General features: G+C 44.8%; 4 protein-coding genes across 9 annotated transcripts; 2 read left to right on the top strand and 2 right to left on the bottom strand.

Moving 5' to 3' along the window:
* Positions 1 to 16286: 16286 nt before the first annotated feature.
* On the top strand, positions 16287 to 67489 carry LOC127908591 (mucin-16-like). Its single transcript, XM_052467145.1, has 4 exons — positions 16287 to 16448; positions 16544 to 16602; positions 16688 to 18419; positions 65945 to 67489. The coding sequence occupies exons 1-3, from the start codon at positions 16426 to 16428 to the stop codon at positions 18253 to 18255; spliced, it is 1650 nt and encodes a 549-aa protein (XP_052323105.1). The 5' UTR covers positions 16287 to 16425; the 3' UTR covers positions 18256 to 18419; positions 65945 to 67489.
* Positions 26917 to 51094, bottom strand: LOC127908589 (mucin-16-like). Of its 6 annotated transcripts, none has more exons than XM_052467129.1 (4): positions 40721 to 40872; positions 40567 to 40625; positions 38702 to 40481; positions 26917 to 27106 (listed from the first exon to the last, which is right to left on the bottom strand). In XM_052467129.1, exons 1-3 carry the CDS (start codon positions 40741 to 40743, stop codon positions 38914 to 38916), a joined length of 1650 nt encoding a protein of 549 aa, XP_052323089.1. In that variant the 5' UTR covers positions 40744 to 40872; the 3' UTR covers positions 26917 to 27106; positions 38702 to 38913. The 6 variants fall into 6 exon arrangements, with proteins under 6 accessions (XP_052323089.1, XP_052323078.1, XP_052323071.1 ...); XM_052467118.1 differs by having other exon boundaries at positions 26917 to 27153; positions 38749 to 40481; XM_052467111.1 differs by having other exon boundaries at positions 26917 to 26985; positions 38749 to 40481.
* Positions 27389 to 29286, bottom strand: LOC127908592 (uncharacterized). The gene is made up of 3 exons (XM_052467171.1): positions 29124 to 29286; positions 28970 to 29028; positions 27389 to 28884 (listed from the first exon to the last, which is right to left on the bottom strand). The coding sequence occupies exons 1-3, from the start codon at positions 29144 to 29146 to the stop codon at positions 27506 to 27508; spliced, it is 1461 nt and encodes a 486-aa protein (XP_052323131.1). The 5' UTR covers positions 29147 to 29286; the 3' UTR covers positions 27389 to 27505.
* LOC118390841 (uncharacterized) lies at positions 62916 to 65247 on the top strand. The gene is made up of 4 exons (XM_052467161.1): positions 62916 to 63053; positions 63149 to 63207; positions 63293 to 64995; positions 65179 to 65247. Exons 1-3 carry the CDS (start codon positions 63031 to 63033, stop codon positions 64813 to 64815), a joined length of 1605 nt encoding a protein of 534 aa, XP_052323121.1. The 5' UTR covers positions 62916 to 63030; the 3' UTR covers positions 64816 to 64995; positions 65179 to 65247.
* Positions 67490 to 70789: the final 3300 nt, after the last annotated feature.

The raw sequence follows: 70789 nt of genomic DNA, 5'->3' as shown, positions 1-70789 counted from the left end.
TGGAATAGAAGTGTGTATTTATGTTAGATTTTGGCACTTGTCACACTTGCAAATGAAACGTGGAAAAAGATTTCTCCCGTAGCTTGTTCCAGAGCTGTTGGTGATGTACAATACTGCACACATACACGTATCACTAGCACACCCACACACTCGCATAAACCCACACACACACATCTCTCCCCCTCCCTCCCCCCACACACACACACACACACACACACACACACACACACACACACACACACACACACACACACACACACACACACACACACACACACACACTCACGAGCCACCCCCTACACGCATGCACCCCGTCCCCCAAAACACACACAGCCACTTCTCTACGCCTGAGAAACAGAGACTGCGTGTTGGCTGTGCTCCAACATAAACACAGAGGGGTCAGAGTTCAAATAGACTCGTTCTCTGGCCTCCTGAGACGCTCCAGCCCCTAACTGTGTGTGTGTGTGGGGGGCTGGGAAGAAGGAAGAAGGCCCAGGGGGGAGGCTTTTGGTTCTGAGACAGCCTGGGTAGAAGGAAAAAGGAGGGAGGGTTGGAGAGAGGATTTGAGGCAGGGAGGAATGGAGGGAGGAGAAGGGGCGTGAGGGATGGAGGGAGGAGAGGAGGCAGGGAGGGATGGAGGGAGGAGAGGAGGCAGGGAGGGATGGAGGGAGGAGAGGAGGCAGGGAGGGATGGAGGGAGGAGAGGAGGCAGGGAGGAATGGAGGGAGGGTTGGAGGGAGGAGAGGAGGCAGGGAGTGATGGAGGGAGGAGAGGAGGCAGGGAGGGATGGAGGGAGGAGAGGAGGCAGGGAGGAATGGAGGGAGGAGAGGAGGCAGGGAGGAATGGAGGAGGAGGAGGAATGTGGGATGGAGGGAGGAGAGGAGGCAGGGAGGGATGGAGGGAGGAGGAGGGAGGGAGGAATGGAGGGAGGGTTGGAGGGAGGAGAGGAGGCAGGGAGTGATGGAGGGAGGAGAGGAGGCAGGGAGGGATGGAGGGAGGAGAGGAGGCAGGGAGGAATGGAGGGAGGGTTGGAGGGAGGAGAGGAGGCAGGGAGGGATGGAGGGAGGAGAGGAGGCAGGGAGGGATGGAGGGAGGGAGGAGAGGAGGCAGGGAGGGATCGAGGGAGGAGAGGAGGCAGGGAGGGATGGAGGGAGGAGAGGAGGCAGGGAGGAGGGATGGAGGGAGGGTTGGAGGGAGGAGAGGAGGCAGGGAGGGATGGAGGGAGGAGAGGAGGCAGGGAGGAATGGAGGGAGGGATGGAGGGAGGAGAGGAGGCAGGGAGGAATGGAGGGAGGGTTGGAGGGAGGAGAGGAGGCAGGGAGGGATGGAGGGAGGAGAGGAGGCAGGGAGGAATGGAGGGAGGGTTGAGGGAGAGAGGAGGCAGGGAGGGATGGAGGAGGAGAGGAGGCAGGGAGGAATGGAGGGAGGTTGGAGGGAGGAGAGGAGGCAGGGAGGGATGGAGGGAGGAGAGGAGGCAGGGAGGGATGGAGGGAGGGAGGAGAGGAGGCAGGGAGGGATGGAGGGAGGAGAGGAGGCAGGGAGGAATGGAGGGAGGAGAGGAGGCAGGGAGGAATGGAGGGAGGAGAAGAGGCGTAAAGGATGGAGGGAGGAGAGGAGGGGGGATGGAGGGAGGAGAGGAGGGGGAGGGATGGAGGGAGGAGAGGAGGCAGGGAGGGATGGAGGGAGGAGAGGAGGCAGGGAGGAATGGAGGGAGGGTTGGAGGGAGGAGAGGAGGCAGGGGAGTGATGGAGGGAGGAGGGAGGCAGGGAGGGATGGAGGGAGGAGGGGAGGCAGGAGGAATGGAGGGAGGGTTGGAGGGAGGAGAGGAGGCAGGGAGGGATGGAGGGGAGGAGGAGGCAGGGGAGGGATGGAGGGAGGGAGGAGAGGAGGCAGGGAGGGATGGAGGGAGGAGAGGAGGCAGGGAGGGATGGAGGGAGGAGAGGAGGCAGGGAGGAATGGAGGGAGGGTTGGAGGGAGGAGAGGAGGCAGGGGAGGGATGGGCATGGAGAGGAGGCAGGGAGGAATGGAGGGAGAGATGGAGGGAGGAGAGGAGGCAGGGAGGAATGGAGGGAGGGTTGGAGGGAGGAGAGGAGGCAGGGAGGGATGGAGGGAGGAGAGGAGGCAGGGAGGAATGGAGGAGGGTTGGAGGGAGGAGAGGAGGCAGGGGAGGGATGGAGGGAGGAGAGGAGGCAGGGAGGAATGGAGGGAGGGTTGGAGGGAGGAGAGGAGGCAGGGGAGGGATGGAGGGAGGAGAGGAGGCAGGGAGGGATGGAGGGAGGAGGAGAGGGAGGCAGGGGGGATCGAGGGAGGAGAGGAGGCAGGGAGGGATGGAGGGAGGAGGGAGGCAGGGAGGAATGGAGGGAGGGTTGGAGGGAGGAGAGGAGGCAGGGAGGGATGGAGGGAGGAGAGGAGGCAGGGAGGAATGGAGGGAGGGATGGAGGGAGGAGAGGAGGCAGGGAGGAATGGAGGGAGGGATGGAGGGAGGAGCGGAGGCAGGGAGGGATGGAGGGAGGAGAGGAGGCAGGGAGGGATGGAGGGAGGAGAGGAGGCAGGGGGGGAGGGAGGGAGGGAGGGAGGAGAGGAGGCAGGGAGGAATCGAGGGAGAGAGGAGGCAGGGAGGGATGGAGGGAGGAGAGGAGGCAGGGAGGGTTGGAGGGAGGAGAAGAGGCGTGAGGAATGGAGGGAGGAGAGGAGGCAGGGAGGGATGGAGGGAGGAGAGGAGGGGGGATCGAGGGGAGGAGGAGGCAGGGAGGGATGGAGGGAGGAGAGGAGGCAGGGAGGAATGGAGGGAGGAGAAGAGGCGTGAGGGATGGAGGGAGAGAGAGGGAGGCAGGGAGGGATGGAGGAAGGAGAGGAGGCAGGGAGGATGGAGGGAGGAGAAGAGGCAGGGAGGGATGGAGGGAGGAGGAGGGAGGGATGGAGGGAGGAGAGGGAGGCAGGGAGGAATGGAGGGAGGGTTGGAGGGAGGAGAGGGAGGCAGGGAGTGATGGAGGGAGGAGAGGAGGCAGGGAGGGATGGAGGGAGGAGAGAGGAGGCAGGGAGGAATGGAGGGAGGGTTGGAGGGAGGAGAGGAGGCAGGGAGGGATGGAGGGGGAGGGAGGAGGCAGGAGGGATGGAGGGAGGGAGGAGAGGAGGCAGGAGAGGGATCGAGGGAGGAGAGGAGGCAGGGAGAGATGGAGGGAGGAGAGGAGGCAGGGAGGAATGGAGGGAGGGTTGGAGGAGGAGGAGAGGCAGGGAGGGATGGAGGGGGAGAGGAGGCAGGGGAGGAATGGAGGGAGAGATGGAGGGAGGAGAGGAGGCAGGGAGGAATGGAGGGAGGGTTGGAGGGAGGAGAGGAGGCAGGGAGGGATGGAGGGAGGAGAGGAGGCAGGGAGGAATGGAGGGAGGGTTGGAGGGAGGAGGGGAGGCAGGGAGGGATGGAGGGAGGAGAGGAGGCAGGGAGGAATGGAGGGAGGGTTGGAGGGAGGAGAGGAGGCAGGGAGGGATGGAGGGAGGAGAGGAGGCAGGGAGGGATGGAGGGAGGGAGGAGAGGAGGCAGGGAGGGATGGAGGGAGGAGAGGAGGCAGGGAGGAATGGAGGGAGGAGAGGAGGCAGGGAGGAATGGAGGGAGGAGAAGAGGCGTGAGGGATGGAGGGAGGAGAGGAGGCAGGGAGGGATGGAGGGAGGAGAGGAGGCAGGGAGGGATGGAGGGAGGAGAGGAGGAGGCAGGGAGGGATGGAGGGAGGAGAGGAGGCAGGGAGGAATGGAGGGAGGGTTGGAGGGAGGAGAGGAGGCAGGGAGTGATGGAGGGAGGAGAGGAGGCAGGGAGGGATGGAGGGAGGAGAGGAGGCAGGGAGGAATGGAGGGAGGGTTGGAGGGAGGAGAGGAGGCAGGGAGGGATGGAGGGAGGAGAGGAGGCAGGGAGGGATGGAGGGAGGAGAGAGGCAGGCAAATTAAGGATGGAGGGAGGAGAGGAGGCAGGGGAGGGATGGAGGGAGGAGAGGAGGCAGGGAGGAATGGAGGGAGGGTTGGAGGGAGGAGAGGAGGCAGGGAGGGATGGAGGGAGGAGAGGAGGCAGGGAGGAATGGAGGGAGAGATGGAGGGAGGAGAGGAGGCAGGAGGAATGGAGGGAGGGTTGGAGGGAGGAGGGAGGCAGGGAGGGATGGAGGGAGGAGAGGAGGCAGGGAGGAATGGAGGGAGGGTTGGAGGGAGGAGAGGAGAGGGAGGGATGGAGGGAGAGAGGAGGCAGGGGAATGGAGGGAGGGGTTGGAGGGAGGAGAGGAGGCAGGGAGGGATGGAGGGAGGAGAGGAGGCAGGGAGGGATGGAGGGAGGGAGGAGGGAGGCAGGGAGGGATCGAGGGAGGAGGGAGGCAGGGAGGGATGGAGGGAGGAGAGGAGGCAGGGAGGAATGGAGGGAGGGTTGGAGGGAGAGGAGGCAGGGAGGGATGGAGGGAGGAGAGGAGGCAGGGAGGAATGGAGGGGAGGGATGGAGGGAGGAGAGGAGGCAGGGAGGAATGGAGGGAGGGTTGGAGGGAGGAGAGGAGGCAGGGAGGGATGGAGGGAGGAGAGGAGGCAGGGAGGGATGGAGGGAGGAGAGGAGGCAGGGAGGGAGGGAGGGAGGGAGGAGAGGAGGCAGGGAGGAATCGAGGAGGAGGAGAGGAGGCAGGGAGGGATGGAGGGAGGAGAGGAGGCAGGGAGGGTTGGAGGGAGGAGAAGAGGCGTGAGGAATGGAGGGAGGAGAGGAGGCAGGGAGGGATGGAGGGAGGAGAGGAGGCAGGGAGGGATGGAGGGAGGAGAGGAGGCAGGGAGGGATCGAGGGAGGAGAGGAGGCAGGGAGGGATGGAGGGAGGAGAGGAGGCAGGGAGGAATGGAGGGAGGAGAAAAGGCGTGAGGGATGGAGGGAGGAGAGGAGGCAGGGAGGGATGGAGGGAGGAGAGGAGGCAGGGAGGGATGGAGGGAGGAGGAGGAAGGAGGGATGGAGGGAGGAGAGGAGGCAGGGAGGGATGGAGGGAGGAGAGGAGGCAGGGAGGAATGGAGGGAGGGTTGGAGGAGGGAGGAGGCAGGGGAGTGATGGAGGGAGGAGAGGAGGCAGGGAGGGGGAGGAGAGGAGGCAGGGAGGAATGGAGGGAGGGTTGGAGGGGAGAGGAGGCAGGAGGGATGGAGGAGGAGAGGGAGGCAGGGAGGGATGGAGGGAGGGAGGAGAGGAGGCAGGGGGAGGGATCGGGGAGGAGAGGAGGCAGGGAGGGATGGAGGGAGGAGAGGAGGCAGGGAGGAATGGAGGGAGGGATGGAGGGAGGAGAGGAGGCAGGGAGGGATGGAGGGAGGAGAGGAGGCAGGGGAGGAATGGAGGGAGAGATGGAGGGAGGAGAGGAGGCAGGGAGGAATGGAGGGAGGGTTGGAGGGAGGAGAGGAGGCAGGGAGGGATGGAGGGAGGAGAGGAGGGAGGAATGGAGGGAGGGGAGGGAGGAGAGGAGGCAGGGAGGGATGGAGGGAGGAGGAGGCAGGGAGGAATGGAGGGAGGGTTGGAGGGAGGAGAGGAGGCAGGGAGGGATGGAGGGAGGAGAGGAGGCAGGGAGGGATGGAGGGAGGGAGGAGGGAGGCAGGGAGGGATGGAGGAGGAGAGGAGGCAGGGGAGGGAGGGATGGAGGGAGGAGAAGAGGCGTGAGGATGGAGGGAGGAGAGGAGGCAGGAGGGATGGAGATGGGTTGGAGGAGGAGAGGAGGCAGGGAGGGATGGAGGGAGGAGAGGAGGCAGGGGAGGGATGGAGGGAGGAGAGGAGGCAGGGAGGAATGGAGGGAGGGTTGGAGGGAGGAGAGGAGGCAGGGAGTGATGGAGGGGAGAGGAGGCAGGGAGGGATGGAGGGAGGAGAGGAGGCAGGAGGAATGGAGGGAGGGTTGGAGGGAGGAGAGGAGGCAGGGAGGGATGGAGGGAGGAGGGAGGCAGGGAGGGATGGAGGGAGGGGAGGAGAGGAGGCAGGGAGGGATGGAGGGAGGAGAGGAGGCAGGGAGGGATGGAGGGAGGAGAGGAGGCAGGGAGGAATGGAGGGAGGGTTGGAGGGAGGAGAGGAGGCAGGGAGGGATGGAGGGAGGAGAGGAGGCAGGGAGGAATGGAGGGAGAGATGGAGGGAGGAGAGGAGGCAGGGAGGAATGGAGGGAGGGTTGGAGGGAGGAGAGGAGGCAGGGAGGGATGGAGGGAGGAGAGGAGGCAGGGAGGAATGGAGGGAGGGTTGGAGGGAGGAGAGGAGGCAGGGAGGGATGGAGGGAGGAGAGGAGGCAGGGAGGAATGGAGGGAGGGTTGGAGAGAGGAGGAGGCAGGGAGGGATGGAGGGAGGAGAGGAGGCAGGGAGGGATGGAGGAGGGAGGAGAGAGGAGGCAGGAGGGATCGAGGAGGAGAGGAGGCAGGGAGGGATGGAGGGGAGGGAGAGGAGGCAGGGAGGAATGGAGGGAGGGTTGGAGGGAGGAGAGGGAGGCAGGGAGGGATGGAGGGAGGAGAGGAGGCAGGGAGGAATGGAGGAGGGATGGAGGGAGGAGAGGAGGCAGGGAGGAATGGAGGGAGGGTTGGAGGGAGGAGAGGAGGCAGGGAGGGATGGAGGGAGGAGAGGAAGCAGGGAGGGATGGAGGGAGGAGAGGAGGCAGGGAGGGAGGGAGGGAGGGAGGAGGGGAGGCAGGGAGGGATGGAGGGAGGAGAGGAGGCAGGGAGGGATGGAGGGAGGAGAGGAGGCAGGGAGGGTTGGAGGGAGGAGAGAGGCGTGAGGAATGGAGGGAGGAGAGGAGGCAGGGAGGGATGGAGGAGGAGGGAGGCAGGGAGGGATGGAGGGAGGAGAGGAGGCAGGGAGGGATCGAGGGAGGAGAGGAGGCAGGGAGGGATGGAGGGAGGAGAGGAGGCAGGGAGGAATGGAGGGAGGGTTGGAGGGAGGAGAGGAGGCAGGGAGGGATGGAGGGAGGGTTGGAGGGAGAAGAGGAGGCAGGGAGGGATGGAGGGAGGAGAGGAGGCAGGGAGGGATGGAGGGAGGAGAGGAGGCAGGGAGGAATGGAGGGAGGGTTGGAGGGAGGAGAGGAGGCAGGGAGGGATGGAGGGAGGAGAGGAGGCAGGGAGGGAGGAGGGAGGCAGGGAGGGATGGAGGGAGACCAGCTCAAAAATCTTCTACACTCTGAGAAAACATCAGAGGAGGACAGGTTCATACCCTACATTATTCATCTCATATGTATATGTATATACTGTACTCTATATCATCTACTGCATCTTTATGTAATACATGTATCACTAGCCACTTTAACTATGCCACTTTGTTTACATACTCATCTCATATGTTTAATATACTGCACTCAATACCATCTACTGTATCTTGCCTATGCCGCTCTGTACCATCACTCACTCATATATCTTCACGTACATATTCTTTATCCCCTTACACTTGTGTCTATAAGGTAGTAGTTTTGGAATTGTTAGCTAGATTACTTGTTGGTTATTACTGCATTGTCGGAACTAGAAGCACAAGCATTTCGCTACACTCGCATTAACATCTGCTAACCCTGTGTATGAGGACCATTAACATCTGCTAACCCTGTGTATGAGGACCATTAACATCTGCTAACCCTGTGTATGTGACAAATAACATTTGATTTGATTGATTTGATTTGATTTATTGGTTCTACATTCTGAGAAAACAGAGGAGGAGGACAGGTTCTACACTCTTTGAAAACAGAGGAGGACAGGTTCTACACTCTTTGAAAACAGAGGAGGAGGACAGGTTCTACACTCTTTGAAAACAGAGGAGGAGGACAGGTTCTACACTCTTTGAAAACAGAGGAGGAGGACAGGTTCTACACTCTTGGAAAACAGAGGAGGAGGACAGGTTCTACACTCTTTGAAAACAGAGGAGGAGGACAGGTTCTACACTCTTTGAAAACAGAGGAGGAGGACAGGTTCTACACTGAGAAAACATCAGAAGAAGACAGGTTCTACACTCTGAGATACAAAAAGGTGTTATCTTGAACTTAAAAGGGTTCTTCGGCTGTCTCCTCAGGAGAACCCTTTGAAGAACTCTATTCTGGTTCCAGGTACATTTTTGGGTCCTCCTTTCAACATGGAATCCCAAAGGGTTCTACTTAGAACCAAAATCAATCAATCAAATGTATTTATAAAGGCCTTTTTACATCAGCCGATGTCACAAAGTGCTATTCAGAAACCCAGCCTAAAACCCCTAAACAATGCAGATGTAGAAGCACATTGGCTAGGAAAAACTCCCTAGAAAGGCAGGAACCTAGGAAGAAACCTAGAGAGGAACCAGTCTCTGAGGGGTGGCCAGTCCTCTTCTGGCTGTGCTGGTGGAGATTATAACAGTACATGGCAAAGATGGTTTCAGAAAGGGTTCTCCTATGTGGACAGCCGAAGAACCCTTTTGGCATGTTAGACTCCCTCTAACAGAGGAGGAGGTCAAAGGGGAACGAACACGTTACCTCAAACTACAAAGACTGCTTCACTTAACCTCAAAATGCTACTATTTCCCAAAATCTCAGGTTTCCCAGAAACCCAGGTTGGAGGAGTTTGGGAATCAGGTGGGAATAAGCAGGAAATGCGGAATCCTCCAACAAGGATTTATGGGAAACCTAGGGAATTTGGCAAAGTTTAGCTGGATTTTGCAACCCTAGAACTACAAAGACTGCTTCATGTTACCTCAAACCACAAGACTGCTTCTAAAGCCTACCTTATCCTCAGCCAGAGACAGTCATCCTAGATGATAAAGCAGGGTCCTTGAGAAAAGCAACATGACTTCAGCACAGTCCAAAAGTCATTTGACATTGTCTTGTACAGTCTTTATCTCTGGTTAATGTCGCAGAGCTATGGGCCATTGGAGGTAGAGAGCTGTGTGAAGCGTTAGCTAGCTATTGGCTCGTCCATATTTTGACAATCACACCCAGTATGATTATTGAGAGGAAGAAATGCTTTCTCTCTGCTATATAATCAATAAGCTGATCAAACAGCATGCTCATTTCACAGGTGCACCTTGTGCTGGGGACATTCTAAAATGTAGTTGTCACACAACACAATGCCACAGATCAAATCAAAATCAAATCAAATTTATTTATATAGCCCTTCGTACATCAGCTGTTATCTCAAAGTGCTGTACAGAAACCCAGCCTAAAACCCCAAACAGCAAGCAATGCAGGTGTAGAAGCACGGTGGCTAGGAAAAACTCCATAGAAAGGCCAAAACCTATGAAGAAACCAAGAGAGGAACCAGGCTATGTGGGGTGGCCAGTCCTCTTCTGGCTGTGCCGAGTGGAGATTATAACAGAACATGGCCAACATGTTCAAATGTTCATAAATGACCAGCATGGTCCAATAATAATAAGGCAGAACAGTTGAAACTGGAGCAGGAGCACGGCCAGGTGGACTGGGGACAGCAAGGAGTCATCATGTCAGGTAGTCCTGAGGCATGGTCCTAGGGCTCAGGTCCTCCGAGAGAGGGAAAAAAAGAGAGAATTAGAGAGAGCACACTTAGATTCACACAGGGCACCGAATAGGACGGGAGAAGTACTCCAGATATAACAAACTGACCCTAGCCCCCCGACACATAAACTACTGCAGCATAAATACTGGAGGCTGAGACAGGAGGGGTGTCTCTTTTGAGGAAGCGTGTAATTGGCAGGCAGACTGAGTGCAGGAATATCCACCAGCTCCAACGTCATTTTTGAGAATTTGGCAGAACGTCCAATCAGCCTCACAACCGCAGACCATGTGTAGCCATGCCAGCACAGGGAGACAGTGTGTTTCAGTTCACACCAAAATCTAGCAACTTTGCACAGCCATTGAAGAGGACAACATTCCACATGCCACAATCAACGGCCTGATCAACTATATCGAAGGAGATGTGTCAATGAATTGAATGAGTGTGTGTTTTTTCAGAAAATCACAGAAATCTCGCATAGCTCGGAAACACGATTCAAAAAGATTCGTCTGAACAAGTTGCAACAGGATCTGTAACTTAAAAAAAAAAAATTCTGTCTGGATAAATGGCTGGTTCTTTTTTTATTAACATCGTAGGTTCATTTACTTTGATGTGAAGCGGATAGATTATTGCTCTATTTTCATTTTTGACCTTCAATCACATTGAGGCCTGGACGCCATCTTGTTCGGGGCCAACTGCCCATTATGCCAAACCTATGCTCACCAAGTTTCGTCTTCGAAGTATTTTCCGTTTAGGAGATAAGGCCACGTCGTGATTGGTGATGTTTTGTACATTTGTAATATGATTCCACTCGCCCTCTTGTGGGATTTAACGGGACAGCGAAAAAATGACCAAAATTTGGGTGGAGAAAAAATGTTCATTTACTTTTTTGGAGAGGTTTCCATAGGAAGCTGAAAGTAAACACATATTAAAGACACTCAGAGCCTGCAATGGCATTACCATAATCTCTAGGCTGTGCCGAGTTCAACGAGAAGCCCCGCTAGACCGTAGCTTGCTCGGTCTGAGCTCATAATGAAGCCTGGCCCTAAATTGCAGGGGCTTTTGGGTGACAGCGGGAGAACATTTAGGGTTAGAAGCACAATTCTACCTCGGGAACATTCCTGAGGTCCCCCGATCGGTGCAAGCCTAAACTTGACCATGTGGCATTAACCCTTAAAAGTTAAAAGAAGGTGTTTACATCAAACAGTTTTCAATGACTTCTCTCCCCATAGTAATACACTGCCTGCACCACTAAATTCAACCTGAAGCCCATGTGGGTTATGAATGCCTTATGAACCTGTCTTCCATGACAATCCATCAGGCCACTATGAGGTCTACCTGTGTTGATTCTAAGCTTCCTGGAGCAACCGGAAGTGGTTAAAATCACCCCAAAATTGTCTTGCCATACCCAACCTGCAGTTTGTGAGAAATAGTGCATTCAACCCTGTGTAAATCAGTCAGTTCTTAATGTATAGACTACTCAAATGAGGATATGTTTTAGCTTCCTGTGTCAACCAGAAGTGCCTTTAATTGGGGTCACAGTCTCTGTTTCGAAGGATTAAAAAAGTCCTACCTTTCCAAAACTTCATTTGTGTGACTAGGTAACCCTCATGAACTGTAAATCAGTCATTCCTCCCAAATGCTGTCAATGAAAAGCTCTCACACACACACACACACACACACACACACACACACACACACACACACACACACACACACACACACACACACACACACACACACACACACACACACACACACACACACACACACACACACACACACAAAGAAAAAACTCTGACGTTTCCAAAACTGCAAAGATATTAGCTGTGAGTGCCCCAGAACTAATGCTACAGGCGAAACCATGATGAAATTTCATACAGGAAATGGTCCAGAATTTGAATGCCCTGTGTTCCAATGTCTCCTTATATGGCTGTGAATGCGCCATGAATGAGCCTGCACTTTCTGTCGTTTCACAAAGGTGTCTGCAGCATTGTGACGTATTTGTAGGCATATCATTGGAAGATTGACCATAAGAGACTACATTTACCAGGTGTCCGCCCGGTGTCCTCCGTCGAAATTATTGCGTAATCTCCAGCTCCAGATTTTATTTGAATGCTTTTCTTGTTTTTGTGAAAATGTTGCATGCTGAATGCTTGGCTTAATGCTATGCTAGCTATCAATACTCTTACACAAATGCTTGTTAAGCTATGGTTCAAAAGCATATTTTGAAAATCTGAGATGACAGTGTTGTTAACAAAAGGCTAAGCTTGAGAGCAAATATATTTATTTCATTTGCGATTTTCATGAATAGTTAACGTTGCGTTATGGTAATGAGCTTGAGGCTATAACTAGGATCCCGGATACGGAATTGCTCGTCGCAACAGGCTAAAGACACACAGAGCCATGGCATTTCCATATTCTCAAGGCCGTGCAGAGTTCAAAGAGATGCCCCGCTTGACCGTAGGCCCACAATTAAGCCTGGCCCTAAATTTCATTTGCTTTTGGGTGACAGTGAGAGAACCGTTAGGGTGAGAAGCACAATTCGACCTCAGGTATGTTCCTGAGGTCCTCCCGATCTGTGCAAGCCTGACCTTAACCATGTAGCATTAACCTTTAACAGTTAATCAGGGTTTCTTGATCTCACAGATTACAATGACATCTCTCCTTATAGGAAGGAATACATTGCCTGCTCCCCTAAATTCGACCTAGAGCCTATGTGGGTTAATATGGCCTTATGAACCTGTCTTCGATGTCAATCTATCAGGCCACTATGAGGTCTATCTGTGTCGATTCTAAGCTTCCTCGAGAAACAGGAAGTGGTTAAAATCACCCTAAAATGTTTTTGATAGAAATTGTGCATTCGACCCTGTGTAAATCAGTCAGTTCTTAATGTAAAGACTTAAAAGTCAGGATTCTGTAACAATATACCCCAATGAGGATATGGGTTTACTTTTAGCTTCCTGTGCCAACCGGAAGTGCCATAATTGGTGGCATAGGGGCTGTTTCAAAGTGTTAAAAAAGTCAGATCTTTTCAAAACTTCATATGTGTGATTAGGCAACCCTCATGAACTGTAAATCAGTCATGTCTCCCATAAAATGTCCAAGAACCCCCCACGTTCAGCTGAAACGGTGGCGCAGGGAATGCAAAAATACTTAGAAATATTTAACCTCCACACATTAACAAGTCCAATACCTCAAATGAAAGATAAACAAATTGTTCATCTACCCAGCGTGTCAGATTTTTTAAATGTTTTACGGCGAACACACAGAACATATTTATGTTAGAGCACCACCAAAACAAAGACAAAAGGCAGCCATTTTGTACCACAAAAGATAAAATGACAAAAAGCAGGATAAAAAAAAAATCATTCACTAACCTCTTGAAAATCTTCATCAGATGATAGTCATATGACATGTTACACAGTACATTTATGTTTTGTTCGATAATATGCATTTTATATCCATAAATCTCGGTTTACATTGACGCCATGTTCAGAAAATTCTCAAAAATGTCCGGAGGAATTATAGAAACCTACGCCAGATAACAGAAATACTCATCATAAACTTTGACTAAAGATACATGTTCTACATATAATTAAAAAGATACACTGGTTCTTAATTCAACCGCTGTGTCACATTTTTTTTAACGTTACGGAAAAAGCCTACCATGCAATAATCTGAGACGGCGCTCAGACGTAACAATATTTCTCCGCTATGTTGGAGTCAACAGAAATACAAAATTACAACATAAATATTCCCTTACCTTTGATGGTCTTCGATCAGAATGTAGTGCAAGGAGCCCTACTTCAACAATAAATCGTTTTGTTTCATAATGTTCAATTCTAGTGTCCATGTATCAGCATCTGCTACCACTTTCAGCTCAGATGCCCAAAAAATGACTTCTGGTCCAGGATAATTTTGCATCAAAACTTCCAAATTACATATTACAGGTCGACGAAACTGGTCAAACTAAGTGCAGAATCAATCTTCAGGATGTTATAAACGTACAAAACTAATGGCATTCCAACCGGGCAATCCTAGTTCATCTCGGGCTGATTGGAACAGACGAAGCACTCCAAACGCATATGCGCTTTCAAGCACATGAATCTTTTGCGACACTGTAGTAATTTCCTTCCCATTAGGTCAAAGTTCACAGCAAATGCTCCATTGTACTTTCTACTGAATGAGGACATCTAGTGGAAGACATAGGAAGTGTTTCCAGATCCATAACTTGTTGGGTAGGGAGGGGGCGATGAAGTCAAAGTTGCCCCAACTTTCAGGATTCCAAAACTAGTTTGGAAGATCGCCTGCCCTGTGAGTTCTGTTATACTCACATACATAATTCAAACGGTTTTAGAAGCTTCAGAGTGTTATCTATCCAATAATAATGATAATAATATGCATATATTGGCAATTTAGGACAGATTTTGATGCAGTTCTGTAACGACGTTCGTCAGTTGAAGGAGAGTCGGACCGAAATGCAGCTTGGTGGTTACTCATGTTCTTTAATGAAGAATATAGCGATACATGGAATAACTAAATAAAATACAAAACAACAAACGGAACGTGAAAAACCTATCTGGTGAACACTACACAGAGACAGGAACAATCACCCACGAAATACACAGTGAAACCCCGGCTACCTAAATATGGTTCCCAATCAGAGACAACGAGAATCACCTGACTCTGATTGAGAACCGCCTCAGGCAGCCAAACCTATGCTACACCCCTACTCAGCCGCAATCCCAATGCCTACAAAACCCCAATACGTCAACACAATAAACCCATGTCACACCCTGGCCTGAACAAATAATTAAAGAAAACACAAAATACTAAGACCAAGGCGTGACAAGTTCACTATGGGCACGCAATTCATCCAAAGTGGAAATACTGCCCCCTATCCATAACAAGTTAGAACCGTCAGACCTAGAGTTCTGAAACTTTAAAAACCTGTTCTACAGCTCAGGTCGATAGTGCGTGGTGAGTTATGTGGCTCTAGAAGTTTCCTTGACCGAGAAACAGCCTCGTACATTTGCAATGACTTCAATTCATTTTGACCATTACGGAAATGACGACATTTAGAAAAGTCCCAGAGTTGCAAGACTGGGTCCATTGAAACCGGCTCGGCCCATAGAGACAGACCCCAACGTTTCTGTCCGATAGCTCATTCAAGGACCCCGTAGCAAGGCATGGAAAAAAAGTGGATTTTCAGCACCAATTAAGGTCTTGCCGAATGACCTATCGAGCCGAAACTTGGGATTCGGGGATGCCTCAACTAGGCCTATACACAATGTCAGAACTGAACCTGCAGCTAGAACATAACTATGTGTTTTACGTTTTTATTATGGTTTGAACAGAAGGCGCTGTGAATTTTGGGCCTGCTCTGAAATATGTGATAGTTGGCTTCTAATCGAGTTGGAAAAAGTGGGTGTGGTGTCAGTTTGTATCAGTTGGGTGTCAGAATGACATCTAATTGACTGATGGAAGGTGACTTGCTGACTGACTTTTGTCCATTTGCAATATGTTTAAACAGTGAGGTACCATCACCAAAATGACGTTCTGAAATCAACACCAACGAGCGATGGAGAGGAACCAGAATCACTGCCCGGCCATCCCGAGTTCATCGGGCCAGTCAATTTTGCATTTCTGCAGTATTTTTAAGCATGACAAATTTGTGATGGTAAATGCACATTGAAACATACTGCAAATGCACAGCCGTGCACCTGGTGATTGGAACGGGTTACCAGGAGCACATTCTTTAAATGGTTTTAAATGCCATTACGGGGTAGCAAGGGGTCCACGGTTGGGTAGGGAGCACCACCCACCCGTGCCTCTGGCCACTTAAATAAACTGACTTAATAAAGGTATCACTAGTCACTTTTAATAACGCCACTTTAATCATGTTTACATATCCTACATTACTCATCTCATATGTATATACTCTATTCTACACCATCTACTGCATCTTGCCTATGACGCACGCCATCGCTCATCCATATTTTTATATGTACATATTCTTATTCATCCCTTTATATTTGTGTGTATTTGTGTGTATAAGGTAGTTGTTCTTGTATAAGGTAGTTGAAATTGTTGGATTACTTACTTAGTTCGATTTTACTGCATAGTCAGAACTAGAAGCACAAGCATTTCTCTACACTCGCATTAACATCTGCTAACAATGTGTATGTGACCAATAACATTTGATTTAAATTTTTGCAAACAATGAACAAAACAAACAAATTCTGTCAAGATAATAAATTGTACCTGTTAAATCACGTAAAAGCCAAGAGAGAAATTACACAACATATTTCACAAGCAGCAACTTTTCAGTAGATATGAAACACTTTTTCCCCAAACATTGTAACCAAAATGTATTCCAAAAGCTATATTTAAATGAAGTACTACAGAACCCACAGAGGAGACAACGCCATAGCTGCCAGCTCGCTAACTTAGGCTGCTTTTACACAGGCAGACAAATTCAGATCCTTTTTTACTCATTTGTCTTTTGACCAATCACATCAGATTTTTCAAATCAGCTCTTTTTCAGAGCAGATCTGATTTGTCAAAAGATTAATTAGTGAAAAACAAGATCAGAATTGTGCTGCCTGTGTAAACACTGCCTTGAGTTGTTGATATATCAGCTGAGTGTATATTTATAGCCTGAACAGCCAGTTGTCATCACTGTTTGATTGATTGATCATGTTCATCTGCATGTCATTGTGGTGTCATAATGTTAGCCCTCTTTGTGTGAATTTCAAAAGTCTTTCCTTAACTCTTCGCGTCCTCTGTCCTCACCTTGGTTGTTTTAAAATCTGTCCGCTCCACAAAGACATACAGCTGAGAATGATCAATCAATAAGCCAGTGATTGGATGGCAACTGCAGGTTCAGGCAATAAATGCACACCACGCTGGTATGTCAACTAAGCATGGCAGTAAGGCACTGAGAGTATTGGAGTATTGCTTTGTCTGGGCTGTTGGTGGTTTAAGGCTTTGATATGGCTTTTGGAATTAGTTTGGGGTAAGATTCTTTGACCAATGTGTTTCAGGTCAACTGCAAGGTTGCTGCTTGTATTTGGAATGCTGATGTGTAATGGCAACTTCTTTTCTTGACAGGATTGTGTTCCTTTGCTCATTGTTTGCAGAACACTCAAGTTTTACATGGGCTCCACGTGGTAAGGCATGAACACAAAATGTTGTCACTTTTGTGAGACCAACCTTCAAGTTTGGCACTGAATCTATAACTTCCCTTCTGTTTAGATGCCCAGAGATTAAGAGGCTATGGGTTTTCTGGCTCTTCCAGAATGGAAGTTGAGCAGAGGCAAACAGGTGGCAGCTATCCCCAGGATCAATTCAGACCAGCCTCTCACACTTCTGGTTCGGTCCAGAGTGAAGCTACTTACCGCGGGACTGGATACAACACACTCGGAGGCTTTGCTCCAAGCTCCCTCCAGCCAGCCCCAAGGGGCTCTGGATCTATCCCCAGCAGCTTTACCTCCGCCCAGACAAAGGGTAAGAGGACCCGTGCCAAGAATACTGACATTAGACTCTCTGGTTCTATAGCCAGTGGATCCTCTGTCACCCACAACAAGCATCAAACCAAGGCCAGTAGAACCTATGGTCAAAGTGTCACTGACCCCAGTGCATTAAGGCCAGTTTCAAGTTGGGAGGTAAAGAGAATCCAGGCCAACACTCTTCGTACTGTACAGCCTCACTCCGGCAGCTCTGGACTAGTCCAGAATCCTGATGTTGTGTTTAATGTCCAGAGTAGAACTGCCTCTAACCTGAAACCATCTACTCCTAACTATGGCTCTACCCAGAGTGAATTCAAGTTCTCCACCTCCAGACAACCCAACCAAGGCCTTGTCCAGACTCTGAGTAGAGGAGCCCCCAGCCTCTATGGTCAAACTGCCACCCACACCACCTCCCTCACCCACTATGTCCAGGACCTGAAGCAAGGGAGCAGCTTCCCTTCCCTGGCTTTCAAGGGACCAATGGAGATCTCTGCCCGGTCAATTTCCACTCCTGACCGTGAAGTTCCCTCAAGTGGTTCTTCACAAACTTCATTTAGACCAGGTCCTCTGAGTTTTGGTTCTACTGAAGGTGGTAGTGCAACAAAAAGCTACAAACCTAGCTTCTCCCAAGATGTCATGCAATACCAGAGCAACTCTGCCAGTAGAAGTGTTTCAACTTCCAATCAATATGCCCAAACCTCTGGCCAGAGAATAGATGGAGCCTCTACCTCAAGTCGCGGCATGCCTACTTCTAGCCTGGCCTCTCGCTCCAGTCTTTTTCACCCCAGCTCTACAGCTCGTGGAAACTCCTATGGCGCCTACAAGCCTGGCTCTGACCTTGGTGCAACACCAAGCCAAAGCCTGTTTACCTCTAACCAAGGTGGAAGGGGTTCAACATACAGCCAGAATCTCCTTGCAAAACCTGCCCAAGGGAAGTACGGACAAATGTCTGCTCAGTGGGGGAGCTACAGGCCCAGCTATGCTGCCAGTAGTGGGCCAGTCTCCAGCCTCTTCAGTTCTACCCAGGCTGCCAGTTCAACATTCATCCAGAATGCTCCTGCCACAGCCCAGAAGCCAAGTGGCTCTAAACCTGTCCCCAGTCAACGCTATTTGTTCAATGCAGTGAAGTCCAACACTAGCTCTGCCAGACGTCCCACCCAGAGCCTCTTGTCTAGCAGCTATGGCCCTACCCAGAGCAGGACCAGCAGTGCCAGCTCGATCAACCCTCGCCACTTTGCCCTGACCATCATGCACAGCATCCCAGAATTGTACGGCGGATCTACAATCCACCGGCTCAAAGACCTTACTCGGTAGGAGTAGTGCCTCCCCTATCCACTCAACCCAGCTCTTCAAGTGTCAGCAAGCCACAGCCAAACCACTATCTGCCAAGCAGAAAGGCCCTAGCACAACCTAAATTGAGTCCAGAGCTTTAGGGAGTCCAGAACATGACGAAGTGGGATCTGTAGCCACCAGTTGAGGTGAGATTTCAGTTTCTCTGTATTTTTATGCCATTTGGGCTGTGTAGGTTTACATAGGCAGTTCATTGATCTTTTTGCGATTGGCTTAGTCAAAAGATCGGAATTTGGCTGCCTTGGCACCTGTCTTTGCTTTCATGTATGCTTGTTACTAATCTTTTTGTCTTCTAGGTTCTGTGACCTGGAAGTGTTGTCAGGACTTCTCTACTTCAATTGTTTTAAATAAAATGTATTAATACATATTGGTCTTTATCTAAGTGTTTTCAGACAAATGTTTTGAATGCCGCCAAAAGGGATGTCAGTGTTGTGGTAACTAGGTTGCTTGTTCCAGTAGAAGAAATGTTGGCTCTCTGGCATTTGACAGGATCTTTTGCATCACTGGACCTCTGCAATCAATGAGCCTGAATCAGAGTTTTGGGCCTGATGCCCTTAATATTAATGGTGACTCTAATGCACTTGCTTTCTATCTCACTAAACCCTCTGAAAGTTCTCTGAAGTATTTAATTAACAGTTAAAACAAGGTGTTTACATCAAACTGACTTCTCTCACCATAGGAATACATTGCATGCACCCCTAAATTCAACCTGTGGGTTATGAATGCCGTATGAACCTGTCTTCGATGACAATCCATCAGGCCACAATGACGTCTACCTGTGATTCTAAGCTTTCTGAATTAACCTCAGACTCTAGGGGCAGTATTTCATTTTTTGGATAAAAAGACGTGCCCGTTTTAAGCGCAGTATTTTGTCACAAAGATGCTCGACTATGCATGGAATTGATAGCTTTGGAAAGAAAACACACTGACGTTTCCAGAACTGCAAAGATTTTCACTGAGTGCCCTAGAACAAAAGCTTCGGGCAAAACCAAGATGTTTCTGCAACCAGGAAATGAACAGGATTTCTGAGGCTACGTTTTGCATTATCTCCTTATATGGCTGTGAATGCGACAGGAATGAGCCTATCGTTTCCCCAAGGGGTCTGGAGCATTGTGACGTATTTGCAGGCATATCATTGGAAGATTGACCATAAGAGACTACATTAAAGAACATATCCGATGTAAACAAATTGAGTGGTCATGTGATGAACTAGAATGTATCGGCCTGAACGTTACACTGTCTCCCCAAATGTCTTTTACCCTCATTGGAATGTATAGGCCACCTTCCACCAAAAGTGTGTTTTTTGATCAGTTTAATACCATGCTTAGGGAATGTGATTTTGGGAAAGAGGTCATCTTATGAAGACAAGTGTTGTAGGAAAACCCTCAAACGGATCACTAATACCTTTGACCTTACACAGCTAGTTAAAGGGCCAACCAGGGTGACTTGTTGCTCTAAAACACAGATTGATTTGGTGTTCAGTAATAAACCAGAGAGAGTGACTAAATCATTCAATATGGTTACTGGGCTGTCTGATCATAATCTGACACTTATAGCCAGAAAGCTGTCTAAGAGCAGGTTTAACCTCTCTACTGTTAGAAAGCCGGATCAACTCGGAATACCTAAGAGTGAATTAAACTATTTTGAAAAAGCAATTAAGGGAATAAACTGGAATGATCTCTTGTCCTATACAGACGTGGAAGCTGATAGTCAGGTTTTTCTATCCACAATCCAGACTACAATAAATGGCTTCCTAAAGAAAATCAAATCCAAACCTGGCCAAAAGAGCACTCTTCCTTGGCTAAATGGAGAAATCTGGAAATTGATGAAAGAACGAGATTATGCTCTAAAAACAAAAATCTAAATTAGAGCATGACAGACGTAGGTTTACCATGCTGAGAAATAAGGTGATAAAAGAAATCAGACAGGCCAAGGCAAACTTTTTTATTAACATAATTGGTGAAGCAAAGGGAAATTCTAAATTGATATGGGAGAATCTAAAAAAGTTAACATGGAAAGACCATAGTAACACTGCAAAAAGACTAGAAATCATGGTGAATAACAATCTAACACAGGGTGCAGTTGAAATAGCAACAGCCTTCAATTCCTACTTTATTGACTCTGTCAGGTTACTGACACAGAACCCCTCCACTGATTTCTTGGGCTCAGTGCTAGTGAATGACACTCAACCTGTCTTCATCATAAGGGAGGTTTCTGAGTCAAAGGTGAACAAGGTGATTAGCTCACTAAAGAACTCTAAAGCCAAAGATGTGTTTGGGATGGACTCTACCTTTCTTAAAAACTACAAAGAGTCACTCATTGGCCCCATTACTAAGGTCACCAACACATCTATTGGTCTCGGTGTGTTTCAAGGGTATGGAAGTCGGCCATAATAACGGCCATCTTTAAATCAGGCGACCCTGCTGACGTGAGTAACTACAGGCCCATTAGTATACTACCTGTGGTGTCAAAGGTTGTTGAAAAGTGTGTAGCAGAACAACTGATTAACCACCTCAACAACAGCCCCTTCACATTACACTCCATGCAGTTTGGCTTCAGAGCGAAACACTCCACATAAACGGCCAACTGCTTTCTTCTGGAAAATGTGAAGTCCAAGATGGACAAAGGGGTGCTGTTGGGGCTGTGTTTCTGGACCTAAGGAAGGCTTTTGATACTGTTAACCATGAGATTCTCATCACAAAATTGTCCAAGTTCAACTTTTCCCCTGATGCCTTGAGATGGATGAAATCATACCTTGAAGGCAGAACTCAGTGTGTCAGAGTGAGCAATGAGCTGTCGCCCACTCGTAGCTATGATGTGTGCGTGCCCCAAGGGTCAATACTGGGGCCCCTCCTGTTCAGCCTGTACATTAATGATCTGCCTTCTGTATGTACTGGGTCTGAAGTTCAAATGTATGCAGATGATACAGTGATATATGTGCATGCAAAGAGCAAACAACAAGCTGCACAAGAACTCACTACTGTAATGGTCCAGGTTACAAAGTGGCTCTGTGACTCGTGTTTGCATCTCAATGTGAAAAAAACTGTTTGCATGTTCTTCACAAAGAGGGCAACAGATGCTACTGAGCCAGATGTCTATGTGTCAGGGGAGAAGCTCCAGGTGGTATCCGATTTTAAGTACCTTGGCATCATACTTGATTCCAACCTCTCTTTTAAAAAGCATGTGAAAAAGGTAATTCAAATAACTAAATTCAATCTAGCTAATTTCCGATTTATACGAAATTGTTTGACTACAGAGGTAGCAAAACTGTACTTCAAATCTATGATACTCCCCCACTTAACATACTGCTTGACTAGTTGGGCCCAAGCTTGCTGTACAACATTAAAACCTATTCAGTCTGTCTACAAACAGGCTCTCAAAGTGCTTGATAGGAAGCCCAATAGCCATCATCATTGTCACATCCTTAGAAAACATGAGCTCTTGAGTTGGGAAAATCTTGTGCAATACACCGACGCATGTCTTGTATTCAAGATCCTTAATGGCCTGGCTCCCCCTCCACTCAATATTTTTGTTAAACAGAAAACCCAGACATATGGCAGCAGATCCACAAGGTCTGCCATGAGAGGTGACTGTATAGTTCCCCTAAGGAAAAGCACCTTTAGTAAATCTGCATTCTCTGTGAGAGCTTCCCATGTCTGGAATACACTGCCATCAGACACACATAACTGCACCACATATCACACTTTCACAAAATGCTTGAAGACATGGCTAAAGGTCAATCAGATTTGTGAACATGGTCCCTAGCTGTGCGTTGCCGCTTTCCATGTTGTCTGTTGCTTGTGAGGTATGGAAACACTTTGTTGCTTTTATGAATTTTGTCTTGCTGCTTTTTGTTCTATGTTGCTCTGTCTGTATGCTATGTCTTGCTTGTCCTATGTTGCTATGTTGCTATGTCTATGGTGCTATTGTCTATATTGTAATTGTTTTTAATAACCTGCCCAGGGACTGCGGTTGAAAATTAGCCGGCTGGCTAAAACCGGCACTTTTACTGAAACGTTGATTAATGTGCACTGTCCCTGTAAAAATAAAATAAACTAAACTAAATTTGCCAAGTGTCCGCACGGTGTCCTGCGTGGAAATTGGTGCGCAAAACTCAGCTGCTGGTATTTTTCCATGGGATTCTGAGAAAAACCATGCTTCCACGAATGGCATATCAATGAAGAGATATTTGACAAAACACCTTGAGGATTGATTCAAACAACGTTTGCCATGTTTCGGTCGATATTATGGAGTTAATTCGGAAAAAAGTTGAAGTGACTGAATTTTCAGTTCGTTTCGGTAGCCAAATGTGTAGTAACAAAACGGAGCGGTCCTACACAAAGAATCTGTCAGGAAAAACTGGACATCTGCTATGTAACTGAGAGTCTCCTCATTGAAACATCTGAAGTTCTTCAAAGGTAAATTATTTTATTTGATTCCTTTGCTGGTTTTTGTGAATATGTTGCGTGCTAAATGCTACGCTAAATGCTAAGCTAGCCATCAACACACTTACACAAATGATTGATTTTCTATGGTTCAAAAGCATATTTTGAAAATCTGAGATGACAGTGTTGTTAAGAAAAGGCTAAGCTTGAGAGCAGGCTTATTTCATTTCATTTGCGATTTTTAGAAATCGTTAACGTTGCGTTATGGTAATGAGCTTGAGGCTGTAGTCACGATACCGGATCCGGGATGGCTCGGCGCAAGAGGTTAACCGTAAGTGATTAAATTCACCCTAAAAGTGTTTTGACATACATAACCTGCAATTATCAAAATCACTGCATTCAACCCTGTGTCGATCAGTCAATTCTAAACATAAAGACTTAAAAGGATTCTGTAAGAGCCTACCACAATGAGGATATGTGTTCATGTTCAGCTTCCTGTGCCAACCGGAAGTGCCTTAAAATGGTGTCATAGGTCCTGTTTTTTTTAATGGTTAAAAAGGTCAGATCTTTGAAAACTTCATTTGTGGGATTTAGCATCGCTCATGAACTGTAAATCAGTCATTTTCCCCAACAGATGTCAAAGAAAAGCTCTCTCACACGCACAAACAGAACACACACACACACACAGCAAGGATGGAGTGACAAAGTGCGGTGCTTAAAGACACACAGAGCCTGCAATGGCATTACCGTAATCTCTCGGCTGTGCCGAGTTCAACGAGAAGCCCCGCTAGACTGTAGGCCCAAAATTAAGCCAGGCCCTAAATTTAATTTGCTTTTGCGTGACAGTGAGAGAACCGTTAGGGTGAGAAGCACAATTCGACCTCAGGTACGTTCCTGAGGTCCTCCCGATCTGTGCAAGCCTGACCTTAACCATGTAGCATTAACCTTTAACAGTTAATCAGGGTTTCTTGATCTCACAGATTACAATGACATCTCTCCTTATAGGAATACATTGCCTGCTCCCCTAAATTCGACCTAGAGCCTATGTGGGTTAATATGGCCTTATGAACCTGTCTTCGATGTCAATCTATCAGGCCACTATGAGGTCTATCTGTGTCGATTCTAAGCTTCCTCGAGAAACAGGAAGTGGTTAAAATCACCCTAAAAGTGTTTTTCCATACCTAACCTGATGTTTGAGAGGAATTGTGCATTCAACCCTGTGTAAATCAGTCAGTTCTTAACCTGTTAAGCCCACCCGACACGCAGGCGTCTCATCTAGCCATCTGGAAATGCGCTATGCTAATAGCACTTGTTAAAACTCAAACGTTCATTAAAACACACATGCAGGGTACACTCGTTGTGAATCCAGCCAACAAGTCAGATTTTTAAAATGCTTTTTGGCGAAAGCATGAGAAGCTATTATCTGATAGCATGCAACACCCCGAAATACCTGAAGGGGACGTAAACAAAATAATTAGCATAGCCGGCGCTACACAAAACGCAGAAATAAAATATAAAACATTCATTACCTTTGACGATCTTCTTTGTTGGCACTCCTAGATGTCTCGTAAACATCACTATTGGGTCTTTTTTTCGATTAAATCGGTCCATATATAGCCTAGATATCGATCTATGTAGACTGTGATAAACTTAAAAAAATAGCGTCTTATAACGTAACGTCATTTTTTTTTATTAAAAAAGTTGATGATAAACTTTCAACAAAACACTTCGAAATACTTTTGTAATGCAACTTTAGGTATTAGTAAACGTTAATAAGCGATCAAATTGATCACGAGGCGAAGTATATTCTTCAGCTGTCCGTCTGGAAACAATGTCCGGGTAAATCTCAACCAAAATATCCGGTCGGAGACCGGAAGAAATGCGCTGCCTTGCGTCTGTTTGACCAAGAAACAAATAGTAGGCAAATGACAAGACTCTAGACAACGTGTGGAAGCTTTAGGTATTGCAACCTCAGCCCCATTAAATGTGGTTCACCTTTATCAATTGGTTCAAGTCGCGCATGGATATATTTTTCCATTTTCAGTGATCAGATTTTCCTGCACTTTTTGATGAAACGCACATTCTGTTATAGTCACAGCCGTGATTTAACCAGTTTTATAAACGTCTGAGTGTTTTCTATCCACACATACTAATCATATGCATATACTATATTCCTGGCATGAGCAGCAGGGCGCTGAAATGTTGCGCGATTTTTAACAGAATGTTCGAAAAAGTAGGGGGTAGGAGTAACAGGTTTATCCTTTTATGGCTGCTGTCCCTGTACAGGGATCAACATCAGGGGACATTTCAGAGTGACAACTAATAGTACTCGATAAAACTCAAACTTTCATTAAAACACACATGCAGGGTACTCAATTAAAGCTACACTCGTTGTGAATCTAGCCAACATGTCAGATTTTTAAAATGCTTTTCGGCGTAAGCATGAGAAGCTATTATCTGATAGCATGCAACCCCCCAAAATACCCGAAGGGGCGTAAACAAAAGAAGTAGCGTAGCCAGCGCTACACAAAACGCAGAAATAAAATATAAAACATTCAGTACCTTTGACGAGCTTCTTTGTTGGCACTCCTATATGTCCCATAAACATCACAATTGGGTATTTTTTTTCGATTAAATCCGTCCATGTATACCCAAAATGTCCATTTATGAAGCCCGTCTGATCCAGGAAAAAACAGCTTTCCAAAACGCAATGTCATTTTGTAAAATAAAAAACGTTGCCTATAAACTGTGACAAAACACTTCAAACTACTTTTGTAATCCAACTTTAGGTATTAGTAAACGTTAATAATCGATCAAATTGATCACGGGGCGATCTGTATTCAATAGCAGCAAGTCTTAATCTTGGTCGATATTCTCTCTCTTCCTCCGGTGTACCCGATGACAGGAAGTGCCTACTCATTTCACCAAGGATTAACTTCAACCCAATTGCCAAGACTGGCGACATCGTGTGGAAGCTGTAGGCATTGTAAACTGGGCGGGATCTATTTTCCCTTGCCATAGACAATACAGGGTACTGGCGGAGGGATATTTTTTAAACAATTTTTTAACAGTTATCCTTGGGGTTTTGCCTGCTACACATGTTCCGTTATAGTCACAGACATGATTTAACCAGTTTTAGAAACTTGTGTTTTCTATCCACACATACTAATCATCCATATACTGTATTCCTGGCATGAGTAGCAGGACGTTGAAATTTTGCGCGATTTTTAACAAAAAGCTGAAAAAAATCACATGCTCTTTAATGTGTTAACTTTCAGCTTCCTATGGAAACCTCTCCAAAAAAGTAAATGAACATTTTTTCTCCACCCAAATTTGTCATTTTTTCACTGTCCCGGTAAATCCCACAAGAGGGCGAGTGGAATCATATTGCAAATGTACAAAACATCACCAATCACGACGTGGCCTTAACTCCTAAACGGAAAAGACTAAGACGAAACTTGGTGAGCATAGGTTTGGCATAATGGGCAGTTGGCCCCGAACAAGATGGCATCCAGGCCTCAATGGGATTAAAGGTCAAAGTAAATGAACCTACGATGTTAATAAAAAGAACCAGCCAGAATTATTTTATTTTTAATTAAGTTAGATCCAGTTGCAGCTTGTTCAGACGAATCTTTTTGAATCGTGTTTCCGAGCTATAAGAGATTTGTGATTACTCATTCAACCCTCTGTAAATAAGTCAGTTCTTAACATAAAGAATTAAAACTCAATATTCTATAAGTGCCTACCCCAAGGAGGATATGTGTTTACTTTCAGCTTCCTGTGTAAACCGGAAGTGCCTTAAAAGTGTCATAGGTGCTGTTTAAGGGGTTGAAAAGGTCTGATCTTTTCAAAACTTCGTATTGGTTATTAGGCAACCCTCATGAACTGTAAATCAGTCATTTCTCCCAACAGATGTCAAATAAAAGCTCTGTCACATACACGCAGCAAGGATGGAGTGACAAAGTGCGGTGCTTAATTAAATACTTCAGAGAACTTTCAGAGGGTTTAGTGAGATAGAAAGCAAGTGCATTAGAGTCACCATTAATATTAAGGGCATCAGGCCCAAAACTCTGATTCAGGCTCATTGATTGCAGAGGTCCAGTGATGCAAAAGATCCTGTCAAATGCCAGAGAGCCAACATTTCTTCTACTGGAACAAGCAACCTAGTTACCACAACACTGACATCCCTTTTGGCGGCATTCAAAACATTTGTCTGAAAACACTTAGATAAAGACCAATATGTATTAATACATTTTATTTAAAACAATTGAAGTAGAGAAGTCCTGACAACACTTCCAGGTCACAGAACCTAGAAGACAAAAAGATTAGTAACAAGCATACATGAAAGCAAAGACAGGTGCCAAGGCAGCCAAATTCCGATCTTTTGACTAAGCCAATCGCAAAAAGATCAATGAACTGCCTATGTAAACCTACACAGCCCAAATGGCATAAAAATACAGAGAAACTGAAATCTCACCTCAACTGGTGGCTACAGATCCCACTTCGTCATGTTCTGGACTCCCTAAAGCTCTGGACTCAATTTAGGTTGTGCTAGGGCCTTTCTGCTTGGCAGATAGTGGTTTGGCTGTGGCTTGCTGACACTTGAAGAGCTGGGTTGAGTGGATAGGGGAGGCACTACTCCTACCGAGTAAGGTCTTTGAGCCGGTGGATTGTAGATCCGCCGTACAATTCTGGGATGCTGTGCATGATGGTCAGGGCAAAGTGGCGAGGGTTGATCGAGCTGGCACTGCTGGTCCTGCTCTGGGTAGGGCCATAGCTGCTAGACAAGAGGCTCTGGGTGGGACGTCTGGCAGAGCTAGTGTTGGACTTCACTGCATTGAACAAATAGCGTTGACTGGGGACAGGTTTAGAGCCACTTGGCTTCTGGGCTGTGGCAGGAGCATTCTGGATGAATGTTGAACTGGCAGCCTGGGTAGAACTGAAGAGGCTGGAGACTGGCCCACTACTGGCAGCATAGCTGGGCCTGTAGCTCCCCCACTGAGCAGACATTTGTCCGTACTTCCCTTGGGCAGGTTTTGCAAGGAGATTCTGGCTGTATGTTGAACCCCTTCCACCTTGGTTAGAGGTAAACAGGCTTTGGCTTGGTGTTGCACCAAGGTCAGAGCCAGGCTTGTAGGCGCCATAGGAGTTTCCACGAGCTGTAGAGCTGGGGTGAAAAGACTGGAGCGAGAGGCCAGGCTAGAAGTAGGCATGCCGCGACTTGAGGTAGAGGCTCCATCTATTCTCTGGCCAGAGGTTTGGGCATATTGATTGGAAGTTGAAACACTTCTACTGGCAGAGTTGCTCTGGTATTGCATGACATCTTGGGAGAAGCTAGGTTTGTAGCTTTTTGTTGCACTACCACCTTCAGTAGAACCAAAACTCAGAGGACCTGGTCTAAATGAAGTTTGTGAAGAACCACTTGAGGGAACTTCACGGTCAGGAGTGGAAATTGACCGGGCAGAGATCTCCATTGGTCCCTTGAAAGCCAGGGAAGGGAAGCTGCTCCCTTGCTTCAGGTCCTGGACATAGTGGGTGAGGGAGGTGGTGTGGGTGGCAGTTTGACCATAGAGGCTGGGGGCTCCTCTACTCAGAGTCTGGACAAGGCCTTGGTTGGGTTGTCTGGAGGTGGAGAACTTGAATTCACTCTGGGTAGAGCCATAGTTAGGAGTAGATGGTTTCAGGTTAGAGGCAGTTCTACTCTGGACATTAAACACAACATCAGGATTCTGGACTAGTCCAGAGCTGCCGGAGTGAGGCTGTACAGTACGAAGAGTGTTGGCCTGGATTCTCTTTACCTCCCAACTTGAAACTGGCCTTAATGCACTGGGGTCAGTGACACTTTGACCATAGGTTCTACTGGCCTTGGTTTGATGCTTGTTGTGGGTGACAGAGGATCCACTGGCTATAGAACCAGAGAGTCTAATGTCAGTATTCTTGGCACGGGTCCTCTTACCCTTTGTCTGGGCGGAGGTAAAGCTGCTGGGGATAGATCCAGAGCCCCTTGGGGCTGGCTGGAGGGAGCTTGGAGCAAAGCCTCCGAGTGTGTTGTATCCAGTCCCGCGGTAAGTAGCTTCACTCTGGACCGAACCAGAAGTGTGAGAGGCTGGTCTGAATTGATCCTGGGGATAGCTGCCACCTGTTTGCCTCTGCTCAACTTCCATTCTGGAAGAGCCAGAAAACCCATAGCCTCTTAATCTCTGGGCATCTAAACAGAAGGGAAGTTATAGATTCAGTGCCAAACTTGAAGGTTGGTCTCACAAAAGTGACAACATTTTGTGTTCATGCCTTACCACGTGGAGCCCATGTAAAACTTGAGTGTTCTGCAAACAATGAGCAAAGGAACACAATCCTGTCAAGAAAAGAAGTTGCCATTACACATCAGCATTCCAAATACAAGCAGCAACCTTGCAGTTGACCTGAAACACATTGGTCAAAGAATCTTACCCCAAACTAATTCCAAAAGCCATATCAAAGCCTTAAACCACCAACAGCCCAGACAAAGCAATACTCCAATACTCTCAGTGCCTTACTGCCATGCTTAGTTGACATACCAGCGTGGTGTGCATTTATTGCCTGAACCTGCAGTTGCCATCCAATCACTGGCTTATTGATTGATCATTCTCAGCTGTATGTCTTTGTGGAGCGGACAGATTTTAAAACAACCAAGGTGAGGACAGAGGACGCGAAGAGTTAAGGAAAGACTTTTGAAATTCACACAAAGAGGGCTAACATTATGACACCACAATGACATGCAGATGAACATTATCAATCAATCAAACAGTGATGACAACTGGCTGTTCAGGCTATAAATATACACTCAGCTGATATATCAACAACTCAAGGCAGTGTTTACACAGGCAGCACAATTCTGATCTTGTTTTTCACTAATTAATCTTTTGACAAATCAGATCTGCTCTGAAAAAGAGCTGATTTGAAAAAATCTGATGTGATTGGTCAAAAGACAAATGAGTAAAAAAAGGATCTGAATTTGTCTGCCTGTGTAAAAGCAGCCTAAGTTAGCGAGCTGGCAGCTATGGCGTTGTCTCCTCTGTGGGTTCTGTAGTACTTCATTTAAATATAGCTTTTGGAATACATTTTGGTTACAATGTTTGGGGAAAAAGTGTTTCATATCTACTGAAAAGTTGCTGCTTGTGAAATATGTTGTGTAATTTCTCTCTTGGCTTTTACGTGATTTAACTTGTACAATTTATTCTCTTGACAGAATTTGTTTGCTTTGTTCATTGTTTGCAAAAATTAAAATCAAATGTTATTGGTCACATACACATTGTTAGCAGATGTTAATGCGAGTGTAGCGAAATGCTTGTGCTTCTAGTTCCGACTATGCAGTAAAATCGAACTAAGTAAGTAATCTAACAATTTCAACTACCTTATACAAAAACAACTACCTTATACACACAAATACACACAAATGTAAAGGGATGAATAAGAATATGTACATATACAAATATGGATGAGCGATGGCGTGTGTCATAGGCAAGATGCAGTAGATGGTGTAGAATAGAGTATATACATATGAGATGAGTAATGTAGGATATGTAAACATGATTAAAGTGGCGTTATTAAAAGTCACTAGTGATACCTTTATTAAGTCAGTTTATTTAAGTGGCCAGAGGCACGGGTGGGTGGTGCTCCCTACCCAACCGTGGACCCCTTGCTACCCCGTAATGGCATTTAAAACCATTTAAAGAATGTGCTCCTGGTAACCCGTTCCAATCACCAGGTGCACGGCTGTGCATTTGCAGTATGTTTCAATGTGCATTTACCATCACAAATTTGTCATGCTTAAAAATACTGCAGAAATGCAAAATTGACTGGCCCGATGAACTCGGGATGGCCGGGCAGTGATTCTGGTTCCTCTCCATCGCTCGTTGGTGTTGATTTCAGAACGTCATTTTGGTGATGGTACCTCACTGTTTAAACATATTGCAAATGGACAAAAGTCAGTCAGCAAGTCACCTTCCATCAGTCAATTAGATGTCATTCTGACACCCAACTGATACAAACTGACACCAAACCACATTTAGAAGCCAACTATCACATATTTCAGAGCAGGCCCAAAATTCACAGCGCCTTCTGTTCAAACCATAATAAAAACGTAAAACACATAGTTATGTTCTAGCTGCAGGTTCAGTTCTGACATTGTGTATAGGCCTAGTTGAGGCATCCCCGAATCCCAAGTTTCGTCTCGATAGGTCATTCGGTGCCCGAGCAAGACCTTAATTGGTGCTGAAAATCCACTTTTTCCATGCCTTGCTACGGGTCCTTGAATGAGCTATCGGACAGAAACGTTGGGGTCTGTCTCTATGGGCCGAGCCGGTTTCAATGGACCCAGTCTTGCAACTCTGGGACTTTTCTAAATGTCGTCATTTCCGTAATGGTCAAAATGAATTGAAGTCATTGCAAATGTACAAGGCTGTTTCTCGGTCAAGGAAACTTCTAGAGCCACATAACTCACCACGCACTATCACCTGAGCTGGAGAACAGGTTTTTAAAGTTTCAGAACTCTAGGTCTGACGGTTCTAACTTGTTATGGATAGGGGCAGTATTTCCACTTTGGATGAATTGCGTGCCCATAGTGAACTTGTCACGCCTTGGTCTTAGTATTTTGTGTTTTCTTTAATTATTTGTTCAGGCCAGGGTGTGACATGGGTTTATTGTGTTGATGTATTGGGGTTTTGTAGGCATTGGGATTGCGGCTGATTGGGTGTAGCATAGGTTTGGCTGCCTGAGGCGGTTCTCAATCAGAGTCAGGTGATTCTCGTTGTCTCTGATTGGGAACCATATTTAGGTAGCCAGGGTTTCACTGTGTATTTCGTGGGTGATTGTTCCTGTCTCTGTGTAGTGTTCACCAGATAGGTTTGTCACGTTCCGTTTGTTGTTTTGTATTTTATTTAGTTATTCCATGTATCGCTATATTCTTCATTAAAGAACATGAGTAACCACCAAGCTGCATTTCGGTCTGACTCTCCTTCAACTGACGAACGTCGTTACAGAACTGCATCAAAATCTGTCCTAAATTGCCAATATATGCATATTATTATCATTATTATTGGATAGATAACACTCTGAAGCTTCTAAAACCGTTTGAATTATGTATGTGAGTATAACAGAACTCACAGGGCAGGCGATCTTCCAAACTAGTTTTGGAATCCTGAAAGTTGGGGCAACTTTGACTTCATTGCCCCCTCCCTTCCCAACAAGATATGGATCTGGAAACACTTCCTATGTCTTCCACTAGATGTCCTCATTTAGTAGAAAGTTCAATGGAGCATTTGCTGTGAACTTTGATCTAATGGAAAGGAAATTACTACAGTGTCGCAAAAGATTCATGTGCTTGAAAGCGCATATGCGTTTGGAGTGCTTCGTCTGTTCCAATCAGCCCGAGATGAACTAGGATTGCCCGGTTGGAATGCCATTAGTTTTGTACGTTTATAACATCCTGAAGATTGATTCTGCACTTAGTTTGACCCGTTTCGTCGACCTGTAATATGTAATTTGGAAGTTTTGATGCAAAATTATCCTGGACCAGAAGTCATTTTTGGGCATCTGAGCTGAAAGTGGTAGCAGATGCTGATACATGGACACTAGAATTGAACATTATGAAACAAAACGATTTATTGTTGAAGTAGGGCTCCTTGCACTACATTCTGATCGAAGACCATCAAAGGTAAGGGAATATTTATGTTGGAATTTTGTATTTCTGTTGACTCCAACATAGCGGAGAAATATTGTTACGTCTGAGCGCCGTCTCAGATTATTGCATGGTAGGCTTTTTCCGTAACGTTAAAAAAATGTGACACAGCGGTTGAATTAAGAACCAGTGTATCTTTTTAATTATATGTAGAACATGTATCTTTAGTCAAAGTTTATGATGAGTATTTCTGTTATCTGGCGTAGGTTTCTATAATTCCTCCGGACATTTTTGAGAATTTTCTGAACATGGCGTCAATGTAAACCGAGATTTATGGATATAAAATGCATATTATCAAACAAAACATACATGTACTGTGTAACATGTCATATGACTATCATCTGATGAAGATTTTCAAGAGGTTAGTGAATTATTTTTTTTTTATCCTGCTTTTTGTCATTTTATCTTTTGTGGTACAAAATGGCTGCCTTTTGTCTTTGTTTTGGTGGTGCTCTAACATAAATATGTTCTGTGTGTTCGCCGTAAAACATTTAAAAATCTGACACTCTGGGTAGATGAACAAGGTGTTTATCTTTCATTTGAGGTATTGGACTTGTTAATGTGTGGAGGTTAAATATTTCTAAGTATTTTTGCATTCCCTGCGCCACCGTTTCAGCTGAACGTGGGGGGTGGGGTGAGTTTTATTGGACATTTTATGGGAGACATGACTGATTTACAGTTCATGAGGGTTGCCTAATCACACATATGAAGTTTTGGAAAGATCTGACTTTTTTAACCCTTTGAAACAGCCCATATGACACAAATTATGGCACTTCCGGTTGGCACAGGAAGCTGAACGTAAACACATATCCTCATTGGGTTATGTTGTTACAGAATCCTGAGTTTTAAGTCTTTACGTTAAGAACTGACTGATTTACACAGGGTTGAATGCACAATTTCTATCAAACATCAGGTTAGGTATGGAAAAACGCTTTTTTTAACCACTTCCTTTTTCTCGAGGAAGCTTAGAATCGACACAGGTTGACCTCATAGTGGCCTGATAGATTGACATCGAAGACAGGTTCATAAGGCCATATTAACCCACATAGGCTCTAGGTCGAATTTAGGGGAGCAGGCAATGTAGTCCTATAAGGAGAGATGTCATTGTAATCTGTGAGATCAAGAAACCCTGATTAACTGTTAAAGGTTAATGCTACACGGTTGAGGTCAGGCTTGCACAGATCGGGAGGACCTCAGGAACGTACCTGAGGTCGAATTGTGCTTCTCACCCTAACGGTTCTCTCACTGTCACGCAAAAGCAAATTAAATGTAGGGCCTGGCTTAATTTTGGGCCTACAGTCTAGCGGGGCTTCTCGTTGAACTCAGCACAGCCGAGAGATTACGGTAATGCCATTGCAGGCTCTGTGTGTCTTTAAGCACCGCACTTTGTCACTCCATCCTTGCTGTGTGTGTGTGTGTGTGTTCTGTTTGTGCGTGTGAGAGAGCTTTTCTTTGTTGGGGGAAATGACTGATTTACAGTTAGTTCATGAGCGATGCTAAATCCCACAAATGAAGTTTTCAAAGATCTGACATGTTTAACCATTCAAAACAGGACCTATGACACCATCTTAAGGCACTTCCGGTTGGCACAGGAAGCTGAACATGAACACATATCCTCATTGGGGTAGGCTCTTACAGAATCCTTTTAAGTCTTTATGTTTAGAATTGACTGATCGACACAGGGTTGAATGCAGTGATTTTGATAATTGCAGGTTATGTATGTCAAAACACTTTTAGGGTGAATTTAATCACTTACGGTTAACCTCTTGCGCCGAGCCATCCCGGATCCGGTATCGTGACTACAGCCTCAAGCTCATTACCATAACGCAACGTTAACGATTTCTAAAAATCGCAAATGAAATGAAATAAGCCTGCTCTCAAGCTTAGCCTTTTCTTAACACTGTCATCTCAGATTTTCAAAATATGCTTTTGAACCATAGAAAATCAATCATTTGTGTAAGTGTGTTGATGGCTAGCTTAGCATTTAGCGTAGCATTTAGCACGCAACATATTCACAAAAACCAGCAAAGGAATCAAATAAAATAATTTACCTTTGAAGAACTTCAGATGTTTCAATGAGGAGACTCTCAGTTACATAGCAGATGTCCAGTTTTTCCTGACAGATTCTTTGTGTAGGACAAATCGCTCCGTTTTGTTAATACACATTTGGCTACCGAACCGAACTGAAAATTCAGTCACTTCAACTTTTTTCCGAATTAACTCCATAATATCGACTGAAACATGGCAAACGTTGTTTGAATCAATCCTCAAGGTGTTTTGTCAAATATCTCTTCATTGATATGCCGTTCGTGGAAGCATGGTTTTTCTCAGAATCCCATGGAAAAATACCAGCAGCTGAGTTTTGCGCACCAATTTCCACGCAGGACACTGTGCGGACACTTGGCAAATTTAGTTTAGTTTATTTTATTTTTACAGGGACAGTGCACATTAATCAACGTTTCAGTAAAAGTGCCGGTTTTAGCCAGCCGGCTAATTTTCAACCGCAGTCCCTGGGCAGGTTATTAAAAACAATTACAATATAGACAATAGCACCATAGACATAGCAACATAGCAACATAGGACAAGCAAGACATAGCATACAGACAGAGCAACATAGAACAAAAAGCAGCAAGACAAAATTCATAAAAGCAACAGTGTTTCCATACCTCACAAGCAACAGACAACATGGAAAGCGGCAACGCACAGCTAGGGACCATGTTCACAAATCTGATTGACCTTTAGCCATGTCTTCAAGCATTTTGTGAAAGTGTGATATGTGGTGCAGTTATGTGTGTCTGATGGCAGTGTATTCCAGACATGGGAAGCTCTCACAGAGAATGCAGATTTACTAAAGGTGCTTTTCCTTAGGGGAACTATACAGTCACCTCTCATGGCAGACCTTGTGGATCTGCTGCCATATGTCTGGGTTTTCTGTTTAACAAAATATTGAGTGGAGGGGGAGCCAGGCCATTAAGGATCTTGAATACAAGACATGCGTCGGTGTATTGCACAAGATTTTCCCAACTCAAGAGCTCATGTTTTCTAAGGATGTGACAATGATGATGGCTATTGGGCTTCCTATCAAGCACTTTGAGAGCCTGTTTGTAGACAGACTGAATAGGTTTTAATGTTGTACAGCAAGCTTGGGCCCAACTAGTCAAGCAGTATGTTAAGTGGGGAGTATCATAGATTTGAAGTACAGTTTTGCTACCTCTGTAGTCAAACAATTTTGTATAAATCGGAAATTAGCTAGATTGAATTTAGTTATTTGAATTACCTTTTTCACATGCTTTTAAAAGAGAGGTTGGAATCAAGTATGATGCCAAGGTATTAAAATCGGATACCACCTGGAGCTTCTCCCCTGACACATAGACATCTGGCTCAGTAGCATCTGTTGCCCTCTTTGTGAAGAACATGCAAACAGTTTTTTCACATTGAGATGCAAACACGAGTCACAGAGCCACTTTGTAACCTGGACCATTACAGTAGTGAGTTCTTGTGCAGCTTGTTGTTTGCTCTTTGCATGCACATATATCACTGTATCATCTGCATACATTTGAACTTCAGACCCAGTACATACAGAAGGCAGATCATTAATGTACAGGCTGAACAGGAGGGGCCCCAGTATTGACCCTTGGGGCACGCCCACATCATAGCTACGAGTGGGCGACAGCTCATTGCTCACTCTGACACACTGAGTTCTGCCTTCAAGGTATGATTTCATCCATCTCAAGGCATCAGGGGAAAAGTTGAACTTGGACAATTTTGTGATGAGAATCTCATGGTTAACAGTATCAAAAGCCTTCCTTAGGTCCAGAAACACAGCCCCAACAGCACCCCCTTTGTCCATCTTGGACTTCACATTTTCCAGAAGAAAGCAGTTGGCCGTTTATGTGGAGTGTTTCGCTCTGAAGCCAAACTGCATGGAGTGTAATGTGAAGGGGCTGTTGTTGAGGTGGTTAATCAGTTGTTCTGCTACACACTTTTCAACAACCTTTGACACCACAGGTAGTATACTAATGGGCCTGTAGTTACTCACGCCAGCAGGGTGCCTGATTTAAAGATGGCTGTTATTATGGCCGACTTCCATACCCTTGGAAACACACCGAGACCAATAGATGTGTTGGTGACCTTAGTAATGGGGCCAATGAGTGACTCTTTGTAGTTTTTAAGAAAGGTAGAGTCCATCCCAAACACATCTTTGGCTTTAGAGTTCTTTAGTGAGCTAATCACCTTGTTCACCTTTGACTCAGAAACCTCCCTTATGATGAAGACAGGTTGAGTGTCATTCACTAGCACTGAGCCCAAGAAATCAGTGGAGGGGTTCTGTGTCAGTAACCTGACAGAGTCAATAAAGTAGGAATTGAAGGCTGTTGCTATTTCAACTGCACCCTGTGTTAGATTGTTATTCACCATGATTTCTAGTCTTTTTGCAGTGTTACTATGGTCTTTCCATGTTAACTTTTTTAGATTCTCCCATATCAATTTAGAATTTCCCTTTGCTTCACCAATTATGTTAATAAAAAGTTTGCCTTGGCCTGTCTGATTTCTTTTATCACCTTATTTCTCAGCATGGTAAACCTACGTCTGTCATGCTCTAATTTAGATTTTTGTTTTTAGAGCATAATCTCGTTCTTTCATCAATTTCCAGATTTCTCCATTTAGCCAAGGAAGAGTGCTCTTTTGGCCAGGTTTGGATTTGATTTTCTTTAGGAAGCCATTTATTGTAGTCTGGATTGTGGATAGAAAAACCTGACTATCAGCTTCCACGTCTGTATAGGACAAGAGATCATTCCAGTTTATTCCCTTAATTGCTTTTTCAAAATAGTTTAATTCACTCTTAGGTATTCCGAGTTGATCCGGCTTTCTAACAGTAGAGAGGTTAAACCTGCTCTTAGACAGCTTTCTGGCTATAAGTGTCAGATTATGATCAGACAGCCCAGTAACCATATTGAATGATTTAGTCACTCTCTCTGGTTTATTACTGAACACCAAATCAATCTGTGTTTTAGAGCAACAAGTCACCCTGGTTGGCCCTTTAACTAGCTGTGTAAGGTCAAAGGTATTAGTGATCCGTTTGAGGGTTTTCCTACAACACTTGTCTTCATAAGATGACCTCTTTCCCAAAATCACATTCCCTAAGCATGGTATTAAACTGATCAAAAAACACTTTTGGTGGAAGGTGGCCTATACATTCCAATGAGGGTAAAAGACATTTGGGGAGACAGTGTAACGTTCAGGCCGATACATTCTAGTTCATTATCACATGACCACTCAATTTGTTTACATCGGATATGTTCTTTAATGTAGTCTCTTATGGTCAATCTTCCAAAGATATGCCTGCAAATACATCACAATGCTCCAGACCCCTTGGGGAAACGATAGGCTCATTCCTGTCGCATTCACAGCCATATAAGGAGATAATGCAAAACGTAGCCTCAGAAATCCTGTTCATTTCCTGGTTGCAGAAACATCTTGGTTTTGCCCGAAGCTTTTGTTCTAGGGCACTTAGTGAAAAGCTTTGCAGTTCTGGAAACGTCAGTGTGTTTTCTTTCCAAAGCTATCAATTCCATGCATAGTCAAGCATCTTTTCGTGACAAAATATTGCGCTTAAAACGGGCACGTCTTTTTATCCAAAAATGAAATACTGCCCCTAGAGTCTGAGGTTAATTCAGAAAGCTTAGAATCACAGGTAGACGTCATTGTGGCCTGATGGATTGTCATCGAAGACAGGTTCATACGGCATTCATAACCCACATAGGCTGCAGGTTGAATTTAGGGGTGCATGCAATGTATTCCTATGGTGAGAGAAGTCAGTGAAAACTGTTTGATGTAAACACCTTGTTTTAACTGTTAATTAAATACTTCAGAGAACTTTCAGAGGGCTTAGTGAGAAAGAAAGCAAGTGCATTAGAGTCACCATTAATATTAAGGGCATCAGGCCCAAAACTCTGATTCAGGCTCATTGATTGCAGAGGTCCAGTGATGCAAAAGATCCTGTCAAATGCCAGAGAGCCAACATTTCTTCTACTGGAACAAGCAACCTAGTTACCACAACACTGACATCCCTTTTGGCGGCATTCAAAACATTTGTCTGAAAACACTTAGATAAAGACCAATATGTATTAATACATTTTATTTAAAACAATTGAAGTAGAGAAGTCCTGACAACACTTCCAGGTCACAGCACCTAGAAGACAAAAGATTAGTAACAAGCATACATGAAAGCAAAGACAGGTGCCAAGGCAGCCAAATTCTGATCTTTTGACTAATCCAATCGCAAAAAGATCAATGAACTGACTATGTAAACCTACACAGCCCAAATGGCATAAAAATACAGAGAAACTGAAATCGCACCTCAACTGGTGGCTACAGATCCCACTTCGTCATGTTCTGGACTCCCCTAAAGCTCTGGACTCAATTTAGGTTGTGCTAGGGCCTTTCTGCTTGGCAGATAGTGGTTTGGCTGTGGCTTGCTGACACTTGAAGAGCTGGGTTGAGTGGCTAGGGGAGGCACTACTCCTACCGAGTAAAGTCTTTGAGCCGGTGGATTGTAGATCCGCCGTACAATTCTGGGATGCTGTGCATGATGGTCAGGGCAAAGTGGCGAGGGTTGATCGAGCTGGCACTGCTGGTCCTGCTCTGGGTAGGGCCATAGCTGCTAGACAAGAGGCTCTGGGTGGGACGTCTGGCAGAGCTAGTGTTGGACTTCACTGCATTGAACAAATAGCGTTGACTGGGGACAGCTTTAGAGCCACTTGGCTTCTGGGCTGTGGCAGGAGCATTCTGGATGAATGTTGAACTGGCAGCCTGGGTAGAACTGAAGAGGCTGGAGACTGGCCCACTACTGGCAGCATAGCTGGGCCTGTAGCTCCCCCACTGAGCAGACATTTGTCCGTACTTCCCTTGGGCAGGTTTTGCAAGGAGATTCTGGCTGTATGTTGAACCCCTTCCACCTTGGTTAGAGGTAAACAGGCTTTGGCTTGGTGTTGCACCAAGGTCAGAGCCAGGCTTGTAGGCGCCATAGGAGTTTCCACGAGCTGTAGAGCTGGGGTGAAAAAGACTGGAGCGAGAGGCCAGGCTAGAAGTAGGCATGCCGCGACTTGAGGTAGAGGCTCCATCTATTCTCTGGCCAGAGGTTTGGGCATATTGATTGGAAGTTGAAACACTTCTACTGGCAGAGTTGCTCTGGTATTGCATGACATCTTGGGAGAAGCTAGGTTTGTAGCTTTTTGTTGCACTACCACCTTCAGTAGAACCAAAACTCAGAGGACCTGGTCTAAATGAAGTTTGTGAAGAACCACTTGAGGGAACTTCACGGTCAGGAGTGGAAATTGACCGGGCAGAGATCTCCATTGGTCCCTTGAAAGCCAGGGAAGGGAAGCTGCTCCCTTGCTTCAGGTCCTGGACATAGTGGGTGAGGGAGGTGGTGTGGGTGGCAGTTTGACCATAGAGGCTGGGGGCTCCTCTACTCAGAGTCTGGACAAGGCCTTGGTTGGGTTGTCTGGAGGTGGAGAACTTGAATTCACTCTGGGTAGAGCCATAGTTAGGAGTAGATGGTTTCAGGTTAGAGGCAGTTCTACTCTGGACATTAAACACAACATCAGGATTCTGGACTAGTCCAGAGCTGCCGGAGTGAGGCTGTACAGTACGAAGAGTGTTGGCCTGGATTCTCTTTACCTCCCAACTTGAAACTGGCCTTAATGCACTGGGGTCAGTGACACTTTGACCATAGGTTCTGCTGGCCTTGGTTTGATGCTTGTTGTGGGTGACAGAGGATCCACTGGCTATAGAACCAGAGAGTCTAATGTCAGTATTCTTGGCACGGGTCCTCTTACCCTTTGTCTGGGCGGAGGTAAAGCTGCTGGGGATAGATCCAGAGCCCCTTGGGGCTGGCTGGAGGGAGCTTGGAGCAAAGCCTCCGAGTGTGTTGTATCCAGTCCCGCGGTAAGTAGCTTCACTCTGGACCGAACCAGAAGTGTGAGAGGCTGGTCTGAATTGATCCTGGGGATAGCTGCCACCTGTTTGCCTCTGCTCAACTTCCATTCTGGAAGAGCCAGAAAACCCATAGCCTCTTACTCTCTGGGCATCTAAACAGAAGGGAAGTTATAGATTCAGTGCCAAACTTGAAGGATGGTCTCACAAAAGTGACAACATTTTGTGTTCATGCCTTACCACGTGGAGCCCATGTAAAACTTGAGTGTTCTGCAAACAATGAGCAAAGGAACACAATCCTGTCAAGAAAAGAAGTTGCCATTACACATCAGCAGTCCAAATACAAGCAGCAACTTTGCAGTTGACCTGAAACACATTGGTCAAAGAATCTTACCCCAAACTAATTCCAAAAGCCATATCAAAGCCTTAAACCACCAACAGCCCAGACAAAGCAATACTCTCAGTGCCTTACTGCCATGCTTAGTTGACATACCAGCGTGGTGTGCATTTATTGCCTGAACCTGCAGTTGCCATCCAATCACTGGCTTATTGATTGATCATTCTCAGCTGTATGTCTTTGTGGAGCGGACAGATTTTAAAACAACCAAGGTGAGGACAGAGGACGCGAAGAGTTAAGGAAAGACTTTTGAAATTCACACAAAGAGGGCTAACGTTATGACACCACAATGACATGCAGATGAACATGATCAATCAATCAAACAGTGATGACAACTGGCTGTTCAGGCTATAAATATACACTCAGCTGATATATCAACAACTCAAGGCAGTGTTTACACAGGCAGCACAATTCTGATCTTGTTTTTCACTAATTAGTCTTTTGACAAATCAGATATTCTCTGAAAAAGAGCTGATTTGAAAAGATCTGATGTGATTGGTCAAAAGACAAATGAGTAAAAAAAAGGATCTGGATTTGTCTGCCTGTGTAAAAGCAGCCTAAGTTAGTGAGCTGGCAGCTATTGCGTTGTCTCCTCTGTGGGTTCTGTAGTACTTCATTTAAATATAGCTTTTGGAATACATTTTGGTTACAATGTTTGGGGAAAAAGTGTTTCATATCTACTGAAAAGTTGCTGCTTGTGAAATATGTTGTGTAATTTCTCTCTTGGCTTTTACGTGATTTAACTTGTACAATTTATTATCTTGACAGAATTTGTTTGTTTTGTTCATTGTTTGCAAAAATTAAAATCAAATGTTATTGGTCACATACACATTGTTAGCAGATGTTAATGCGAGTGTAGCGAAATGCTTGTGCTTCTAGTTCCGACTATGCAGTAAAATCGAACTAAGTAAGTAATCCAACAATTTCAACTACCTTATACAAAAACAACTACCTTATACACACAAATACACACAAATATAAAGGGATGAATAAGAATATGTACATATAAAAATATGGATGAGCGATGGCGTGCGTCATAGGCAAGATGCAGTAGATGGTGTAGAATAGAGTATATACATATGAGATGAGTAATGTAGGATATGTAAACATGATTAAAGTGGCGTTATTAAAAGTCACTAGTGATACCTTTATTAAGTCAGTTTATTTAAGTGGCCAGAGGCACGGGTGGGTGGTGCTCCCTACCCAACCGTGGACCCCTTGCTACCCCGTAATGGCATTTAAAACCATTTAAAGAATGTGCTCCTGGTAACCCGTTCCAATCACCAGGTGCACGGCTGTGCATTTGCAGTATGTTTCAATGTGCATTTACCATCACAAATTTGTCATGCTTAAAAATACTGCAGAAATGCAAAATTGACTGGCCCGATGAACTCGGGATGGCCGGGCAGTGATTCTGGTTCCTCTCCATCGCTCGTTGGTGTTGATTTCAGAACGTCATTTTGGTGATGGTACCTCACTGTTTAAACATATTGCAAATGGACAAAAGTCAGTCAGCAAGTCACCTTCCATCAGTCAATTAGATGTCATTCTGACACCCAACTGATACAAACTGACACCACACCCACTTTTTCCAACTCGATTAGAAGCCAACTATCACATATTTCAGAGCAGGCCCAAAATTCACAGCGCCTTCTGTTCAAACCATAATAAAAACGTAAAACACATAGTTATGTTCTAGCTGCAGGTTCAGTTCTGACATTGTGTATAGGCCTAGTTGAGGCATCCCCGAATCCCAAGTTTCGGCTCGATAGGTCATTCGGTGCCCGAGCAAGACCTTAATTGGTGCTGAAAATCCACTTTTTTCCATGCCTTGCTACGGGGTCCTTGAATGAGCTATCGGACAGAAACGTTGGGGTCTGTCTCTATGGGCCGAGCCGGTTTCAATGGACCCAGTCTTGCAACTCTGGGACTTTTCTAAATGTCGTCATTTCCGTAATGGTCAAAATGAATTGAAGTCATTGCAAATGTACGAGGCTGTTTCTCGGTCAAGGAAACTTCTAGAGCCACATAACTCACCACGCACTATCGACCTGAGCTGTAGAACAGGTTTTTAAAGTTTCAGAACTCTAGGTCTGACGGTTCTAACTTGTTATGGATAGGGGCAGTATTTCCACTTTGGATGAATTGCGTGCCCATAGTGAACTTGTCACGCCTTGGTCTTAGTATTTTGTGTTTTCTTTAATTATTTGTTCAGGCCAGGGTGTGACATGGGTTTATTGTGTTGACGTATTGGGGTTTTGTAGGCATTGGGATTGCGGCTGAGTAGGGGTGTAGCATAGGTTTGGCTGCCTGAGGCGGTTCTCAATCAGAGTCAGGTGATTCTCGTTGTCTCTGATTGGGAACCATATTTAGGTAGCCAGGGTTTCACTGTGTATTTCGTGGGTGATTGTTCCTGTCTCTGTGTAGTGTTCACCAGATAGGTTTTTCACATTCCGTTTGTTGTTTTGTATTTTATTTAGTTATTCCATGTATCGCTATATTCTTCATTAAAGAACATGAGTAACCACCAAGCTGCATTTCGGTCCGACTCTCCAACTGACGAACGTCGTTACAGAACTGCATCAAAATCTGTCCTAAATTGCCAATATATGCATATTATTATCATTATTATTGGATAGATAATACTCTGAAGCTTCTAAAACCGTTTGAATTATGTATGTGAGTATAACAGAACTCACAGGGCAGGCGATCTTCCAAACTAGTTTTGGAATCCTGAAAGTTGGGGCAACTTTGACTTCATCGCCCCCTCCCTTCCCAACAAGTTATGGATCTGGAAACACTTCCTATGTCTTCCACTAGATGTCCTCATTCAGTAGAAAGTACAATGGAGCATTTGCTGTGAACTTTGATCTAATGGGAAGGAAATTACTACAGTGTCGCAAAAGATTCATGTGCTTGAAAGCGCATATGCGTTTGGAGTGCTTCGTCTGTTCCAATCAGCCCGAGATGAACTAGGATTGCCCGGTTGGAATGCCATTAGTTTTGTACGTTTATAACATCCTGAAGATTGATTCTGCACTTAGTTTGACCCGTTTCGTCGACCTGTAATATGTAATTTGGAAGTTTTGATGCAAAATTATCCTGGACCAGAAGTCATTTTTTGGGCATCTGAGCTGAAAGTGGTAGCAGATGCTGATACATGGACACTAGAATTGAACATTATGAAACAAAACGATTTATTGTTGAAGTAGGGCTCCTTGCACTACATTCTGATCGAAGACCATCAAAGGTAAGGGAATATTTATGTTGGAATTTTGTATTTCTGTTGACTCCAACATAGCGGAGAAATATTGTTACGTCTGAGCGCCGTCTCAGATTATTGCATGGTAGGCTTTTTCCGTAACGTTAAAAAAAATGTGACACAGCGGTTGAATTAAGAACCAGTGTATCTTTTTAATTATATGTAGAACATGTATCTTTAGTCAAAGTTTATGATGAGTATTTCTGTTATCTGGCGTAGGTTTCTATAATTCCTCCGGACATTTTTGAGAATTTTCTGAACATGGCGTCAATGTAAACCGAGATTTATGGATAAAAAATGCATATTATCGAACAAAACATACATGTACTGTGTAACATGTCATATGACTATCATCTGATGAAGATTTTCAAGAGGTTAGTGAATGATTTTTTTTTTTTATCCTGCTTTTTGTCATTTTATCTTTTGTGGTACAAAATGGCTGCCTTTTGTCTTTGTTTTGGTGGTGCTCTAACATAAATATGTTCTGTGTGTTCGCCGTAAAACATTTAAAAAATCTGACACGCTGGGTAGATGAACAAGGTGTTTATCTTTCATTTGAGGTATTGGACTTGTTAATGTGTGGAGGTTAAATATTTCTAAGTATTTTTGCATTCCCTGCGCCACCGTTTCAGCTGAACGTGGGGGGGTGGGGTGAGTTTTATTGGACATTTTATGGGAGACATGACTGATTTACAGTTCATGAGGGTTGCCTAATCACACATATGAAGTTTTGGAAAGATCTGACTTTTTTAACACTTTGAAACAGCCCCTATGACACCAATTATGGCACTTCCGGTTGGCACAGGAAGCTAAAAGTAAACCCATATCCTCATTGGGGTATATTGTTACAGAATCCTGACTTTTAAGTCTTTACATTAAGAACTGACTGATTTACACAGGGTCGAATGCACAATTTCTATCAAACATCAGGTTAGGTATGGAAAAACATTTTAGGGTGATTTTAACCACTTCCTGTTTCTCGAGGAAGCTTAGAATCGACACAGATAGACCTCATAGTGGCCTGATAGATTGACATCGAAGACAGGTTCATAAGGCCATATTAACCCACATAGGCTCTAGGTCGAATTTAGGGGAGCAGGCAATGTATTCCTTCCTATAAGGAGAGATGTCATTGTAATCTGTGAGATCAAGAAACCCTGATTAACTGTTAAAGGTTAATGGTTAAGGTCAGGCTTGCACAGATCGGGAGGACCTCAGGAACGTATCTGAGGTCGAATTGTGCTTCTCACCCTAACGGTTCTCTCACTGTCACGCAAAAGCAAATTAAATTTAGGGCCTGGCTTAATTTTGGGCCTACAGTCTAGCGGGGCTTCTCGTTGAACTCGGCACAGCCGAGAGATTACTGTAATGCCATTGCAGGCTCCGTGTGTCTTTAAGCACCGCACTTTGTCACTCCATCCTTGCTGTGTGTGTGTGTGTGTTCTGTTTGTGCGTGTGAGAGAGCTTTTTTCTTTGACATCTGTTGGGGAAAATGACTGATTTACAGTTCATGAGCGATGCTAAATCCCACAAATGAAGTTTTCAAAGATCTGACCTTTTTAACCATTCAAAACAGGACCTATGACACCATTTTAAGGCACTTCCGGTTGGCACAGGAAGCTGAACATGAACACATATCCTCATTGGGGTAGGCTCTTACAGAATCCTTTTAAGTCTTTATGTTTAGAATTGACTGATCGACACAGGGTTGAATGCAGTGATTTTGATAATTGCAGGTTATGTATGTCAAAACACTTTTAGGGTGAATTTAATCACTTACGGTTAACCTCTTGCGCCGAGCCATCCGGATCCGGTATCGTGACTACGGCCTCAAGCTCATTACCATAGCAACGTTAACGATTTCTAAAAATCGCAAATGAAATGAAATAAGCCTGCTCTCAAGCTTAGCCTTTTCTTAACAACACTGTCATCTCAGATTTTCAAAATATGCTTTTGAACCATAGAAAATCAATCATTTGTGTAAGTGTGTTGATGGCTAGCTTAGCATTTAGCGTAGCATTTAGCACGCAACATATTCACAAAAACCAGCAAAGGAATCAAATAAAATAATTTACCTTTGAAGAACTTCAGATGTTTCAATGAGGAGACTCTCAGTTACATAGCAGATGTCCAGTTTTTCCTGACAGATTCTTTGTGTAGGACAAATCGCTCCGTTTTGTTACTACACATTTGGCTACCGAAACGAACCGAAAATTCAGTCACTTCAACTTTTTTCCGAATTAACTCCATAATATCGACCGAAACATGGCAAACGTTGTTTGAATCAATCCTCAAGGTGTTTTGTCAAATATCTCTTCATTGATATGCCGTTCGTGGAAGCATGGTTTTTCTCAGAATCCCATGGAAAAATACCAGCAGCTGAGTTTTGCGCACCAATTTCCACGCAGGACACCGTGCGGACACTTGGCAAATTTAGTTTAGTTTATTTTATTTTTACAGGGACAGTGCACATTAATCAACGTTTCAGTAAAAGTGACGGTTTTAGCCAGCCGGCTAATTTTCAACCGCAGTCCCTGGGCAGGTTATTAAAAACAATTACAATATAGACAATAGCACCATAGACATAGCAACATAGCAACATAGGACAAGCAAGACATAGCATACAGACAGAGCAACATAGAACAAAAAGCAGCAAGACAAAATTCATAAAAGCAACAAAGTGTTTCCATACCTCACAAGCTACAGACAACATGGAAAGCGGCAACGCACAGCTAGGGACCATGTTCACAAATCTGATTGACCTTTAGCCATGTCTTCAAGCATTTTGTGAAAGTGTGATATGTGGTGCAGTTATGTGTGTCTGATGGCAGTGTATTCCAGACATGGGAAGCTCTCACAGAGAATGCAGATTTACTAAAGGTGCTTTTCCTTAGGGAACTATACAGTCACCTCTCATGGCAGACCTTGTGGATCTGCTGCCATATGTCTGGGTTTTCTGTTTAACAAAAATATTGGGTGGAGGGGGAGCCAGGCCATTAAGGATCTTGAATACAAGACATGCGTCTTGACATAGTCTTTTTGCAGTGTTACTATGGTCTTTCCATGTTAACTTTTTAAGATTCTCCCATATCAATTTAGAATTTCCCTTTGCTTCACCAATTATGTTAATAAAAAAGTTTGCCTTGGCCTGTCTGATTTCTTTTATCACCTTATTTCTCAGCATGGTAAACCTATGTCTGTCATGCTCTAATTTAGATTTTAGGGCTGTTTTTAGAGCATAATCTCGTTCTTTCATCAATTTCCAGATTTCTCCATTTAGCCAAAGAAGAGTGCTCTGTTGGCCAGGTTTGGATTTGATTTTCTTTAGGAAGCCATTTATTGTAGTCTGGATTGTGGATAGAAAAACCTGACTATCAGCTTCCACGTCTGTATAGGACAAGAGATCATTCCAGTTTATTCCCTTAATTGCTTTTTCAAAATAGTTTAATTCACTCTTAGGTATTCTGAGTTGATCCGGCTTTCTAACAGTAGAGAGTTAAACCTGCTCTTAGACAGCTTTCTGGCTATAAGTGTCAGATTATGATCAGACAGCCCAGTAACCATATTGAATGATTTAGTCACTCTCTCTGGTTTATTACTGAACACCAAATCAATCTGTGTTTTAGAGCAACAAGTCACCCTGGTTGGCCCTTTAACTAGCTGTGTAAGGTCAAAGGTATTAGTGATCCGTTTGAGGGTTTTCCTACAACACTTGTCTTCATAATTAATGTTAAAATCTCCCATTAAGATGACCTCTTTCCCAAAATCACATTCCCTAAGCATGGTATTAAACTGATCAAAAAACACACTTTTGGTGGAAGGTGGCCTATACATTCCAATGAGGGTAAAAGACATTTGGGGAGACAGTGTAACGTTCAGGCCGATACATTCTAGTTCATTATCACATGACCACTCAATTTGTTTACATCGGATATGTTCTTTAATGTAGTCTCTTATGGTCAATCTTCCAATGATATGCCTGCAAATATGTCACAATGCTCCAGACCCCTTGGGGAAACGATAGAAAGGGTAGTCTCATTCCTGTCGCATTCACAGCCATATAAGAAGATAATGCAAAACGTAACCTAGAAATCCTGTTCATTTCCTGGTTGCAGAAACATCTTGGTTTTGCCCGAAGCTTTTGTTCTAGGGCACTCAGTGAAAAGCTTTGCAGTTCTGGAAACGTCAGTGTGTTTTCTTTCCAAAGCTATCAATTCCATGCATAGTCAAGCATCTTTTCGTGACAAAATATTGCGCTTAAAACAGGCACGTCTTTTTATCCAAAAATGAAATACTGCCCCTAGAGTCTGAGGTTAATTCAGAAAGCTTAGAATCAACACAGGTAGACGTCATTGTGGCCTGATGGATTGTCATTGAAGACAGGTTCATACGGCATTCATAACCCACATAGGCAGCAGGTTGAATTTAGGGGTGCATGCAATGTATTCCTATGGTGAGAGAAGTCAGTTTGATGTAAACACCTTGTTTTAACTGTTAATTAAATACTTCAGAGAACTTTCAGAGGGTTTAGTGAGATAGAAAGCAAGTGCATTAGAGTCACCATTAATATTAAGGGCATCAGGCCCATTGATTGCAGAGGTCCAGTGATGCAAAAGATCCTGTCAAATGCCAGAGAGCCAACATTTCTTCTACTGGAACAAGCAACCTAGTTACCACAACACTGACATCCCTTTTGGCGGCATTCAAAACATTTGTCTGAAAACACTTAGATAAAGACCAATATGTATTAATACATTTTATTTAAAACAATTGAAGTAGAGAAGTCCTGACAACACTTCCAGGTCACAGCACCTAGAAGACAAAAAGATTAGTAACAAGCATACATGAAAGCAAAGACAGGTGCCAAGGCAGCCAAATTCTGATCTTTTGACTAAGCCAATCGCAAAAGATCAATGAACTGCCTATGTAAACCTACACAGCCCAAATGGCATAAAAATACAGAGAAACTGAAATCTCACCTCAACTGGTGGCTACAGATCCCACTTAGTCATGTTCTGGACTCCCCTAAAGCTCTGGACTCAATTTAGGTTGTGCTAGGGCCTTTCTGCTTGGCAGATAGTGGTTTGGCTGTGGATTGCTGACACTTGAAGAGCTGGGTTGAGTGGCTAGGGGAGGCACTACTCCTACCGAGTAAGGTCTTTGAGCCGGTGGATTGTAGATCCGCCGTACAATTCTGGGATGCTGTGCATGATGGTCAGGGCAAAGTGGCGAGGGTTGATCGAGCTGGCACTGCTGGTCCTGCTCTGGGTAGGGCCATAGCTGCTAGACAAGAGGCTCTGGGTGGGACGTCTGGCAGAGCTAGTGTTGGACTTCACTGCATTGAACAAATAGCGTTGACTGGGGACAGCTTTAGAGCCACTTGGCTTCTGGGCTGTGGCAGGAGCATTCTGGATGAATGTTGAACTGGCAGCCTGGGTAGAACTGAAGAGGCTGGAGACTGGCCCACTACTGGCAGCATAGATGGGCCTGTAGCTCCCCACTGAGCAGACATTTGTCCGTACTTCCCTTGGGCAGGTTTTGCAAGGAGATTCTGGCTGTATGTTGAACCCCTTCCACCTTGGTTAGAGGTAAACAGGCTTTGGCTTGGTGTTGCACCAAGGTCAGAGCCAGGCTTGTAGGCGCCAAAGGAGTTTCCACGAGCTGTAGAGCTGGGGTGAAAAAAGACTGGAGCGAGAGGCCAGGCTAGAAGTAGGCATGCCGCGACTTGAGGTAGAGGCTCCATCTATTCTCTGGCCAGAGGTTTGGGCATATTGATTGGAAGTTGAAACACTTCTACTGGCAGAGTTGCTCTGGTATTGCATGACATCTTGGGAGAAGCTAGGCTTGTAGCTTTTGTGGCACTACCACCTTCAGTAGAACCAAAACTCAGAGGACCTGGTCTAAATGAAGTTTGTGAAGAACCACTTGAGGGAACTTCACGGTCAGGAGTGGAAATTGACCGGGCAGAGATCTCCATTGGTCCCTTGAAAGCCAGGAAGGGAAGCTGCTCCCTTGCTTCAGGTCCTGGACATAGTGGGTGAGGGAGGTGGTGTGGGTGGCAGTTTGACCATAGAGGCTGGGGGCTCCTCTACTCAGAGTCTGGACAAGGCCTTGGTTGGGTTGTCTGGAGGTGGAGAACTTGAATTCACTCTGGGTAGAGCCATAGTTAGGAGTAGATGGTTTCAGGTTAGAGGCAGTTCTACTCTGGACATTAAACACAACATCAGGATTCTGGACTAGTCCAGAGCTGCCGGAGTGAGGCTGTACAGTACGAAGAGTGTTGGCCTGGATTCTCTTTACCTCCCAACTTGAAACTGGCCTTAATGCACTGGGGTCAGTGACACTTTGACCATAGGTTCTGCTGGCCTTGGTTTGATGCTTGTTGTGGGTGACAGAGGATCCACTGGCTATAGAACCAGAGAGTCTAATGTCAGTATTCTTGGCACGGGTCCTCTTACCCTTTGTCTGGGCGGAGGTAAAGCTGCTGGGGATAGATTCAGAGCCCCTTGGGGCTGGCTGGAGGGAGCTTGGAGCAAAGCCTCCGAGTGTGTTGTATCCAGTCCCGCGGTAAGTAGCTTCACTCTGGACCGAACCAGAAGTGTGAGAGGCTGGTCTGAATTGATCCTGGGGATAGCTGCCACCTGTTTGCCTCTGCTCAACTTCCATTCTGGAAGAGCCAGAAAACCCATAGCCTCTTACTCTCTGGGCATCTAAACAGAAGGGAAGTTATAGATTCAGTGCCAAACTTGAAGGATGGTCTCACAAAAGTGACAACATTTTGTGTTCATGCCTTACCACGTGGAGCCCATGTAAAACTTGAGTGTTCTGCAAACAATGAGCAAAGGAACACAATCCTGTCAAGAAAAGAAGTTGCCATTACACATCAGCATTCCAAATACAAGCAGCAACCTTGCAGTTGACCTGAAACACATTGGTCAAAGAATCTTACCCCAAACTAATTCCAAAAGCCATATCAAAGCCTTAAACCACCAACAGCCCAGACAAAGCAATACTCCAATACTCTCAGTGCCTTACTGCCATGCTTAGTTGACATACCAGCGTGGTGTGCATTTATTGCCTGAACCTGCAGTTGCCATCCAATCACTGGCTTATTGATTGATCATTCTCAGCTGTATGTCTTTGTGGAGAGGACAGATTTTAAAACAACCAAGGTGAGGACAGAGGACGCGAAGAGTTAAGGAAAGACTTTTGAAATTCACACAAAGAGGGCTAACGTTATGACACCACAATGACATGCATTGAACATGATCAATCAATCATGATCAATCAATCAAACAGTGATGACAACTGGCTGTTCAGGCTATAAATATACACTCAGCTGATATATCAACAACTCAAGGCAGTAAGGCAGCGTTTACACAAGCAGATCTTGTTTTTCACTAATTAGTCTTTTGACAAATCAGATCTTCTCTGAAAAAGAGCTGATTTGAAAAGATCTGATGTGATTGGTCAAAAGACAAATGAGTAAAAAAAGGATCTGAATTTGTCTGCCTGTGTAAAAGCAGCCTAAGTTAGCGAGCTGGCAGCTATTGCGTTGTCTCCTCTGTGGGTTCTGTAGTACTTCATTTAAATATAGCTTTTGGAATACATTTTGGTTACAATGTTTGGGGAAAAAGTGTTTCATATCTACTGAAAAGTTGCTGCTTGTGAAATATGTTGTGTAATTTCTCTCTTGGCTTTTACGTGATTTAACTTGTACAATTTATTCTCTTGACAGAATTTGTTTGCTTTGTTCATTGTTTGCAAAAATTAAAATCAAATGTTATTGGTCACATACACATTGTTAGCAGATGTTAATGCGAGTGTAGCGAAATGCTTGTGCTTCTAGTTCCGACTATGCAGTAAAATCAAACTAAGTAAGTAATCCAACAATTTCAACTACCTTATACAAAAACAACTACCTTATACACACAAATACACACAAATATAAAGGGATGAATAAGAATATGTACATATAAAAATATGGATGAGCGATGGCGTGCGTCATAGGCAAGATGCAGTAGATGGTGTAGAATAGAGTATATACATATGAGATGAGTAATGTAGGATATGTAAACATGATTAAAGTGGCGTTATTAAAAGTGGCTAGTGATACCTTTATTAAGTCAGTTTATTTAAGTGGCCAGAGGCACGGGTGGGTGGTGCTCCCTACCCAACCGTGGACCCCTTGCTACCCCGTAATGGCATTTAAAACCATTTAAAGAATGTGCTCCTGGTAACCCGTTCCAATCACCAGGTGCACGGCTGTGCATTTGCAGTATGTTTCAATGTGCATTTACCATCACAAATTTGTCATGCTTAAAAATACTGCAGAAATGCAAAATTGACTGGCCCGATGAACTCGGGATGGCCGGGCAGTGATTCTGGTTCCTCTCCATCGCTCGTTGGTGTTGATTTCAGAACGTCATTTTGGTGATGGTACCTCACTGTTTAAACATATTGCAAATGGACAAAAGTCAGTCAGCAAGTCACCTTCCATCAGTCAATTAGATGTCATTCTGACACCCAACTGATACAAACTGACACAAACTGACATTAGAAGCCAACTATCACATATTTCAGAGCAGGCCCAAAATTCACAGCGCCTTCTGTTCAAACCATAATAAAAACGTAAAACACATAGTTATGTTCTAGCTGCAGGTTCAGTTCTGACATTGTGTATAGGCCTAGTTGAGGCATCCCCGAATCCCAAGTTTCGGCTCGATAGGTCATTCGGTGCCCGAGCAAGACCTTAATTGGTGCTGAAAATCCACTTTTTTCCATGCCTTGCTACGGGGTCCTTGAATGAGCTATCGGACAGAAACGTTGGGGTCTGTCCCTATGGGCCGAGCCGGTTTCAATGGACCCAGTCTTGCAACTCTGGGACTTTTCTAAATGTCGTAATTTCCGTAATGGTCAAAATGAATTGAAGTCATTGCAAATGTACGAGGCTGTTTCTCGGTCAAGGAAACTTCTAGAGCCACATAACTCACCACGCACTATCGACCTGAGCTGTAGAACAGGTTTTTAAAGTTTCAGAACTCTAGGTCTGACGGTTCTAACTTGTTATGGATAGGGGGCAGTATTTCCACTTTGGATGAATTGCGTGCCCATAGTGAACTTGTCACGCCTTGGTCTTAGTATTTTGTGTTTTCTTTAATTATTTGTTCAGGCCAGGGTGTGACATGGGTTTATTGTGTTGACGTATTGGGGTTTTGTAGGCATTGGGATTGCGGCTGAGTAGGGGTGTAGCATAGGTTTGGCTGCCTGAGGCGGTTCTCAATCAGAGTCAGGTGATTCTCGTTGTCTCTGATTGGGAACCATATTTAGGTAGCCGGGGTTTCACTGTGTATTTCGTGGGTGATTGTTCCTGTCTCTGTGTAGTGTTCACCAGATAGGCTGTAATTAGGTTTTTCACGTTCCGTTTGTTGTTTTGTATTTTATTTAGTTATTCCATGTATCGCTATATTCTTCATTAAAGAACATGAGTAACCACCAAGCTGCATTTCGGTCCGACTCTCCTTCAACTGACGAACGTCGTTACAGAACTGCATCAAAATCTGTCCTAAATTGCCAATATATGCATATTATTATCATTATTATTGGATAGATAACACTCTGAAGCTTCTAAAACCGTTTGAATTATGTATGTGAGTATAACAGAACTCACAGGGCAGGCGATCTTCCAAACTAGTTTTGGAATCCTGAAAGTTGGGGCAACTTTGACTTCATCGCCCCCTCCCTTCCCAACAAGTTATGGATCTGGAAACACTTCCTATGTCTTCCACTAGATGTCCTCATTCAGTAGAAAGTACAATGGAGCATTTGCTGTGAACTTTGATCTAATGGGAAGGAAATTACTACAGTGTCGCAAAAGATTCATGTGCTTGAAAGCGCATATGCGTTTGGAGTGCTTCGTCTGTTCCAATCAGCCCGAGATGAACTAGGATTGCCCGGTTGGAATGCCATTAGTTTTGTACGTTTATAACATCCTGAAGATTGATTCTGCACTTAGTTTGACCCGTTACGTCGACCTGTAATATGTCATTTGGAAGTTTTGATGCAAAATTATCCTGGACCAGAAGTCATTTTTGGGCATCTGAGCTGAAAGTGGTAGCAGATGCTGATACATGGACACTAGAATTGAACATTATGAAACAAAACGATTTATTGTTGAAGTAGGGCTCCTTGCACTACATTCTGATCGAAGACCATCAAAGGTAAGGGAATATTTATGTTGGAATGTTGTATTTCTGTTGACTCCAACATAGCGGAGAAATATTGTTACGTCTGAGCGCCGTCTCAGATTATTGCATGGTAGGCTTTTTCCGTAACGTTAAAAAAATGTGACACAGCGGTTGAATTAAGAACCAGTGTATCTTTTTAATTATATGTAGAACATGTATCTTTAGTCAAAGTTTATGATGAGTATTTCTGTTATCTGGCGTAGGTTTCTATAATTCCTCCGGACATTTTTGAGAATTTTCTGAACATGGCGTCAATGTAAACCGAGATTTATGGATATAAAATGCATATTATCGAACAAAACATACATGTACTGTGTAACATGTCATATGACTATCATCTGATGAAGATTTTCAAGAGGTTAGTGAATGATGTTTTTTTTTATCCTGCTTTTTGTCATTTTATCTTTTGTGGTACAAAATGGCTGCCTTTTTGTCTTTGTTTTGGTGGTGCTCTAACATAAATATGTTCTGTGTGTTCGCCGTAAAACATTTAAAAAATCTGACACGCTGGGTAGATGAACAAGGTGTTTAACTTTCATTTGAGGTATTGGACTTGTTAATGTGTGGAGGTTAAATATTTCTAAGTATTTTTGCATTCCCTGCGCCACCGTTTCAGCTGAACGTGGGGGGGTGGGGTGAGTTTTATTGGACATTTTATGGGAGACATGACTGATTTACAGTTCATGAGGGTTGCCTAATCACACATATGAAGTTTTGGAAAGATCTGACTTTTTTAACACTTTGAAACAGCCCCTATGCCACCAATTATGGCACTTCCGGTTGGCACAGGAAGCTAAAAGTAAACCCATATCCTCATTGGGGTATATTGTTACAGAATCCTGACTTTTAAGTCTTTACATTAAGAACTGACTGATTTACACAGGGTCGAATGCACAATTTCTATTAAAACATCAGGTTAGGTATGGAAAAACATTTTAGGGTGATTTTAACCACTTCCTGTTTCTCATGGAAGGTTAGAATCGACACAGATAGACCTCATAGTGGCCTGATAGATTGACATCGAAGACAGGTTCATAAGGCCATATTAACCCACATAGGCTCTAGGTCGAATTTAGGGGAGCAGGCAATGTATTCCTATAAGGAGAGATGTCATTGTAATCTGTGAGATCAAGAAACCCTGATTAACTGTTAAAGGTTAATGCTACACGGTTAAGGTCAGGCTTGCACAGATCGGGAGGACCTCAGGAACGTACCTGAGGTCGAATTGTGCTTCTCACCCTAACGGTTCTCTCACTGTCACGCAAAAGCAAATTAAATTTAGGGCCTGGCTTAATTTTGGGCCTACAGTCTAGCGGGGCTTCTCGTTGAACTCGGCACAGCCGAGAGATTACGGTAATGCCATTGCAGGCTCTGTGTCTTTAAGCACCGCACTTTGTCACTCCATCCTTGCTGTGTGTGTGTGTGTGTGTGTTCTGTTCGTGCGTGTGAGAGAGCTTTTCTTTGACATCTGTTGGGGAAAATGACTGATTTACAGTTCATGAGCGATGCTAAATCCCACAAATTAAGTTTTCAAAGATCTGACCTTTTTAACCATTCAAAACAGGACCTATGACACCATTTTAAGGCACTTCCGGTTGGCACAGGAAGCTGAACATGAACACATATCCTCATTGGGGTAGGCTCTTCCAGAATCCTTTTAAGGATACTATTATTCAACCATGCTGGTCATTTATGAACATTTGAACATCTTGGCCACGTTCTGTTATAATCTCCACCCGGCACAGCCAGAAGAGGACTGGCCACCCCACATATGCTCTCTCTAATTCTCTCTTTCTTTCTCTCTCTCGGAGGACCTGAGCCCTAGGACCGTGCCCCAGGACTACCTGACATGATGGCTCCTTGCTGTCCCCAGTCCACCTGACTGTGCTGCTGCTCTAGTTTCAACTGTTCTGCCTTATTATTATTCGACCATGCTGGTCATTTATGAACATTTGAACATCTTGGTCATGTTCTGTTATAATCTCTACCCGGCACAGCCAGAAGAGGACTGGCCACCCCACATAGCCCGGTTCCTCTCTAGGTTTCTTCCTAGGTTTTGGCCTTTCTAGGGAGTTTTTCCTAGCCACCGTGCTTTTACACCTGCATTGTTTGCTGTTTGGGGTTTTAGGCTGGGTTTCTGTACAGCACTTTGAGATATCAGCTGATGTACGAAGGGCTATATAAATAAATTTGATTTGATTTTGATTTGATTAAGTCTTTATGTTTAGAATTGACTGATCGACACAGGGTTGAATGCAGTGATTTTGATAATTGCAGGTTATGTATGTCAAAACACTTTTAGGGTGAATTTAATCACTTACGGTTAACCTCTTGCGCCGAGCCATCCCGGATCCGGTATCGTGACTACAGCCTCAAGCTCATTACCATAACGCAACGTTAACGATTTCTAAAAATCGCAAATGAAATGAAATAAGCCTGCTCTCAAGCTTAGCCTTTTCTTAACAACACTGTCATCTCAGATTTTCAAAATATGCTTTTGAACCATAGAAAATCAATCATTTGTGTAAGTGTGTTGATGGCTAGCTTAGCATTTAGCGTAGCATTTAGCACGCAACATATTCACAAAAACTAGCAAAGGAATCAAATAAAATAATTTACCTTTGAAGAACTTCAGATGTTTCAATGAGGAGACTCTCAGTTACATAGCAGATGTCCAGTTTTTCCTGACAGATTCTTTGTGTAGGACAAATCGCTCCGTTTTGTTACTACACATTTGGCTACCGAAACGAACCGAAAATTCAGTCACTTCAACTTTTTTCCGAATTGACTCCATAATATCGACCGAAACATGGCAAAACGTTGTTTGAATCAATCCTCAAGGTGTTTTGTCAAATATCTCTAGATTGATATGCCGTTCGTGGAAGCATGGTTTTCTCAGAATCCCATGGAAAAATACCAGCAGCTGAGTTTTGCGCACCAATTTCCACGCAGGACACCGTGCGGACACTTGGCAAATTTAGTTTAGTTTATTTTATTTTTACAGGGACAGTGCACATTAATCAACGTTTCAGTAAAGTGCCGTGTTTTAGCCAGCCGGCTAATTTTCAACCGCAGTCCCTGGGCAGGTTATTAAAAACAATTACAATATAGACAATAGCACCATAGACATAGCAACATAGGACAAGCAAGACATAGCATACAGACAGAGCAACATAGAAGAAAAAGCAGCAAGACAAAATTCATAAAAGCAACAAAGTGTTTCCATACCTCACAAGCTCCAGACAACATGGAAAGCGGTAACACACAGCTAGCGACCATGTTCACAAATCTGATTGACCTTTAGCCATGTCTTCAAGCATTTTGTGAAAGTGTGATATGTGGTGCAGTTATGTGTGTCTGATGGCAGTGTATTCCAGATATGGGAAGCTCTCACAGAGAATGCAGATTTACTAAAGGTGCTTTTCCTTAGGGGAACTATACAGTCACCTCTCATGGCAGACCTTGTGGATCTGCTGCCATATGTCTGGGTTTTCTGTTTAACAAAAATATTGAGTGGAGGGGGAGCCAGGCCATTAAGGATCTTGAATACAAGACATGCGTCGGTGTATTGCACAAGATTTTCCCAACTCAAGAGCTCATGTTTTCTAAGGATGTGACAATGATGATGGCTATTGGGCTTCCTATCAAGCACTTTGAGAGCCTGTTTGTAGACAGACTGAATAGGTTTTAATGTTGTACAGCAAGCTTGGGCCCAACTAGTCAAGCAGTATGTTAAGTGGGGGAGTATCATATATTTGAAGTACAGTTTTGCTACCTCTAGTCAAACAATTTCGTATAAATCGGAAATTAGCTAGATTGAATTTAGTTATTTGAATGACCTTTTTCACATGCTTTTTAAAAGAGAGGTTGGAATCAAGTATGATGCCAAGGTACTTAAAATCGGATACCACCTGGAGCTTCTCCCCTGACACATAGACATCTGGCTCAGTAGCATCTGTTGCCCTCTTTGTGAAGAACATGCAAACAGTTTTTTTCACATTGAGATGCAAACACGAGTCACAGAGCCACTTTGTAACCTGGACCATTACAGTAGTGAGTTCTTGTGCAGCTTGTTGTTTGCTCTTTGCATGCACATATATCACTGTATCATCTGCATACATTTGAACTTCAGACCCAGTACATACAGAAGGCAGATCATTAATGTACAGGCTGAACAGGAGGGGCCCCAGTATTGACCCTTGGGGCACGCCCACATCATAGCTACGAGTGGGCGACAGCTCATTGCTCACTCTGACACACTGAGTTCTGCCTTCAAGGTATGATTTCATCCATCTCAAGGCATCAGGGGAAAAGTTGAACTTGGACAATTTTGTGATGAGAATCTCATGGTTAACAGTATCAAAAGCCTTCCTTAGGTCCAGAAACACAGCCCCAACAGCACCCCCTTTGTCCATCTTGGACTTCACATTTTCAGAAGAAAGCAGTTGGCCGTTTCTGTGGAGTGTTTCGCTCTGAAGCCAAACTGCATGGAGTGTAATGTGAAGGGGCTGTTGTTGAGGTGGTTAATCAGTTGTTCTGCTACACACTTTTCAACAACCTTTGACACCACAGGTAGTATACTAATGGGCCTGTAGTTACTCACGTCAGCAGGGTCGCCTGATTTAAAGATGGCCGTTATTATGGCCGACTTCCATACCCTTGGAAACACACCGAGACCAATAGATGTGTTGGTGACCTTAGTAATGGGGCCAATGAGTGACTCTGTAGTTTTTAAGAAAGGTAGAGTCCATCCCAAACACATCTTTGGCTTTAGAGTTCTTTAGTGAGCTAATCACCTTGTTCACCTTTGACTCAGAAACCTCCCTTATGATGAAGACAGGTTGAGTGTCATTCACTAGCACTGAGCCCAAGAAATCAGTGGAGGGGTTCTGTGTCAGTAACCTGACAGAGTCAATAAAGTAGGAATTGAAGGCTGTTGCTATTTCAACTGCATCCTGTGTTAGATTGTTATTCACCATGATTTCTAGTCTTTTTGCAGTGTTACTATGGTCTTTCCATGTTAACTTTTTTAGATTCTCCCATATCAATTTAGAATTTCCCTTTGCTTCACCAATTATGTTAATAAAAAAGTTTGCCTTGGCCTGTCTGATTTCTTTTATCACCTTATTTCTCAGCATGGTAAACCTACGTCTGTCATGCTCTAATTTAGATTTTAGGGCTGTTTTTAGAACATAATCTCATTCTTTCATCAATTTCCAGATTTCTCCATTTAGCCAAGGAAGAGTGCTCTTTTGGCCAGGTTTGGATTTGATTTTCTTTAGGAAGCCATTTATTGTAGTCTGGATTGTGGATAGAAAAACCTGACTATCAGCTTCCACGTCTGTATAGGACAAGAGATCATTCCAGTTTATTCCCTTAATTGCTTTTTCAAAATAGTTTAATTCACTCTTAGGTATTCTGAGTTGATCCGGCTTTCTAACAGTAGAGAGGTTAAACCTGCTCTTAGACAGCTTTCTGGCTATAAGTGTCAGATTATGATCAGACAGCCCAGTAACCATATTGAATGATTTAGTCACTCTCTCTGGTTTATTACTGAACACCAAATCAATCTGTGTTTTAGAGCAACAAGTCACCCTGGTTGGCCCTTTAACTAGCTGTGTAAGGTCAAAGGTATTAGTGATCCGTTTGAGGGTTTTCCTACAACACGTGTCTTCATAAGATGACCTCTTTCCCAAAATCACATTCCCTAAGCATGGTATTAAACTGATCAAAAAACACACTTTTGGTGGAAGGTGGCCTATACATTCCAATGAGGGTAAAAGACATTTGGGGAGACAGTGTAACGTTCAGGCCGATACATTCTAGTTCATCACATGACCACTCAATTTGTTTACATCGGATATGTTCTTTAATGTAGTCTCTTATGGTCAATCTTCCAATGATATGCCTGCAAATACATCACAATGCTCCAGACCCCTTGGGGAAACGATAGAAAGGGTAGGCTCATTCCTGTCGCATTCACAGCCATATAAGGAGATAATGCAAAACGTAACCTAGAAATCCTGTTCATTTCCTGGTTGCAGAAACATCTTGGTTTTGCCCGAAGCTTTTGTTCTAGGGCACTTAGTGAAAAGCTTTGCAGTTCTGGAAACGTCAGTGTGTTTTCTTTCCAAAGCTGTCAATTCCATGCATAGTCGAGCATCTTTGTGACAAAATATTGCGCTTAAAACGGGCACGTCTTTTTATCCAAAAATGAAATACTGCCCCTAGAGTCTGAACGACAGGGTGTTGTCCAGGATCACGCCAAGGTTCTTAGCGCTCTGGGAGGAGGACACAATGGAGTTGTCAACCGTGATGGCGAGATCATGGAACGGGCAGTTCTTCCCGGGAGGAAGAGCAGCTCCGTCTTGCCGAGGTTCAGCTTGAGGTGGTGATCCGTCATCCACACTGATATGTCTGCCAGACATGCAGAGATGCGATTCGCCACCTGGTCATCAGAAGGGGAAAGGAGAAGATTAATTGTGTGTCGTCTGCATAGCAATGATAGGAGAGACCATGTGAGGTTATGACAGAGCCAAGTGACTTGGTGTATAGCAAGAATAGGAGAGGGCCTAGAACAGAGCCCTGGGGACACCAGTGGTGAGAGCGCGTGGTGAGGAGACAGATTCTCGCCACGCCACCTGGTAGGAGCGACCTGTCAGGTAGGACGCAATCAAGCGTGGGCCGCGCCGGAGATGCCCAACTCGGACAGGGTGGAGAGGAGGATCTGATGGTTCACAGTATCGAAGGCAGCCGATAGGTCTAGAAGGATGAGAGCAGAGGAGAGAGAGTTAGCTTTAGCAGTGCGGAGCGCCTCCGTGATACAGAGAAGAGCAGTCTCAGTTGAATGACTAGTCTTGAAACCTGACTGATTTGGATCAAGAAGGTCATTCTGAGAGAGATAGCGGGAGAGCTGGCCAAGGACGGCACGTTCAAGAGTTTTGGAGAGAAAAGAAAGAAGGGATACTGGTCTGTAGTTGTTGACATCGGAGGGATCGAGTGTAGGTGTTTTCAGAAGGGGTGCAACTCTCGCTCTCTTGAAGACGGAAGGGACGTAGCCAGCGGTCAGGGATGAGTTGATGAGCGAGGTGAGGTAAGGGAGAAGGTCTCCGGAAATGGTCTGGAGAAGAGAGGAGGGGATAGGGTCAAGCGGGCAGGTTGTTGGGCGGCCGGCCGTCACAAGACGCGAGATTTCATCTGGAGAGAGAGGGAGAAAGAGGTCAGAGCACAGGGTAGGGCAGTGTGAGCAGAACCAGCGGTGTCGTTTGACTTAGCAAACGAGGATCGGATGTCGTCGACCTTCTTTTCAAAATGGTTGACGAAGTCAGCTGCAGAGAGGGAGGAGGGGGGGGGAGGATTCAGGAGGGAGGAGAAGGTGGCAAAGAGCTTCCTAGGGTTAGAGGCAGATGCTTGGAATTTAGAGTGGTAGAAAGTGGCTTTAGCAGCAGAGACAGAGAAGGAAAATGTAGAGAGGAGGGAGTGAAAGGATGCCAGGTCCGCAGGGAGGCGAGTTTTCCTCCATTTCCGCTCGGCTGCCCGAAGCCCTGTTCTGTACAAAAACAACTACCTTATACACACAAATACACATAAATATAAAGGGATGAATAAGAATATGTACATATAAAAATATGGATGAGCGATGGCGTGCGTCATAGGCAAGATGCAGTAGATGGTGTAGAATAGAGTATATACATATGAGATGAGTAATGTAGGATATGTAAACATGATTAAAGTGGCATTATTAAAAGTGACTAGTGATACCTTTATTAAGTCAGTTTATTTAAGTGGCCAGAGGCACGGGTGGGTGGTGCTCCCTACCCAACCGTGGACCCCTTGCTAACCCGTAATGGCATTTAAAACCATTTAAAGAATGTGCTCCTGGTAACCCGTTCCAATCACCAGGTGCACGGCTGTGCATTTGCAGTATGTTTCAATGTGCATTTACCATCACAAATTTGTCATGCTTAAAAATACTGCAGAAATGCAAAATTGACTGGCCCGATGAACTCGGGATGGCCGGGCAGTGATTCTGGTTCCTCTCCATCGCTCGTTGGTGTTGATTTCGTTGGTGGTGAAATTTCACAACATATTTCACAAGCAGCAACTTTTCAGTAGATATGAAACACTTTTTCCCCAAACATTGTAACCAAAATGTATTCCAAAAGCTATATTTAAATGAAGTACTACAGAACCCACAGAGGAGACAACGCAGTAGCTGCCAGCTCGCTAACTTAGGCTGCTTTTAGACAGGCAGACAAATTCAGATCCTTTTTTTACTCATTTGTCTTTTGACCAATCACATCAGATCTTTTCAAATCAGCTCTTTTTCAGAGCAGATCTGATTTGTCAGAAGACTAATTAGTGAAAAACAAGATCAGAATTGTGCTGCCTGTGTAAACGCTGCCTTACTGCCTTGAGTTGTTGATATATCAGCTGAGTGTATATTTATAGCCTGAACAGCCAGTTGTCATCACTGTTTTGATTGATCATGATTGATTGATCATGTTCATCTGCATGTCATTGTGGTGTCATAACGTTAGCCCTCTTTGTGTGAATTTCAAAAGTCTTTCCTTAACTCTTCGCGTCCTCTGTCCTCACCTTGGTTGTTTTAAAATCTGTCCGCTCCACAAAGACATACAGCTGAGAATGATCAATCAATAAGCCAGTGATTGGATGGCAACTGCAGGTTCAGGCAATAAATGCACACCACGCTGGTATGTCAACTAAGCATGGCAGTAAGGCACTGAGAGTATTGGAGTATTGCTTTGTCTGGGCTGTTGGTGGTTTAAGGCTTTGATATGGCTTTTGGAATTAGTTTGGGGTAAGATTCTTTGACCAATGTGTTTCAGGTCAACTGCAAGGTTGCTGCTTGTATTTGGAATGCTGATGTGTAATGGCAACTTCTTTTCTTGACAGGATTGTGTTTCTTTGCTCATTATTTGCAGAACACTCAAGTTTTACATGGGCTCCACGTGGTAAGGCATGAACACAAAACGTTGTCACTTTTGTCAGACCAACCTTCAAGTTTGGCACTGAATCTTTAACTTCCCTTCTGTTTAGATGCCCAGAGAGTAAGAGGCTATGGGTTTTTTGATCCCCAGGATCAATTCAGACCAGCCTCTCACACTTCTGGTTCGGTCCAGAGTGAAGCTACTTACCGCGGGACTGGATACAACACACTCGGAGGCTTTGCTCCAAGCTCCCTGCAGCCAGCCCCAAGGGGCTCTGGATCTATCCCCAGCAGCTTTACCTCCGCCCAGACAAAGGGTAAGAGGACCCGTGCCAAGAATACTGACATTAGACTCTCTGGTTCTATAGCCAGTGGATCCTCTGTTGCCCACAACAAGCATCAAACCAAGGCCAGCAGAACCTATGGTCAAAGTGTCACTGACCCCAGTGCATTAAGGCCAGTTTCAAGTTGGGAGGTAAAGAGAATCCAGGCCAATACTCTTCGTACTGTACAGCCTCACTCCGGCAGCTCTGGACTAGTCCAGAATCCTGATGTTGTGTTTAATGTCCAGAGTAGAACTGCCTCTAACCTGAAACCATCTACTCCTAACTATGGCTCTACCCAGAGTGAATTCAAGTTCTCCACCTCCAGACAACCCAACCAAGGCCTTGTCCAGACTCTGAGTAGAGGAGCCCCCAGCCTCTATGGTCAAACTACCACCCACACTACCCCCCTCACCCACTATGTCCAGGACCTGAAGCAAGGGAGCAGCTTCCCTTCCCTGGCTTTCAATGGACCAATGGAGATCTCTGCCCGGTCAATTTCCACTCCTGACCGTGAAGTTCCCTCAAGTGGTTCTTCACAAACTTCGTTTAGACCAGGTCCTCTGAGTTTTGGTTCTACTGAAGGTGGGAGTGCAACAAAAAGCTACAAGCCTAGCTTCTCCCAAGATGTCATGCAATACCAGAGCAACTCTGCCAGTAGAAGTGTTTCAACTTCCAATCAATATGCCCAAACCTCTGGCCAGAGAATAGATGGAGCCTCTACCTCAAGTCGCGGCATGCCTACTTCTAGCCTGGCCTCTCGCTCCAGTCTTTTTCACCCCAGCTCTACAGCTCGTGGAAACTCCTATGGCGCCTACAAGCCTGGCTCTGACCTTGGTGCAACACCAAGCCAAAGCCTGTTTACCTCTAACCAAGGTGGAAGGGGTTCAACATACAGCCAGAATCTCCTTGCAAAACCTGCCCAAGGGAAGTACGGACAAATGTCTGCTCAGTGGGGGAGCTACAGGCCCAGCTATGCTGCCAGTAGTGGGCCAGTCTCCAGCCTCTTCAGTTCTACCCAGGCTGCCAGTTCAACATTCATCCAGAATGCTCCTGCCACAGCCCAGAAGCCAAGTGGCTCTAAAGCTGTCCCCAGTCAACGTTATTTGTTCAATGCAGTGAAGTCCAACACTAGCTCTGCCAGACGTCCCACCCAGAGCCTCTTGTCTAGCAGCTATGGCCCTACCCAGAGCAGGACCAGCAGTGCCAGCTCGATCAACCCTCGCCACTTTGCCCTGACCATCATGCACAGCATCCCAGAATTGTACGGCGGATCTACAATCCACCGGCTCAAAGACCTTACTCGGTAGGAGTAGTGCCTCCCCTAGCCACTCAACTCAGCTCTTCAAGTGTCAGCAAGCCACAGCCAAACCACTATCTGCCAAACCACTATCTGCCAAGCAGAAAGGCCCTAGCACAACCTAAATTGAGTCCAGAGCTTTAGGGGAGTCCAGAACATGACGAAGTGGGATCTGTAGCCACCAGTTGAGGTGAGATTTCAGTTTCTCTGTATTTTTATGCCATTTGGGCTGTGTAGGTTTACATAGGCAGTTCATTGATCTTTTTGCGATTGGCTTAGTCAAAAGATCAGAATTTGGCTGCCTGTGTAAATGCAGCCTTGGCACCTGTCTTTGCTTTCATGTATGCTTGTTACTAATCTTTTTGTCTTCTAGGTGCTGTGACCTGGAAGTCTTGTCAGGACTTCTCTACTTCAATTGTTTTAAATAAAATGTATTAATACATATTGGTCTTTATTATCTAAGTGTTTTCAGACAAATGTTTTGAATGCCGCCAAAAGGGATGTCAGTGTTGTGGTAACTAGGTTGCTTGTTCCAGTAGAAGAAATGTTGGCTCTCTGGCATTTGACAGGATCTTTTGCATCACTGGACCTCTGCAATCAATGAGCCTGAATCAGAGTTTTGGGCCTGATGCCCTTAATATTAATGGTGACTCTAATGCACTTGCTTTCTATCTCACTAAACCCTCTGAAAGTTCTCTGAAGTATTTCATTAACATCCCATCCGAAAGCCGGCAGAGTTGTTGTTGGAGGGCCAGTAGGAGGCCTAAAAGGTCTAAAGTATCCCCATGCCCCAGATCACTTCTCTGGGGCATGGGGATACTTTTTAGACCTTTTAGGCCTCCTACTGGCCCTCCAACAGCACTTCCAGCAGCATATGGTCTCCCATCCAGGGACTGACCAGGACCAACCCTGCTTAGCTTCAGAAGCAAGCCAGCAGTGGTGAGTGCTACGAGTCAGTCATTTATGAAGGTCTGTCAAGTGCTGATCTGTTTCACCTGTCTTGGTCCTCGCCTCCACCCCCCCCTCCAGGTGTCGCCCATTATCCCCTGTGTTCTGTGTCTGTTGCCAGTTTGTCAAGTCAACCAGTGTTTGTCCTGTCAGCTCCTGCTTTTCCCAGCCTCTTTTTCTCGCCCTCCTAGTCTTGACCCTCGCCTGTCTCATCTCTGTACCAGCCTGGCTGACAACTCTGCCTGAGCCTGCCTGACAACTCTGCCTGACAACTCTGCCTGACGACCCTTGCCCCATCTCTGGATTATTGACCCCTGCCTCCCTTGACCTGTCTCTAGGACTGTTAAACCGTTTATTCAACATGTCTGCATGCGAGTCTTACCTTGATTCCTGATAGGTTACAACTTAGTGTTCTTAGCCACAGGACCTATGGTGGTCTGCTTCAGACAGGGACAGGTTGAAAAATGTTGGTTTAGACACTTGCCAGTTGGTCAGCGCATGCTCGCTGTACACGTCCTGGTAATCCGTCTGGCCCTGCAGAAAGTTGACCTGTTTAAAGGTCTTACTCGCATCAGCTACGGAGAGTGTGATCACACAGTCGTCCGAAACAGCTGATGCTCTCATGCATGTTTCAGTGTTACTTGCCTCGAAGTAATTTAGCTTGTCTGGTAGGCTTGTGTCACTAGGCAGCTCTCGGCTGTGCTTCCCTTTGTAGTCTGTAATAGGTTACAAGCCCTGCCACATCCGACGAGCATCGGAACCGGTGTAGTATGATTCGATCTTAATTCTGTATTTGATGGTTCGTCGGAGGGCATAGTGGGATTTCTAGTAAGCTTCCGGGTTAGAGTCCCGCTCCTTGAAAGTGGCAGCTATACCCTTTTAGCTCAGTGCTGAAGTTCCCTATAATTCATGGCTTCTGGTTAGGGTATGTACGTATAGTCACTGTGGGGATGATGTCATCGAAGCACTTATTGATGAAGCCAGTGACTGATGTGGTGTACTTCTCAATGCCATCGGAAGAATCCCAGAACATATTCCAGTCTGTGCTAGCAAAACGGCCATGTAGCTTAGCTTCTGCTTCACCTGACCACTTTATTTATTGACCGAGTCACTGGTGCATCCTGCTTTAGTTTTTGCTTATAAGCAGGAATCAGGATAGAATTAAGGTCAGAAATGGTCAACTGGATGGCAAGGGAGAGCTTTGTCTGCATCTCTGTGTGGAGTAAAGGTGGTCTAGAGTTGTTTACCCCTCTGGTTGCACATTTAACATGCTGATAGAAATTTGTTAAAACGGATTCAAGTTTTCCTGCCTTCAAGTCCCCGGCCACTCGGAGCGCCGCCTCTGGATGAGCGTTTTCCTGTTTACTTATGGCCTTACACAGCTCATTGAGTGGGGTCTTAGTATCAGCATCGGTTTGTGGTGGTAAATAGACAGCTACGAAGAATATAGATGAGAACTCTCTTGGTAGATGGTGTGGTTCTATAGCTTATTATGATATACTCTACCTCAGGCGAGCAAAAACCTTGAGACTTCCAGTCTCCCGTTTCCACAGGGTGGTCAAAAATAGTGTGGTCAAACCGTTCGGACGCTCCAGATGTTTTGGTAAGGAATTGTATTCATTTTCGGGATGTGTCATGGTCTGACAAACTGTAGCTCTGCCACCTACATCGGCGGATGCAGTGCAAATCAAATAAACCTCTCTCTTGCTTAAACTGACAGATTGTTTTTCTTTATTGTTACTTACCGGTGCATCAATCAACTCTAGGGGGTTAAACACTCAGATATCAGCAGCATCCGGTATGGCAGCAGGTGGGGGCCAGTAAAATCCCAGAAACTAATACACTGGTTTATGGACACAACCAGGAACTTAAATCAAATTAAAATAATGATGTTCTCTTAAACACTTTTCCAATGGTTGAGATTCTGTGTAAGACATTTCTTCATACCACACCCAGACTCCCACCCGCTACCACAAGTACTGGTCCCAAATCCAACTGCATTCCTGCAATGTTATTTCAGGCATACAGTATGTAAATTAGAATTCAAAAAACCTGTTTTGGTTGTAGATGGGGGGGGGGGGAACTATTTCATAATAAGGCTGAAATGTAACAGCATTTTGGGAAAAATTCAAGGGGTCTGAATACTTTCTAAATGACATCGTACACTTGCACATCAACTCTGTACATAGCCAAGATATCGTTATTTATTGTTTATAGCCAATATATCATTGCTCCTTGTGTTTTTCTATTTAAAAGAAAAGTATCTCTGCATTTTTGGGAAGGGCCAGTGAGGAAGCATTTCACTGTTATTCTACACCAGTTGTTTACGAAGCATGGGACAAATAGAGTTTCATTTGATTTCATGTTCAAGATGAGACTACTGTTGCACAAACCTCAATCACAGCACCCAGTCCAGGCGATGTTGGTTCACGTTGAACTCCAGTATGAGAGAATTTACAAGAACTAAACACTTACTTTACTGACGAGAGATGATTAATACAAAAAACACCCAAGTTTTTAAAAGCATTGCAATGCATAAACTCTTTACTTGAATCCCCAGTATGTTTTGCAGAGGAAGTGTCACTGACAGTCGGGACAGGAACAAATGAAAGGCTGGACAGGACATAGAGATAAGTATCTGTGACCCCGAGATAAGTCTGTCATGGGCTCAGTGCTTAAAGTCAGTGTAGCATGTACACAGTGTACAAAACATTACGAACACCTAACTAATTTGGAACAGCCTCAATTTGTTGGGCATGGACTCTACAAGGTGTTGAAAGTGTTCCACAGTGTTTTTAAAAATATATATATATTTAACCAGGTAGGCTAGTTGAGAACAAGTGATAGATGTGCAAGTCGCAGTGGCGGGTGGTATATGGGGTTTTGGTGACAAAATGGATGGCACTGTGATAGACTGCATCCAGGTTGCTGAGTAGAGTGTTGGAAGGTATTTTGTAAATGACATTGCCGAAGTAGAGGATTGGTAGGATAGTCAGTTTTACAAGGGTATGTTTGGCGAAGGATGCTTTGTTTGTGAAATAGAAAGCCGATTCCAGATTTGATTTTGGATTGGAGATGCTTAATGTGAGTCTGGAAGGAGAGTTTAGATATGGACAATATGTTCCTCCATCATGTACAGTAGACTACAGACAGACAATATGTTCCTCCATCATGTACAGTAGACTACAGACAGACAATATGTTCCTCCATCATGTACAGTAGACTACAGACAGACAATATGTTCCTCCATCATGTACAGTAGACTACAGACAGACAATATGTTCCTCCATCATGTACAGTAGACTACAGACAGACAATATGTTCCTCCATCATGTACAGTAGACTACAGACAGACAATATGTTCCTCCATCATGTACAGTAGACTACAGACAGACATTATGTTCCTCCATCATGTACAGTAGACTACAGACAGACAATATGTTCCTCCATCATGTACAGTAGACTACAGACAATATGTTCCTCCATCATGTACAGTAGACTACAGACAATATGTTCCTCCATCATGTACAGTAGACTACAGACAGACAATATGTTCCTCCATCATGTACAGTAGACTACAGACAGACAATATGTTCCTCCATCATGTACAGTAGACTACAGACAGACAATATGTTCCTCCATCATGTACAGTAGACTACAGACAGACAATATGTTCATGTACTCCATCATGTACAGTAGACTACAGACAGACAGTATGTTCCTCCATCATGTACAGTAGACTACAGACAGACAATATGTTCCTCCATCATGTACAGTAGACTACAGACAATATGTCCCTCCATCATGTACAGTAGACTACAGACAGTATGTTCCTCCATCATGTACAGTAGACTACAGACACAGTATGTTCCTCCATCATGTACAGTAGACTACAGACAGACAATATGTTCCTCCATCATGTACAGTAGACTACAGACAGACAGTATGTTCCTCCATCATGTACAGTAGACTACAGACAGACAATATGTTCCTCCATCATGTACAGTAGACTACAGACAATATGTCCCTCCATCATGTACAGTAGACTACAGACATTATGTTCCTCCATCATGTACAGTAGACTACAGACATTATGTTCCTCCATCATGTACAGTAGACTACAGACAATATGTTCCTCCATCATGTACAGTAGACTACAGACAATATGTTCCTCCATCATGTACAGTAGACTACAGACAATATGTTCCTCCATCATGTACAGTAGACTACAGACAGTATGTTCCTCCATCATGTACAGTAGACTACAGACAATATGTTCCTCCATCATGTACAGTAGACTACAGACAGACAATATGTTCCTCCATCATGTACAGTAGACTACAGACAGACAATATGTTCCTCCATCATGTACAGTAGACTACAGACAGACAATATGTTCCTCCATCATGTACAGTAGACTACAGACAGACAATATGTTCCTCCATCATGTACAGTAGACTACAGACAGACAATATGTTCCTCCATCATGTACAGTAGACTACAGACAGACAATATGTTCCTCCATCATAGACTACAGTAGACTACAGACAGACAATATGTTCCTCCATCATGTACAGTAGACTACAGACAGACAGTATGTTCCTCCATCATGTACAGTAGACTACAGACAGACAATATGTTCCTCCATCATGTACAGTAGACTACAGACAATATGTTCCTCCATCATGTACAGTAGACTACAGACATTATGTTCCTCCATCATGTACAGTAGACTACAGACATTATGTTCCTCCATCATGTACAGTAGACTACAGTACAGACAGACAATATGTTCCTCCATCATGTACAGTAGACTACAGACAATATGTTCCTCCATCATGTACAGTAGACTACAGACAATATGTTCCTCCATCATGTACAGTAGACTACAGACAGACAACATGTTCCTCCATCATGTACAGTAGACTACAGACAGACAATATGTTCCTCCATCATGTACAGTAGACTACAGACAGGCAATATGTTCCTCCATCATGTACAGTAGACTACAGACAGACATTATATGTTCCTCCATC

This window comes from Oncorhynchus keta, chromosome 1 (assembly GCF_023373465.1).
Source record: "Oncorhynchus keta strain PuntledgeMale-10-30-2019 chromosome 1, Oket_V2, whole genome shotgun sequence".
Taxonomy (NCBI): Eukaryota; Metazoa; Chordata; class Actinopteri; order Salmoniformes; family Salmonidae; genus Oncorhynchus; species Oncorhynchus keta.
Note: the sequence above shows the minus strand (reverse complement) of the source record. Positions and strands in the feature narration are given on the sequence as shown.

Bases quoted from the DNA above. Each gene is read 5' to 3' on its own strand.
- LOC127908591 (XM_052467145.1), top strand. From the start codon at position 16,426: ATGGCTTTTGGAATTAGTTTGGG. The intron at 16,449-16,543 runs GTAAGATTCTTT...TTTTCTTGACAG, and splicing joins GCTTTTGGAATTAGTTTGGG to GATTGTGTTCCTTTGCTCAT. The intron at 16,603-16,687 runs GTAAGGCATGAA...CCTTCTGTTTAG, and splicing joins TTTTACATGGGCTCCACGTG to ATGCCCAGAGATTAAGAGGC.
- LOC127908592 (XM_052467171.1), bottom strand. From the start codon at position 29,146: ATGGCTTTTGGAATTAGTTTGGG. The intron at 29,029-29,123 runs GTAAGATTCTTT...TTTTCTTGACAG, and splicing joins GCTTTTGGAATTAGTTTGGG to GATTGTGTTCCTTTGCTCAT. The intron at 28,885-28,969 runs GTAAGGCATGAA...CCTTCTGTTTAG, and splicing joins TTTTACATGGGCTCCACGTG to ATGCCCAGAGATTAAGAGGC.
- LOC127908589 (XM_052467104.1), bottom strand. From the start codon at position 50,957: ATGGCTTTTGGAATTAGTTTGGG. The intron at 50,840-50,934 runs GTAAGATTCTTT...TTTTCTTGACAG, and splicing joins GCTTTTGGAATTAGTTTGGG to GATTGTGTTCCTTTGCTCAT. The intron at 40,482-50,780 runs GTAAGGCATGAA...CCTTCTGTTTAG, and splicing joins TTTTACATGGGCTCCACGTG to ATGCCCAGAGAGTAAGAGGC.
- LOC118390841 (XM_052467161.1), top strand. From the start codon at position 63,031: ATGGCTTTTGGAATTAGTTTGGG. The intron at 63,054-63,148 runs GTAAGATTCTTT...TTTTCTTGACAG, and splicing joins GCTTTTGGAATTAGTTTGGG to GATTGTGTTTCTTTGCTCAT. The intron at 63,208-63,292 runs GTAAGGCATGAA...CCTTCTGTTTAG, and splicing joins TTTTACATGGGCTCCACGTG to ATGCCCAGAGAGTAAGAGGC.